Below are 53,040 nucleotides of genomic sequence, written 5' to 3' on the forward strand. Positions count from 1 at the left end.
CACAAGATACTAACTCAAATATGTAAACAAACTTGCTTCCTAGCCACTTGTTTCTTACTATAAACAAGATCCCTTGCTTCCTTGTCCTTGCACTTAACCTAACTTGACTACTACCTTGCTACCTGGCTACCTGGTTGTCACACTTGTGACCTAGCTGCCTTGTTTACTTGCCAAATATGGTAATAAGTGGGGTGGGATTCGTTCCTTTCATCTACTACAATTGAGCTCCTTATATACTACTCAGAAATTAATTATGTAATGTGACAATTAAACCAATGATGTGACAAAAGAAGCACTATGACTCAGTTGGAGTCAGTATGACTCAGTTCGAGTCATTGTGGCTGTGCATTCTAGAATATTCTGGACAATCAATCTTCTATATTGGAATGTTCTATTCCCATAACCAATGGTTCTGGTTCAGGTCTAGGCCGGAGTTCTCTGGCTGTGCTGCTAGAGCGGTCCAGAGCTGGTATTCTTAGCATTTCTGGGTTCATCTAGGTCTCTAGACCTATCAGACTCATATAATTCTGCTATAACTTTGGAATGTTCTCAAGTATTTAGAGCATTCAAATCATAATATTTGCTCTGTTTGATCAGTTTCTAGATGTGCTCCATTTACAGGCTCATCACCAGGAACAGGGGCGATGAAGACGCTGACTATGACTCAAGCTATGAAAAACTTAAAACAGAACTTTAGCTTTAATTCTAAAACTCTACTCTAAACTCCTCACAACTCAAAATCCTAGATTTAATAGCATGCAAGTTCAGGGTGATTCAACACAGGAAACACTGTTGCAAGTCTAGCCAGTCCTGACAAACAGATTTCTGTCCCAGTAGCTGATCAAATTGGTTTGCACTTCATTTGTTCTCTTTACTCTGGCTACAAGCCTCTATATATACCAATTTCCAGTCCAAAAGGCTGTACAGTAGCAATATAGTTATAAATGATATCCTAGCAACAACACAGGAAAGCACTGCTTGTATCCAGACAATCGTGCTATACAAGGCTGTGAAAGCTATGCAAGACTATGAAACCTGTGTTGCAAGGCTGTGAAAAGGCTGTGAAGGCTATGTTTAGCGCAACTGCTCCACTGTTGCCTAGCAATCACATAGCATTGCTATGCAATCCTATGCCCATATGTGGGCATAAGCTGTGTCACGGATAAGACCCGGCCCGTCCGCTCCGGCGCTGGTGTCGGGCCATTGCGGGCCCGTAACACGCAGCACGTGACGACGGGGAACATGCGCCCCAGTAGGAGGAACGCACACGTGGGAAGCACATGACCGAGAACGACGCGTCGAGCCGTCGCCGAGCCCAACTCGACACAAGGGGACTGGGGACTCGGGAGGAGTGCTAGGAGGTCAGGAGTAGCACCTGGCCCGCAAGGGATGTACGATCGTCCCCTCTGCGGCCAGGAACGGGAGCGAGGAGGAGGAGGAGAGGCCAGGGTGTCCGATCACCCCCTTTGCGGGCCCGCGTATATAAGGCGCGATAGTGTACCCTGTACTCTATCGCTTAGATCGTCTGAAGAACTACCTTACTCCGTGCGAGGAGACGCTATCGACTCATCGGGCCCGACATGACCCGATTCGAACCTTCGACCACCGACTACGGCAAGGGACCAAGTTCACGGGCCCTTTCAGTTTCGATCTACCCCGCCCGCCGTACTTGCGGGCCCGACTATCCGTCTGTTCTGTTCCGGGCACGGCGCTCTTAGGAGAAGTCCTTGCACGGCCCGACCCGCAGTCTGACAAGCTGCTGCAGGTGCTGCCCATAAACCCCAGGCCATCGGCATGTATGCTCATGTATGTTGTTTCATTTGGGGAAAACAGCCAAGGGCAGTGGTCAGGCCTTATAAGCGACGTCATGTGTGTGATCCGATGATGTGAATCAGCTTCTGGACTGTAACGAGTGACAAGCGTTACTTCGGGCCCTTGCTTTTGAGTGTCATGGCCGTAACCTTGCCGACAGAGCTGCTGGCGGTCATCGCCAACCACGCCTTGCGTTCGTTGCTAGAGAACCTCGCACGTGTCTCCAGCATCTTTCAAGCGATCACAGAGGAGCGGCTTATACGCGCATGTCGACCTACGAGGCCCCGCTCAGCAGGGGTTTGCCTGGTGCAGCGCAGTGGCGCGCAAACCGGATCTCAGGAGGCAATTGAGGTGGCTGGTGTTTGGTTTGCAAGTCATGCAAGAGCCCGCTGAGGTCAAGGAAGCTTTGCTGAAAGCGCTGGTGGGGGCACTATCATTGTGTACCAGCCTCCAGCGACTGCAGGTTACAGATGCTCTGTCTGGTAAGTCAACTCCCAGTAGTGGCAATTGTGATAATGACGGCACCTTAGATGAGCATTTGACGCTGTCCGACTTTCTCGGAAGTCAGGACTGCCCTATACGCCTCACGGGGCTGCACCTCGCTTCGTGGAAGAACCTCGCACCAACAGTGTTCAAAAGACAAACAGCCATAACATCGCTGCTCGTGCCCGCAAAGGCCCCGACGGGCGCTCCCGCCGCTGCTGCTCTCTTAGCGCTCACAGTATTCGTGGCGCGACTGACCGCCATTCTCCCCGCCAGCGCCACAGCCTGGCGTCTCACCCACGTCATCCTCTCCAGCAATGGAAAGGAGCCTGATTTGCGCACTTTCATACTATAAGAGCAGTTTTCACAAAAATTTAGTTATTTGAGTCTGTGCTCTTTCCATCGAGGTTTTAAAGATGGTACAGCTTTATGGTTGTGGTTTTTTACCAGGTTGTGGTGGGTGGTCTACATGGTTTTTGCTTCTCAATTGATGGTTTGTGGTTGTGCTATGAGATTTATGATTATGTTCATTGTGTTTGAGCTTAAGGTATCATACATTAGACCACTTACCCACATTTAAATCACATACAAATTGATACTATGATGGCGATCAATCCCATCAATCTTGCTATCGCAGTTTAAGGCAACTACCTTCTACATATCTAGATTCTCCTGGTCTCACCAAGCTTCAGAGAGCCTCAAACATTTGAACTGCAAGATCCCTAGATAAATCACCTGGTAAGTAAAGCTTTCCAGACTTTGGAGTTTTGCAAAGAGTATTAACTTGTTGTAGAGCATTGATGAATTGATCTGAATCTGATGGAAATCTGAATTTTAGCTTCTAGACACTTACAATACAGCCCTGAAACCTCAACCACAGAAATCAAAACCTTAACCACGGAAATGAAAACCTCAACCATATATGCCACAAGCACAAAGATGGCCTCAACCACAGAAAGTGAACACAACTATAAGTCATAAACCACAACCCACAAGCAAATAATTTTTTGTGATAACTGGCCTCATACCTTTCTCCACGCTAGCAACGTACGCTTCCTCACTGACTGTGCTTTCCCTCGACCTCTACGGCCCATTGGCCAGTCGTCCCCTGCACGCCGTCTTATCCGCGCTTGCGGCGGCCCTCCCGAAGCTCACCACGTTGTGCTACACCGAGAAAGCCCCGAGCGCCGGCCCGCGGGCTGAAGCCCCGCCTCCAGCACCCCATTGCGCGCTTTCCCCGCCTCGCCGTCCTCCCCCTTCATGTGTGCCTCGGTAGCCAGTCCTGGCTCCACATCGCCATTGCCTCGGTCGGGCCAGACTGGCACACCGCCATGTTCGACGCCGAGCCCAATCTGGCGTATGCACTCTCGGATGTGGGTCATGCCATCATTCTGGTGAGCGCCTCGCCTTCGCCGCGTCGAGATCGGCTGCAGCGTCATTCGCCCCACGGGCGAAGCCGGCACCGACAGGCTTCGCGCACACACACATGTGAAGAAGTTCTCTCGACAGCGGGGCGGGGAGATTGCTGTAAAGTCAGCTTACGCGTTCCGGGACGGCCCCTTCTAGATCTGAGAGAGAGCTTTCTCGGTTGTGTTCTGTATGGGATTCCGCGTCATTAATTTACAATTGAACACCACTTGGAAATCATTAAGCATATGTCCCCTTTAGATTTGTTGCTAATGTGGATCCAAATGCAAAGCTTTACTTAAAGTCAATATCTCACATAGATTGTGAGTTACTGTATTATATTAGGAATCTGAGACTGGGATATGGATATTGGCTATTGAGTTATAACCCAATATATGGGTCAAGATATGATATTATCATCTGATATTTTGTATGGCAAAGGCTTGAAATGTCAGACTTTGGGTCGGGCCGTGCAAGAACCTCTCCTAAGAACGCGCGCCTGGAACAGAACAGACGAATTGTTGGGCCCGCAAGTATGGCAGGCGGGGTAGATCGAAACCGAAAGGGCCTGTTAACTTGGTCCCTTGTCGCTGTCGGTGGTTGAAGGGTCGAATCGGGTCGTGTCGGGCCCGATGAGTCGATAGCGTCTCCTCGCACGGAGTAAGGTAGTTCTTCAGACGATCTAAGCGATAGAGTACATGGTACGCTATCACGCCGCCTGCAAAGGGGTGATCGGACACCCTGGCCTCCCCTGCTCCTCCCCGCTCCCGTTCCTGGCCGCAGAGGGGACAATCGTACATCCCTTGCGGGCCAGGCGCTACTCCTAACCTCCTAGCACTCCTCCCCAGTCCCCTGGTGTCGAGTTGGGCTCGGCAACAGCTTGACGCATCGTTCTTGGTCACGTGCTTCCCACGTGTGTGTTCCTCCTACTGGGGCGCATGTTCCCCATTGTCACGTGCTGCGTGCTACGGGCCTGCGGTGGCCCGACACCAGCGCCAGAGAGGACAGGCCGGGTCTTATCCGTGACATGAAAAGTATTGAGACAATAAATGTACTGCAACTAGACTAAGACAGTCATACATGTAGCAGGTAAGACTCCAACCAAATACAATACAATCCATATATATATATATCCAGGGTGACAAAAATTTTGTAGTATAGAGTACTAGTATATACTGTATACTATTGAGTTTTCTTCGAGGTCTATATAGGCAGTATCTGTGGGTCAGACAAGGTGTTATAAGGTCAAATTCTTTCAGATGAGGTATTTTCTAAGTCTTTGTTACTATGCTTTCTGGGACTGATATCTGAGTAAAGTTCAGATGCTGCTTTAACCACAGCTTCAAACTGACTCAGAAACTGACCCATCTAAACAATCTTATTGTTATCTTAAATCTTCAGCTACATTACTGTCAATAGAAATTTAGAGCATAGCCCAATTACAATAATATCTCATATATCAATCATAAGTCTGGGTTAAACTTTAAAATTTCCATATAAGGAAATGTGATCACAATCAAAGCACTGTAAATACTAATTATAACAAGAAAAGTGTTTTATAGTCAACTATAAGCAAGACATTCATCTTATTACCCAGTTTCCTCTTAATCTGATATCTGTGTATTTACTATTCACTGTTTTACTATTATATTTGACTATTCAAAGCCTTGGGTATCTATATCTAAGCTGTTGTTATTGTCCTCAGCATATGGCAGAACTGTGCTAGATAGTCAATAATGATCAGGATTATAATATATAAAATAATATTCTAAAACAATATATTATCTACTATATACTCAATATATTGGGTTATAACTCAATACTATCCATATCCCAATACAATACAGCCTTGGAGTGTATATGGATAGTAATTAGTTGGAGCTCTAGTTCCCTCGGCAGCGTCGGGTCATGCGCCGTCCCGTCTGCAAGTCCTGAGGAATATGATACTGCCCAGGAACAGAGTATATACGAGAATGGTGGGAGTGGGACTCGTGCCAGTCCCACTCCCGGTGCAGCTTGACGTCGGCTAGACGAGTTTGGTGGGACTCAGCCCATCAAAGTGAGATGTGGTGGGACTCGAGTGATTGTTTCAAAACAGTGCATTTGATCGGGTCGCGGCGGCCGGGGTTGTCCACCCCGGACCCCGACCAGGGCGTTGCCCTGGACCCACCCTGCCGGGGGCTTCGCTCGCCGCGTGGCCCGTTGCGCGGAGGTATAACAATTTTTTCCTTAATTTCTCGGGTTTTTTTGAAGGAGTTCGAGGCTTTCGATGAGTCGCGACGGCCGGGGTTTTCCACCCCGGACCCCGACCAGGGCTTCGCCCCGGACCCCACGCTGCCGCGGGCTGCCGCTCGCCGCGGAGGCTCGCTGCGCGACGCCGGCTAAGTCTGATCGCTGATTTGATGTCAACCACAATCATCCACAAGTCCCACTGAGATGTTCGGGTCCCACAGATTGGATGGGAGTGGGACTGGCGCGAGTCCCACTCCCACCATTCTCGTGTACCCTCCCAGGAACAGGGATTAAAATTGATTATATGGAATCAAGGGAAACGATTTTTGCCGTTTCCACAAATCCACAGCTAATAGCACTAACAGTAGTTCATCTGCCGCTGTGAGTCATTCCGGAATGCACCGTCTCCGCGCGGAGTCGCCCTAGGACAAGGCATGCCAGTGTCTACAGGACTATCATAATCCAGGATACACATTCCTCGTACAGGTACAATCAACATCGATATCGTGGACTGACTAGGCGATCGTAATAAGGAAAACTTGAAAGGCGAAAACAGCGGGAACAAGAGTGGATAATTTTGAGTAAAGGGAATGCAAGGAGGGAGCAAGCGGGATCAAAAAACAATCATGGGTTGCTCACGCTCGGCTTGTGCCGGCGCTCCCCCATTCCCATCGCTGCGCTCTCGCCCGTGACGACTGTCGACGCGCCCCCAGGTGTGGGCGGCACTGCAAGCCCCATACGACCTACAACCTCGTCAATCGCGCTGATGCTCCCGTCATGCCCATAGCTCGACGTAGACATCGAGTCAAACGAGCGGGTAGAGTCAATCGATGCTGCACCAGGCATTGCGCGCCGCTTGTGCCCGAAGCGCGCGGCGGCAACAGCGGGGTCAATGGGCTGTGGCTCGGGCGAGGCAGACGGCGAGGCGTAGGGTGTGTAGGCCGGCGGTGATGCGCTGTTGAGGCGGGCGAGTTCCGCCTCCTGGGCTTGCCGTGCACGAGCGTGGTCGGCTTCTTCGCCTTCAGGTACGCTGTCCATGAAACTGGTCATCCCGGCTGGTGGTGTCCCCGGCGTTACTGTCGCGGACCCCGATCCAGACGGGCCCGCCTCCTGGCTGTTGTACGCCGTGCGAAGCGTCGATTGCGAGCCCTTATGACTTGGTCCTGGTGCCGAATGTGGCATCCCAAGCGGATATGGCTCAATGCGTTCCTCGGGGCTAGCAGCGAACTGCAGCTGTTGTGTGTGGCTGGGCGGGGAGCTCGGTCCAGAGGTGCTGAAGTACGACAGCGAGTGGACACTGCCAGTATGGGCCTGGGTGTTGGTAGTGTAGATCGTCCCCGGGCGGTAGCCAGTGCCATGGCCGGAGCGCGTCAAGATCGACATCGTCTGCCCGTGTGGCGAGGAAATAATCGATTTGCCCGACAGGTCTGACATCGAGCGGCCGTGGATCGTCGGCCGCGAGAAGTATGATGAACGGCTGCCCGCCACCTGTGTGGCACCGCTGCTCTGTCCCCGTTTGTGGCGGTAGAGCAGGGTGAGAACAACGGCGAGGGCAACGACGACGCAGCCACCGACTACGCCGCCAACGATGGCCCCAATTGGCTTCGACTTGTGCCCAGGCGGCGGCTTGAAGGGATCTAAATCGGGCTTGTCTGCGGCCATATTTAGTCGACATATCACCTGAGATGGCGAAGCTACACGCACGTTGATTGCTGACCAACTGGGCCTGCTGCACGTTGAACTTGCCATCTGTCCATCCCGTCGCTACCATCTGTCTCAGAACCACTGCGGAATTTCTAACAACGACTTACGGTTCGTGCCTGCCCAGAACGGGATCAGCGTGTCCGCGCGCAGGGGTATGTTTGACGGGAAGTATCTAACAGAGACGCTTGTCAGGTCAAAGAATAGACAGGAGCCAGACCGCGCGTACACGTCTGATTCGAAGGCCTGACAGAGTTGGGAATAGCTGGCCCATCTATCGCGTGGGTCGATAAGATAGCCAAAATCGTGTGATTGGAAACGCACGTCTGGATCCCAGCATCGTTTAGCTGGCACGCCGTGCAGGCGCTTATGAGGTTGTATGCTGCCCAGGAACTAGAAATATTAGGAATGCTAATCGATGCTTGTGGAAATGCAGCGTTGGAGACGCACCAGCTGCAGGGAGTTGCTGTCGTCGCATTTGGATTTGTATACTGATTTCCCGGCGTCAGGACAGGGACGTCCCAGTCTAAACGAATGAAGGGCTGATTAATTAACTACTGAAGAAGAAGGAAAACGCACTGTTAGTAGTGCATGCCCCCCAGACATACGCTGTTAGCAAGCACGGCGTGTTCCCAGCCGCGTTGTCTGCCCACTCGAACGAGGCGTCGCACTTCGCCTCCGATTGGAGACCGCGGGTGTCGATAACCGTCGCAAGCGCTGAGGCGCCAAGCGTAAAGATCGTGAAGACTGAGGTATACATCGCTGGGTGTTGGGTCGTTCGGGAAAGAGGGAGGGAAAGGGAGTGGGGGTGGCGCAATCGACGACGGAGAAGGAGGGAGATGAAGGGCGGGAGAAAAGAGGACCTCGGTATCGCCTCGCTATGTCAGGCACAATGCTGATCCAGCCCGAGTGACCCGGACGGAAGCTTCCACCGGTCACCCAAAAAGGGCGTTTGAAGGCGATGCGGGAGGCTGATTGGCTGCGCGGAGAGCGGCCATCAGCGAACGGCGTCTGGTGGGGGGCAGCCTTGCCCGGTGGGGAAAGGCCGGGCACGGGCACGGAAGGCGCTGCGATAAGACGCCCCCGATGATTAACACAGCCGGCCAGGCATAGGCGCGCGGCTAAGAATAAGAACAAGCTGCTGGCGCTGGGAATAGAAGTTGCGACCCATGCGTGGGGGCGGCAGCAGGCAGGCAGGGGACACGCAGCGGAAGCAGTGAGGGGAGAGGACGGCGGAGGAGGACAAAGTGGGCACGAATCAGAAGACCCGCGTCGAGCCGTGGGCTATTCGCCGATGTCGATGGCTTCCTTGGTCGCCGGCCAGATGAGGCTGGTACGGGTGCCCATGCCAGAGTGGAGCCCTCCCTCGAGGCTGGCTTCGCGTTAATTGAAAGTCGCACGGAGGGAGGATTCAAGTTGGGTCCTGGGAGGAGACGAATGGTGGTGATGGAAGAAGAGGATGACGTGGCGGGTGTGGGAATGCATCAGGAAAATGACAAAGCCTTCTGAGGCCTTCTACAAGGCCCAATGGGCCTTGTAAGGCCTTCCAAGGCCTTGTAGGAACTTCTAGGTCCTTCCATGCCCTTGTGGGTAGTCCTTGTGGGAGGGCCTTCTACAAGGATTGTACAATGCCTGTTTCAAGGCCACAAACAGGAGTTGTACAATCATTCCACCATGTTTGCGAGCGTAGCGAGCATATTCAGTAAGGCACGTGAGGCACCCAGACAAGTTTTGGAATAGTCCCATCAAAAAATCTTGATGGGAAGAAACCTCTTCAAACTCACACAATTCTGGTTCATTCGGCGTAAAACTGAGCATTTTGCGTGGATAGATACAAAATAACATTTATAAAAAAATTTAAGAGCAAAAGAATCACTTTTGAATGAGTTTGAAACCAGCCCGCGGGTGCCACCGTTCGACGCGTTCAACACGCTCACGTGTCGGCATGCCACCACGCGTGCATTGTCCTGAGGGCAACTCACACTTTGTTTTTGCTTCCACCATGCCTGCCGTTCACTCGAGATGTGTGCCTCCCATGGACGAGGAACCGCCCCCACCGCCGCCACCGCAATTAATGGACTGCACAAACCTTGTTCGGAACCGCCCGTGTCCTCGCTGCTTCAAGGTCGTGCCAATTACTGCACGGGCTTACAATTACAAGCGGAATATGTGCATACCGTGTGGTATCGAGGCTGCCAACGCGGAGGCAAGCCAACGCGTCCGCCGGATGGAGACTCTCCGAATCCGCATCCCCAATCGGCCTCCGGCACCGGGAGAGGATTGCACACTGTGCGGCGAGTGGTTCCCGCGAACCTCTCTTTTTGCTGCAACACAAAACGCTCCCTTGCGCTGCCGAAGGTGCCGAACTCGCGAAAAATGCACCAGTCCGAGGTGCAAGCGGCCTATCTGCAAGAGGAAACACTTTGAAAAACCTGGCGGGGGTCTTTTCAAGAGATGTGATCGGTGTCGCGAGTCTGCGACGACGAAGATCGCTCACCGGCGGGCAGCTGCCACAGCGAAAGGCCTGCAGTTCTGTGCTGTTGGCTACCATGATGTTGCCGTTGAAGATTGTACAGAGAACGGACATTTGTTCGCGATATGCAACGCATGCCGAGCGCAGAAAAGAGCGAAAAATGCGGCAGCGGCAGAGGAAGAAGCACGCAGGCAGGCAGAACTCGATGGTGATGAGGCACAGGGCGACGATGATGCGGAGGGGCGCGAGACCGTACCGCCGGACGAGTTTGATGAAATATTCGGAAATGGGGCGCACTTCATGGATGTTGATCTTCCCGAGGATGCTGCCTTGGGTTCGCGAGAGACAGAAGCGTTGAAAGCCTTCAACGAGAAGCTCGACGAGTTGCAGATCAACCACTGCGATGGATGTCGAGAGGAGGGTTTTCATCTCAAAATGAAGACGCCGTCCCGCTGTACCCGCTGCTTTTCGTCGACTGCCGAAACGAGGCCTTGGTCGGATGAGAACAACACCAATCCGAGTAAGTTGCGCTGCCAAACTCTCGAGCCCGATCTGAGGAATACTTTAGCACCTACCACCGCCGTTCCGTCCAAGCTCAAATACCTCACCGACATGGAGGAAATGCTCATATCTCGCGTCAAGACTGTGATGCAGGTCCGCTGGACAACCGGTCGGCAACTCACCTACAAGGATCACATCGTCAACCTACCGCAGAACATCTCAGAAATCGCAACGAAATTACCGCGGCTTCCGGAAGATGTGGATATTGTCCTTATTCGTCGGGAAGGACTTGATCTCGAGCACCACGTTGACTTTGTTGTTCGACGTGAGAAGGTCCGACGCGCTCTGGCGTATAAGATTGCCCACGACCCGCATTACGCCGATCTGCAAGTTGATGAAGAATCACTGAATCAGCTTCCGGAACATGGATCCGTCGTCGGCCGAATTCCGACCTGCCGGGAGGGGGCCCAAGACGGAAGCTCTGGACCAGCGGGCCCGACGGAGGCGGCAGGGACTGATACGGACGAAGACGACTCGACTGTCGTGGGTGGCGTGCCAAATCTCGGCGGACAGACAACACGCGAGGTTCCTGCGATACGTCGTCAGGCGGGACGAATTGCTGGCACTGCTTACCAGCAGATAGTTGTAAGTGCGGCTTGACGCATCGATAACCTCGCTGATGATTAGATTAGATTGCCGCACCGACTGTCGGCACCGATCCAATTGCAGAGTGGACGCCGGGGTACATGACCCAAGCGTTCCCGACCCTGTTTCCGGATGGCAGCGGCGACTACTACCAAAATCGCATCCGCAAAGTCGATTTTGGCGATTATCTTTGCCACTTGATGCGCTTTGAGGGCGGCCGATTCGCTCGGCACCGCCGTTTCCCGTGGTTTGCATTCAACACGCTGCAACGCCAACGAACACACAGTCAGTCAAAGATATTTGTCAAACAGAACCACGATGCCGGCTGTATGTCGGTCGAGGAGCTCCAGGCCCTTCTACAAGAGGGTGACGAGACCATCGCACGGAAGATGATTCGATATGGCGCCAAGCTACGTGGGGACGCGGGCATACTGGCATGCACGACGGAACGAACTTACTGATATGATCAACGCAAAGGGATCCCCAAGTCTCTTCGTCACTCTCAGCGCTGCAGATTTGCAGTGGCCCGACCTCCATCATCACATGCCTCATGAGCAAACCAACGCCGAAGCCGAAGCCGCCCTCCCAAACGCGAACAACCCAGAACCTCAGCCACCACCAGCCGCAAATAATCCCGCCTCGGCACGTCGTCAGCGCCGACTGGCCTTGGAGCGCAACCCGCATCTTGCCGCGTCATATCTTGACCAGCGCGTCCAGCTGTTCATGAAGCATGTCATGGGTGCGATCTTCCAAATCAAGCACTTCTGGTACCGCTATGAGTGGCAGGAGCGGGGGAGCGGACACGTACACGGGTTCCTGTGGCTCAAGGATGCGCCCGACACCGATGGTATCGACTGGGACGCACTCAAGAGCAACGAGCCGCTGTCGGAGGAGCAGAGCATGAAGATGTCGGCGTTCAAGAACTTCTACGACAAGATCATCAGCGCGACAAACCCATTTCCTCGACAAGACGAAAATTCGCCGTTGGTGGGACAGCACCCATGCAATCGCGATCGCGCCAGCCTGAAGAACGACAAGCAAGAGCTTGCCGAGTTGCTGAACTGGGTCCAACGGCACACCAAGTGCATGCCGGGCTACTGCCAGGTGAAGCGCAAGGTCCCCGGGCAAGAGTAAGCCCAGGTGGTCTGTAGGTTCGACTATCCGATGAAGACGTGCCGGGAGGCGGGAATTGGGCGAGATAGTAAAGGTCGGGTGTGTTTTGAGCCGCGACGCAATGACCCGCTGTTGAACAACTACCACCCGGCGATGAGTCTTGCATGGCGCGCCAACATCGACATCAAGCCGGTTCTGAGCAAGGAAGCTGCACTAAAGTGAGTATTTGGGCAGGCAGGCAATACTTGAGCTCATGCAACACACAGTTACATCGCCAAATACGCGACGAAAGCCGAGCGCCAAGCACCCGGTTTCCCCGAGATGCTCGACGGGGTTGTGAAGCAGATGGGCGGTGGGAGCGGGACGGCGCAGTCGGCCTGCCAAAAGCTTTTGAATAAGATGCTCGGGGAGCGTGCGTATTCGGCTCAAGAAACAGCGCACCTGCTTCTCGGAATTCCCCTCGTCCGAACTTCGGTGACATTCCAAACATTGTTTCTTGACAAAGATGGCGGCCTGCGTCAGCTTGAGGGAGAAGAGGACCGAGGAGACGAGGAACTTGGCGTAGAGGATACCGCGGAGGAACCTGAGGGTCGAACAGTTACGAGCCATTCATGGTTGCAGAGGTACGCCTGTTTTTCGTTGAGGAGGCTTGAATTGACGCGGGTATAGATACATGCAACGTCCAGAGAGCCTCGAAGACCTCTCCTTCCATGAACTCTTCCGAAAATACTCCTGGAGATGCAATGAGTGGCGGCCTCGGCGGCAAAGCGCAGATGTCGTTGTACGCACCTTTCCCCGCTTCTCCCCAGACCCAGAGTCCCCTCTCTACGCCGAATACTGCCGCACCAAGGTCATGCTCCACCATCCCTTCCGAACGGTCGCCTCCCTTCAAACTCGCGATGGCGAAGAAAGATCGTGGGCGGAGTTGTATGCGGAGTGTCGTACTGGCGGACACGTCCATCCAAAGGATACGTTGCGGTCGTGGGGACGAGGAGAGCCGTCGGCAGGCCAAAGATGACGAGGAAGATGAAGAGATTGATCCCGAGGTCGAGGAGATGACGGAAGAGGATTGGCAGCTCTTCGCGCGTGACCATCCAAATTTGGATGTTCCCCATTTCGGTGATGATGATCTGGGAACGCGACCCATCGACGCTGCCTGGGATATACATGCTGCGCGGCAACGTTGGCAGCATGTGGACCGGATGGCCAAATACCTTGACGAGCAGCGGCGCGAAGCGGGAGCCGATGCTGTTGCTGAAGAGCCTGCTCCAATCAATATCGCCACGCTGGCCAATGAACAGCGTACCATCTACAACCTCTTTGTCTCCGCCTACCAAAGGATTCTCGACGGCGACGACGCGCCTCCACTTCTCCTTAACATCGACGGGACGGCGGGTTGTGGCAAAACATACCTCATTCACGCGATTTGCCAACAGCTCCGGGCGATGGCCTCTCTTCACAACCAGCCTGACCCCGTGCGTGTTCTTGCACCATCGGGTGTGGCTGCCTTCAACATCCGTGGGCGTACTATCCACTCCGCCCTCGGGCTTCCGACAAACTCTGTGTTCCTCCCTCTTTCCGGCTCCCGTCTTGCAACGCTCCAAGAAGAATGGCGCGGTGTCCGGTTCGTGATCGTCGACGAAAAGTCGATGCTCGGCTTCCGAATTCTGTCGAAGATGGACTCCCGACTTCGTCAGCTCAGTCCTGAACACGTGGGTGACCCATTCGGCGGATTCAATCTCGCTCTCGTTGGAGATTTTGCCCAGCTACCCCCCGTCAAAGATATCGCGATGTACTGTCCGCCACTTAGCGGCGACTCCGAGAGTGCTGTTGCGACCCGAGAGGGCTACCGCCTCTATCGCCTATTCACACAATCCTTCACGCTACGTGTGGTCCATCGACAAGAGGGCGATTCGCCCGAACAACAGCGATTTCGGGAACTGCTTCGACATGCATCGACCGGTTCTGTCAGCCTCGATGACTGGAAGCTGTTGCAAACTCGTGCACAGTCAGCACTCATACCTCAAGACCTCGCTCAATTTGGTGACGCCATTGGTCTCTACTCTCGGAAACAAGATGTCAAAGCCTTGAACTTGCAGGAGATTCAGGCGCTCAACGAGCCTTGTGCCCGCATCGCTGCCCGACATGATGGAGGCTCTGTGGCTGAGAAGGCTGAATCGGATACTGCCGGCGGGCTTCATCGGCACTTCATCGTGTCGCGCCGTGCCAAAGTCATGATAACACGAAACCTTTGGCAAGAACACGGTCCGTTTGTTATTTCTCAATTGATTGAACCCATCTAATCTCCGACTTGCAGGCCTCGTCAACGCCACTTTGGGAACAGTTGAAGACGTTATTTGGTCGGAAGATGCAACATCCGCCGCAGACCTTCCTTTGGTCGTGCTTGTTTCCTGCCCAGACTACACCGGCCCCACTCTCTGGCATACCGATGGAGGAATCCCGATTGTGCCGGTACCTGTCGTCAAATCGACATTCGACATTGCCGGGAAACACTGCACCAGGACCCAGGTTCCCCTGACACTGGCTTGGGCAGTGACAATTCACAAGTCGCAGGGTTTGACTCTCCGAAAAATCAGGCTCGGACTGGGGGATCGGGAGTTTGCCGTTGGTCTGACTTTCGTGGGGCTGTCGCGGGTGAAATCTCTTTCGGATGTTCTTTTAGTTCAACGAGTGGATTATTCGCGCGTACAGAAGTTGGGCGGAAAGAATTTGCAACATAGATTAGACGACCATTCTCGTAGATATCCATCATAGATGTAGTGTACTCAAAACTCAGATTCGAAGCGAGCTTTTCGTCGCGCGCGGTTCCATATTATGTACACTAGTAGTAAGAATCATAATGGCACTCTACTGTACCTTGGTGCACATTCAATGCAGACATCATGATGCTCAGACTCAACTTGAAGTTAGACTTTAGCAAGGACTGCCACTATAATATAGACTATAGCTATAATGTCAGGAGAGCATTGCCTTATCTATGAAGGCATTTATCGCTGTTTAATCGAATGTTGGGATCAAAGTTGGAAGTCGGAAGTCTGAACTTTTGTGTGACATGCAGGGCAGGTGTAGTTGGTACTCAGAAGTTGAAGGCCATACAAATAGAAGTCTAACTATGATTCATTTTTGTGCTTATATCCAGTTTTGACCATATTTGGACTGATGTCTGGAATTTTTATTATTTTAATTATGTTGGCCAGTGTTATTTGACTCTGAGCTGTATAAGTATCAGTTTAATCAAATGGTTCACATTATACTTGCACCTTAAAAGCCTACTTAACATTGAATAAAGATCACTAAGACCATTTTGAGCAAGAAAATAGTCTTCTCAGCTGTAAAAAAATTCCAACAGTCAATATTTAATGCAAAATATGACTTTTGCTAATTCATAGTCCTGTACTATTTTGTTCAATTTGGCCAGATCACTGGTTTTGATAAACTCAAAAATTGCCAAAAAATCTGAGAAATCAAGCAAAAAATATTATCAGTGTTTCTGTCAGGGGAACCCCCCCTTTCGGCCCCTCGGAGACACGTCCGACTCCGGTCCGATTCCGGTTCCGACTCCGGTCCGGCCCTCCATCTCGCCCGCACAATCACCGATCCATCAACACCCTCCCGACAGTCGCCCTGGGACCTCGCCTGCGACACTGCCCAAGCCTTCTGTGCCCGACAGTGGCAGCTACGGACAAGCAGTATATAGTCAGCTCCCTAGCAGGCAGACCCTTAGAGTTTCTTCTCTTTGGATCCTCCCCTGCTAGGTCAGCTTCATTTGTATTCGCTTACCAATGTTCACGCTTTGGATCCTCCCCTGCTAGGACCTTGATCTCGGGCCTCCGGGGTTGCCCTTACATGTAGCTTCTATTCACGCTTTGGATCCTCCCCTGCTAGGCTTTCGTCAGAGTCTCCAGGGTTGTCCTTACAGCCTGGACTGTTTTGTTGTATAATATATCAGCAATAGCTTTGAACTGGCATCAATATCATCCATTGACTTACTGATAATTCAAGGATAATTTATTCTACCTTATGTTTATTTTATTTTTATTTTATTTTCTCTCTCTCTCTCTCTCTGTTTTCTCCTTTCAAGGCCCAAATATGTCTGCCACAAATGTCAAATTATTTATAGTTTATTTTAGCTTTTGATTAGATGGCCACTTTATAGGTGGCCTATAAGTGATAGCACTCAATACTACATATCTTTACAATAGCTGATTTATCCAAGTTCAGAGTTCAGAGTTTGCACTTCCATCATATGGTCATGTGACTGGATTCACAAGTCTGAAGTTCACACTTTGGTCCAACTACCAACTTGCCACTTCAGACTTGCCTCCAACTTCTGACTTCGAAGTTTGATATTACATAAATGATGTGACTTTGACCTTCTGCATTAATTAAACAGTGAAAATACACCTCATACTTATGGACATATGAACTCTAAACACTCAACATAGTCCCCCAAGCATTGACATCAGAGAGGTCACTGAAATTTCACGAAGTCGAGCCGAGGGTGATGACAAGTCCAAGCTGACGAAGTTACCGGATCTACTCCGTAACATCACGGACGATCAGCGGACGATCAGCAGGAAGCTCGTCACTCCGTCACACACCCACTTTTCTTTCCCTCCCTCTTCCTCGTCCCCCTGCGCATCGATTGCCCTGTACGTGCAAAACACTGCCATTCCCCCGACTCATCTAACAAAGTAGCAGTTGCGTGTCAGCCTTACCATTCGCTGGCCGCCGCCAGCCCGCTTTCGTCATAACAACGATGCTGGATCCACTCTGAGTGCGTGGTGGGCCAAGGTGTGTAGCTGTGAACTCGTTGACCGCGCTCATCTCTTTCAACAGCCATGTCCGGGTGGGTCTACATCAACGTCATGTCCCGTCGGTTTTTAGTGCGGCATGGGCCGCGGTTGCTGTGGGCGGCGTTGTACGCAAGGACGGTGAGTGCTGGACCCATTTCTTGATCATCCCGGCTGAGATTTGAGTAACAGATACTGCCAGCACCCGCCATCGCTGGGGCTCTCTGGTCGGCCAAGGTGTGTGCTCGTGAACTCTCTGACCACGCTCATTTCTCTCAACAGCCACATCCGGGTGGGCATATCATCACATTCCATCGGTTTCTAGCACCGCATGGGCCGTGGTCGCTGTAGGCGGCGTTGAACGCGAGAACGGTGAGTGCTGGACCCACCTATTGATCATCCTGGCTGAGATGCGAGCGCCAGGTACCGCCAGCACGGTCCCCCCATCGCAAAGAGCCAGCGTTTGGATCATTGAGCGCCAAATGCTGGCTCTGTGCGCGCATTCGGCCTCGAAATCTGAGCCGCGGCAGTGCTCTTATGTACGCTCTCGGCAGTAGGGTGGGGCCGCGGACGAGGGCAGTCAACGCGTTGGTGGCGGGCGCGTCGGTGCGGCGAGTGCAGTACGGACATTGCTGTGTAGCTGGATGATTGAGCTGGTATTACCTTTGTATATTAGCTACACTGCAATACATTTTGTGTGTATTTCTACCCTGGTTGTGTCTGCCTAAGAGTCTTCTAGACATCCTTGTACATGTCCTTGTAGAGGCCTTGTATGGCCTTGTGGGCCTTGTAGGCCTTCTACAAGGATGAGACATGACTTGTAGAAGGCCTCCCACAAGGCCGGCCTTCTACGACCTTGTAGGCCTTCTACGGCCTTGTAGGCCTTCTACAAGGCCTACAAGGCCCTCAGAAGGCTTTGTCATTTTCCTGATGTGTGATCATGATGGTGATGGACTGATGCCAAATCCACGGCCAAATGTGCGGAAATGATAATCTCTAGTAGCTTGACTTTATGGCGAGTGAAAGTGAGTCCTCTGCGGGAAGCTAAATCCTTCCACTGGCAAGGTCATCCACACCGTCGTCGCAATAATAATAATCCAGTAAGTACTTACGCCGAAAATGCTTGTCGTAAGTTGAACAACAAGCATACGATGTGAGATCGAGCGAATCATCCACCACATATCTTCCATTTCTAATCACGTTCCAGGGCCCACAGTCAAATTTCAAATTTCGTCAACATCTAAAGCCAATGTCGATGACTCATCGAAGTGATCCGCCTGCGATGGAATGATGATCGACAGCCACGTCATCATTCATAATTTTCTTTCCTCCACTCACCACCAGACGCTGAACTCTGCGGTGGGCGTCTATTCGGCGCCATGCGGCCGCGCGATCACATTTACCTCCCATCATCCTTCTAGATCTCTGCTGCGCCTTCTGCACGGAATGCTATGGCACAGCCGCGACGTCGGACGGCTACCACTCTCCCTTCCCCACCATGAAGACGATGGACGACGTCTCCCACTCGCCCGACGCCGACGACTGGAAGCTGAGCGGGCGGGCCGACAGCTACGACACGTCCTCGGGCTCGTCTGACGCGCAGTCATCAAGCACAGTGCCTGGCCCCGGCGAGCTCAGCGGGAAGGCGATTATGGCGCTGGGAAGGGCGACCATCCGCGGCATCGACCACTTCGTCATCATGCGCCAGCTCGCAGTCATCGCGGGGCAGTTCCCGCTGCGCGGAGCTGCTGGGGAGAGGGAGGAGGAGGTGCGAGAGATGTTTGTTGATTTGCTCGAGTTTTCACGGTGCGTGTATCCGTTGTCGCGAAGCCAGTTCCTAATGATGAGGATAGACCAGGACTGTACCGAGAGGAGGTCAACAAAAAGGCGCTGCGTCTGCTGCTTGCCCAAATCGCCACGGGCGAAACGGCGCTGCTCATCCGCGTGCTTTCGCAGTGGGACAAACTCGAGCTGAAGCTCTTCCTTGCGGAAGTGCTGGTCCAGTTGGCCCCACTTTGGTGCGTGTCTATATTCCCACTCCTACCCCAACACCGAACATTCACAGGAACCCCCGCTTGGGCTCTTTCCTCTCCGCTCCACTCCTAACCGCCTACACCAATGCCGGGCCACCCACACCCATGACCCCGCTGCTCCACTTCTTATCTAGGCTCGTGCGCACTCGTGCGTCCATTTGTCAGGTGACCCTCGATGTAGGGGTTCTCGAAGTCATAGCAAGTCTTCGGGACTTTAGCCAATGCGTTCCGTTTACGAACGTCCTACTCCTCGACATCGCGGCTTATCCAGAGCATCGACAAGTCCTCTCGGCCCACCCGCTGCTCAAGCTCTGGCCTCTCCATCCAATCACTCAGGATACTGTTTGCCCGCCGTTCGCCACGCGAGAGCGCGTCATGTTCCTTAACTCAGAACGTGATATTCTGGAAGCTGACTTGGTGCTATATGGGACCATCAACTTGTATGTCCTTCTATCTCTCTCTTCGTCTTTCTAATCGAAAACAGACTCTCCTTGATTGCTTTGCCTTGTATCTCTGGACTGGACTCCCCGCAGCTCTTCGCCGGACTAGCATTCGGCGTGGAGTACGACCAGGCACTGCGGGTGTACCTGCTTACGAGCCCGTACAAAGCCAAGGTTGCGCTGCTTTCGCGGATATTCAGATACGTCCGGGAGTACTCTGCAAGGTGAACAGAGTGCCAATGCTTGTTTCTGCAGCTGACTTGAATCGATTAGAAAGGAAGACGGACTCCGTAGCCGATACTCCGTTCTCTTTGCGCTCAAGCTGGTCTCCGCTGCAGCGTGGGGCCCCAGCAACCGTGCGGCTCTTCTAGATGCCGGGGTCATTGGTTTCCTCGTTCGCATCGTCGAAACCGAAGTGCCCCAAAGCTATGCTGGAATTGCAGCCAGCCAAATTCCAGACCTGCTTGCTATCTCGCCACCCACCGGGAAGGCAACGCGCTCACGTGGCCGTACACGCGCAAAGACAGAGTCGCAAGCCGAGGCGCCGGAAATTGTGCCGTACGATCTGTCAAGCGTTCCAGCGGGAATATGCGACGCCGGCCTTGCGCGGTTGCTCGGCGGACCGTTGGCTCGGACGTCCCGTCTCGTCGGGCTGATCGCAGCAGCCTTTGCGGCGCTTTTCCCGCCGGAAAGTGGACATTGACGTACTTACGAGGGAGACGGACTCGACATGGACCCTGTGTTGCCCTTCGGCAAGGAATTTACATATATTTATTTATACCCAGACCGTTCCCACGCGCTCTCCTTCCTTCGCTCCACCATGGACCCGAAATCGTACACCGAGCACACCATGACGCTCCCTGACGGTGTTGCCATCCGCTACCTCGATAGCGGCATGCCCGCCACCAACGACTTCACCACGCTCGTCTCATTCCATGGGACCGGGATCAACAGCTGTAACGCCGTCCTTTGTGAACCGTCTATCCCCATGAACTCACGAGCGAGCGCGATAGATAGCTATGCACCAATGGTGCCGTACGCTCAAATGAACAACGTGCGACTGATCTTGTGTAATCGACGGGACTATCGCGGGTCGACGCCATACAGCCACGCAGAGCTGGAGGAGCTCTATGCGGGCGAGCAGGCATTCCAGGACCGGCTGGCGGTGCAAGTCGCGTGGGTGATGGAGTACTTCGTGCTCGCTGGGGAGGTGAGGGCGATTGGCAGGGGCAGAGACGGAGAAAAGACGGGCGGGATCATTCTCATGGGATGGAGCTCTGGGAACAACACCACTCTCGCGGTGCTGGGCAATCCCACAGCGCTTCCCCCGGAAACATATATGACAAGGCGATCGAGCCATATTGGAGGTCGTTGGTGCTGTACGGTACGCTATTCATGATGCACTCGGTAAAGGTCAAGAACATGATGTCTCCCTGGCAGACCCCTCATCAATGGCGCTCGGCCTCCCCCTCCCGCTGGGTGACAAGCGGCCGCCGACGGCAGGCGCACCGCCGGAGGAGCTCTTCTCACAGTTTTGCGCATGGGTATCCTCGTTCTATGTTCATCCAGATATTGCGAGCGGCCTTCCTTCTGGGCTGTGCTTCGACGACCAGCCGACTCTGCGGCAGACAGCGAAGCTGTGGTCGGCAGAGCAGACGGCGCTCTACTGCGACATGTCGGGCGCTGTGCGCTCGTGGGCTCCCAAGTGCGTTTCTTCACCACTAGCATTATCCGAGCTCCGACTAAATCGCTACCGGAGCAGCCCTGTACCCATGCAAGCGACTCTCCACGGGCAAACCGAGCGCGCGCTCTTCGACGCCGGACTCGCGCGTGAGTACTTCCCCCATCTCGCCGTGCTGCACATTGCGGGCGACCAGACACCGTCTTCCGAGATATGGGCGTTCATAGAGCTACGCCGACGTCACAATAGGGCTTGGTTTATATAGGGGTGTTTGTAAACCGGTTTATAAACACCCCTGTTTTATATGTTTATAAACAGCCTGGTTGGAAACCCCCTGTTTTATGGTTTTATATTAGTAAGCACCCAAAAAGGATAGAAGCTAGCAAACCAGACTTACTTTACACCAATATTGCTTCTATATACTGCTAGTAGGTTTGATCATATCTTATAGGTCTATTATAATATATTGTTTCTTATCAAGTAGGATCTCAACCCACTTTCGGCTCATATTGCCATATTGAGCATGATTAATCCTAGTAAGTATTGGGAGCTTGGCTGTGTGACTATACTGTCTAACCATACAGATTAATTATTATCAAGGTTATCATGATTTTTAAGTGTTCTAAAGGATTCATGACAGGGGATCTAAAGACTGCTGATAAGTAAATTGTACATATTATATATAACTAATTCATGTTATGCAAACTTACAAGTGATAGTTGATATAACCTTGCTGTTTCAACCCCTAATGTCTATAAATGTTAAAGTCATGAAGTTAAAACACCCACATTTGCTGCAAAAAATTTCCTAAAAAGGCAATTTTAATCTCTCTGGTCATATCAGCTTAGTTGGTTTATAAAACCTAAAAACCGGTTTATAAACAGGGTTTCAGAGGCTATTTTTATCAAACCGTTTGATAACCTCCAAAATCTTTACAAACCAAGCCCTACGTCACAATGCGGGGGAGGCCGCCCGCCCGGTCCGCTTTGTGCTCATCCCCGGGGAAAATCACTTTGTAGGTGCGGTCGAGGGTTCTTATGTGTGGTATTTATCATATTTGCAGCTACACTACGAGATTCCGGAGCGGTTCATGCGCAAAATCCTCCGTGCGTGTCAGCCGTTGGACTAGAAGTGTTGATAAGCTTGTAATGCTCTTATTGATATATTTCAACAACTATTTAAATCCAGCACTAAGACAAAAACAAACACTATGCTATATCCTGGGGTTCTTAATCATTAAATTATGTATTATATTATCCATCTTATATTAATAATTTTAATAAATAAAATTCAGCCAAACTTGTTGTTACTTGTATACACAATTGAGTATGAGTAATCTTGACTCCCATAGTGCATCCTGGAATCTCACAGCTGTTGCGCTGCTTATAAGAGGAAAAAAGACACACAATATAAACAGAAAATGGTTGTGTTTTGCAGGTTTTAGAATGCATACACCATTCCGGCCCTATGGGAAATTTGAAGACCAAGTAAGAGGGTGGACACAACTGAGGATACTGAATCCTGCCAGTGGAAGATAAACAGCAAGCTATAAGTAGATTACTTGATTCTCATTATATCAGGAGCTTCTAAGAAGCGCAATCACTTTCCGTGTGGAAGGACGCATCTCCCAGCACATTACACTAAAGAGTTCACCTGCTCTATGCCCTCCTTTCATGTATTGCCCTCTAGGCTCTGGGAGTGTGTATGTAGTTGCCAGAATATTCATGAATGTTTCTAAGTAGCAATACTCATAAGAAATATTCATGAATATTCTCAGTGACGCGGCTGCTGCTACTAGAGGGTCTTTTTTAGTAGGTGTTATAATACTTAGTGAGGCATATTGACAATTTGAAAGCAGTTACCTTTCTGGATGATAATAGCTTTTTTTCAATTTGGCAATCAATCCCTTTACTGTTAGAGAAGAGAATGGTACAGTAGGTAAAACAAAGATAAGAAAGAAGTATACACCTGAACAATTCAAGTTCCTGAGGATTGTGATAATTTGGGCTGAGATATTCCTGCAGTCATAGTACTTGCTAGAGTACAATGCATAGATGGTCTTTGGGAGGTAGAGTAAGGGTGTAATAGATACCCAAAAACTCTGTCAGAGATAGGATACTGTAGTATTTAGATCATGTGTCCATGTTACACATTACACGCAGGTGCGGCGCAGAACAGCCTCTGTTACGCGTTCAGGCCCAGATTCCCATCAAAAAATCGCCTTAAAAAGGCAATTTTTCGGTCAGGCTGACGCCAGACTTGCCTTTGATGGCAGTCCGGACACCTTGCCTGGCGGACAGTGTGTGTTACATGGTACATGCCGCGGACAGTAAGGGCAATCCTGGAGACTCTGATGAAAGCCTAGCAGGGAAGGATCTGAAGTGTGAATAAAAGCTACAGGAAATACACAGAGGGACCAACCTAGCAGGGGAGGATCCAAAGAGAAGAAACTCTAAGGAACTCTAAGGTCCACCTGCTATGGCGCCAAGTATATACTGGCTATCCGTAACTGGCAATGTAGAGTGCAGAAGGCCTGAGTGGCGTCACAGGCTCTGTCCCAAGGTGATTGTTGGGGGTCTTGACGGGGGCGAAGGAGGCCGGGGACAAGGGTCGGTATGGGTTGGAGCGTCTGAGGGGGTGCTGGTTGGAAGCGCCTCAGATGCGCTCAGAAGGTCCGAAGGAGGCCGAAGCGGGGGTCCCTTTGAATGCAGTGTCCTGACGCATAATCCGGAAGGGTAGCGAATTGAAAGTTGCCGAGGCGATATGTCAAGGTTTACATGGGTATCTCCGGTAGAAGTCTGCAACTTTGTCTGGAGCTGTCAGGGGAACCTCCCTTTGGGCCCCTCGGAGATGATTCCGATTCCAGTCCGATTTCAGTTTTGATTGTGTTTGAAGCCTGGTTGAACCCTTGTTGGAGCATTCTGAGTTTGAGTCCCAACGTACGCCAGTGTAAGGGCAACCTTGCGAGGCTCAAAATCAGAGTTCTGAGCAGAGGGGGAATCCTTAGTGAAACTACTATAACAGGAAGGGACGCTACAGACTCACCTGAGCAGAGGGGGAATCCTTCGAGAACAAGCCAAGGAGCCCTCTGCTCAGGTGCACTACTATATACTAGCGACCGGAGTAATGATAGAGTGACTGCATAGCGACAAACGACGCATGGGAGAAGTCAGGTGTCGCTAATAGTCCCTAAGTGAGTGGCGAGTAGCCCTCAAAGCTCCGGAGAGGCAGGTTTGGGACCGTGATGCCAAGGGAAGAGCCCAGGCATCCTTAGAAGGCCCAGGAAGGGCTTCGGGGTCCAGGCTGCCTCTGGGCGTCTCCGCTTGTGACCGTGACCGTGACCGTGACAACCGGAATCAGAATCGATTCTGGGTGTGTGACCATGACATGACGGCCGGAAATGGAGAGGGGAGGCATAGAGCAGAGAGGGAAGGAGTCAGTCTAGCCCAAGGGCCGGGGAGTGTCGGAGAGGACCAATGGGAATGGCAGCCAGCCATGACCACTGGAGGGTAGCGACAGGAGGGTCACTCGGAGATGTCCCCGGACATCTCCAGAGAGGTGGAGGTGTGGCACTGTGTGGGGGTGTGCAGTCTGGGGCACTGCAGTAGGCACAAGCCTTAACAACAGTAGGCCTCACCCAGGGAAAGACCTGATGATGGGGCTGTGGTGGCGGAGTGGAGGAGCGGAGCCATGGCAAGGCTCAGCTATCCGAATGTAAGCCCAAATGCTGACATAGGTTGGAGATACCCTGTTGGGAATGGCATCACCGGCCGGCACTTATTCAGCCCGGCCGCTCTGGACCTTCCCCGAGTTTCTCTCTGTTTCTGCTTACTACTATTCTCCCTCCCTGTAGAACTATCTAGAACAAACAGCAATACTATATAAACCTTTGTATTAGCTACCAATAAACATACTCTTCTTCTATCTCCTCCTGCTCCTCTGCGCCTCTTCTTCCGCCTCCATCCTCAACAGGTTATGGGCCCCGGCCATAACTGAATTGCCCGAGTATCACACGCCGCCGGACTTACTTGCTTCTATCACACATCTGCCATCTGCCGCGATCTATTCGCACGCCAAACTATCTGCTACCGCGCACGCCTGCCGCGCAACCGCCTACTGTCTAACTACTGCCGTGCACTGCCGCACAACCTACTACTACTGCTTTACCACTGCCGTGCATTGCCGCACACCTGCCACGCTACTCGCCGCGCACGCTTACCGCGCACCGCCACTGATTGCCTACTGCCGCGCACGCTTACCGCGCCACTGCCACACTACTTGCTTATCTCGCGCACCGCTTGCCGCGCACCCGCTACCTGCTGCTGACCACCACACTGCTTCACCATCATGTCTGCATCCGATGCCGCTTCCGCTTATCGCATCCATCACCTCATGGGTGAAGACAACTACGCCACATGGGCTGTCAAGATGACGGACATACTCACCGACTTTGGCTATCTTGAGCATGCCCTGGGCACCGCGCTCCGCCCCCGAACACAAACTCGATGACAAAGGTGCTGTTGTCGACCCCCAAGGCACTACTGCCTCCGCCATCACTGCCTGGGACGTCAAGGACCGCAAGGCCCTGTCCCAAATCCGTCTCCGGATCACCGACGATCCGCTCGTCTACGTCACTGCCACTACCACCGCTGCCGAAGCTTGGCAAACCCTCGCTGACACCTACCAGCCGAAAGGCGTCATCGCCATCGTACTTCTTCGCCGCCAGCTGTTCCGCCTCTCATGCCCCGAAGGCGGCAGCATCGAGGAACACATACGCAAGCTTACTAACCTCCGCACACGCCTTGCCGGCCAGAACTCGCAACTCACGGACAACGAGTTTTCCATCACGCTGCTTACCTCGCTACCAGACTCCTGGGACACATTCATCTCCGGGATCGACACCGCCGCGCTCACGTCATCGACCAAGCTTATTGCTCGCATTCTTGAGCAGAACCGTCGCCGCACTGCCAAACCCAACTCGGACGAGGTCGCACTCGCGGCCCGCAATTCCAACCAGCCCCGCACTTCCAAACGCTTCGACCCCAATGTTACATGCTACGGATGCGGCCGCCATGGCCACATCAAGCCCGACTGCAACGACACTCGCCGCGGCATCACGTATACTCAGGCCGAGAAAGACCGCAACGAGCGCAACAGCCGCCCTCGTTCCTACCAATCCAACCGCGACACTGACAGTCGCGATAATCAGCCGCGTGATAGTGACCAAGCTAACTTCGCCGAGACCGCCAACTACGCCTTCACGGCACTCGACACTGCCACGGCCATACCCGCCGACGCGTGGATCGCCGACTCCGGCACCACTCAACACATCACCAACAACCGCGACTTGTTTTCTGGCTACAGCCCCCACGCCGAGACCATTACTGGCCTCGGAACCACTACCAGCCACGGCCGCGGCACTGTCCCGCTCACAACTGACACCCAACCTGACTCACCGGTCACGCTGACCGACGTCCGACACGTCCCGGACGCGCCATTCAACCTACTTTCCATCCCACGGCTCACCAACGCCGGCTTCACAGTCGAATTCACCGGCCCGCACGTCCGCGTTCTCACGCCCGCTCCAGACCGCCGCGAAATCTTGCGCGGTACCAACACCAATGGCCTCTACGTGCTTGCCGTCAATCCACCCCTGCCGCCGCTCATTCCCATCGCCGATCTTCCCGCGCCGCCGTCCCAGCTCAAGGGGGAGCTTTCTACACCCCCAAAACCTCTTACTGAGCTTGTCACGGCGCCACTTGCCGACCCGCTCACCTACGCCGAGGCAAGACACCGGCCAGACTGGCCTAAATGGCATGCTGCCATGAATGCGGAAATTGCTTACGCGCAGGCCTCCGGCTTCATCGCTCCGGACTCCACACACACCTCCCGCCCAGCTGCCGCTGGATTTTCCGCACCAAGCGCTATGCTGACGACACGATCTATCGCGCCCGCATCGTTCGCGATTGCTCCCACGCCACGGACACCCCCGACCTTACTCCAGGGGGAGTTTCTGCTTCCACCCGCCAATTCCACAGCACCCCTCGCGTCAAACACACGGACATTCGCACTCACCGGCGACTTCATCGGGCAACGCAGTCTTCTCACTGAAGATTCAGTTGTTATCTCCACCCTATGCCCTCCTATTCACGGACTCGACTCTTCACCATCATCACCTTCCAATCGCGAGCCTTCTCGACGTCACGCCGACTCGATGGGACTCGCGCTTGAGGGGGAGTGTTGGGAATGGCATCACCGGCCGGCACTTATTCAGCCCGGCCGCTCCGGACCTTCCCCGAGTTTCTCTCTGTTTCTGCTTACTACTATTCTCCCTCCCTGTAGAACTATCTAGAACAATAAACATACTCTTCTTCTATCTCCTCCTGCTCCTCTGCGCCTCTTCTTCCGCCTCCATCCTCAACATACCCAAGAGGTCCAATCAGTAGAGATTGCAGGAAGACCTCAATGAGCAACATCCCGGAGAGGCCATGAGGCCATAGGCTCAAGGTCTTAGAGGAGATGCGAGCAGAGATACAACACTTGATGGTAATTTGTTATTCTTTCCAGGGCCCAATCATTTCCCAAAAAGGAAAGTTTCCCAGGCTATAATTTCAAATATTTGGTCACAGATCACAAGCCCATTAGAGTTGAATATAATACTACAGTACTTAGTCAGCTATTTAGCAGGTGGACCCTTAGAGTTTCTTCTCTTTGGCCTGAGCCCTCAAGCCCTGCCCTGCCTGGCCCTGCCCAGGCCCGGCTTCCGGAGGGCCTGGGGACATCCCCGACTCATTCTTGGTGCTCCCTGACAATGTCTCATGTGAACGACATGCTCCACATCGCGCAGACGAGTCCGACCCCAATGAGCCCATTTCCATCCACAACTCCGACTCAAACAAGGAGTCTCACAAGCATGTCAAGCCAGTCAGGAAGCGATCTAAGAATGGTAATGTCACTTTATTCTTGCTCCCATTCGGGGCTGATTCTGTGAAGCCATAGTGTCAGATGCGGAGACAGATGTCGACAAAGCTACAGAAAGACAAGGTATGTCTCCCACAACTGCCACATGTCTTCGAGCTAGCGCTTACTCAAAATCCAGCTTCCGGAACTTCTCAGACACCATTAATCCTTCCCAGCCCGTACGAGGAAGATGCACAGGGCATGCTCAAGAACGTGCATGTCACTGTCGTTGCCGATGTAGACCCAAATGCCCCGCTCAACGACACCAAGCCAACGGCCGACCTCGAACACTTCTACACCAACAAGCATCAGCGCACAACCCTGGTTCGAGCTGGTGGGGAAGCGACAAAGATATATTATGACTGTATGGTCTGCCAGTGAGTTATTTATGCGTACATTGGGTCAGATCTCACATTTGCACTAGACTTAAGAAGGCTGACAAAGTCTCGTTTGTCAAGGATGTGTCAACGAGACGACGACATCTTGCTGCAAAGCAAATCATGGACACCTTTGAGGCATATATATGGGAAACTTGAGTTGCTGGACTGCAATGTGTGACAAGCCGGAGTTTGAAGAGTTCAAGCCAGCGCTGGAGCAAGCACTCGAGTTGATTGCGGAATACTACAGCCGCTCTGCAACCTCTGACGCATATCTGATAGCAATGGGTTTGTACTCATTGTATATCTCAGTAATTGATACTGACTTTTGATCGACTAGTCCTCGAGCTGACCATGAAGTTGGCGTGGCTACAAACCTATTGGACCAAAGACAAATATGAGGCTGCCAAATCAAGCATAAAATCAATTGTATCTTGTTTGCTCTTCAGCTACCATATACTTACATTAAAACCAAGTTTACCGCTCGCTTCGAAAAGATCCACAAAGCACCAACAGTCACATACCGACAATCAAAGGTTTCGAAAAAAGGACAGCATCTATTCATGGTCTCAGATGACGAAGACGATACTCCGGTTCCATCAAACTCAAATACTCTTATGGTTCCAGGCACTGCACCAATCCCATCTAGGCTTAATCTTGACACCGCGTTTGACCGCTACTTTGACTGTCAGGACACACTTGAGGAAAATCAAACGATCTTAAACTCAGCTCATATAGCTGTATCTTTGCAAAAGATGAGGGCTGAGCTGCAAGGCTGTAATGCAAAAGATGAGGGCAAGTGCCCAAAGAAAAACTTATAAACAATAAAATAATTATTTATAAGCCCTCTGGTGGGTTTTAATTGATGGGATCAGGGCATTTACATAATATTACATAATGTGGAACGATTTTTGATTGCCATCACTAGATCTAATGACCAGGTGATGCCACATCAGTCTTACCTAATCTCTGAATTTATTTCCTTATTTCTGCCACATAAGTCCAAAGTATTACCCTACGAGTATTCGGCCTGAAGAAAAGGTGATTTATATGACTATATCAATTTTTAGCTTAGTCATATCTTTCAATTCCATTGAGAAATTCAATAATTAAACCCTGTTTCACATCTTTTGCATTAGAGCCTTGCAGCTCAGCCCACATCTTTTGCAAAGAATGGGCTATATAGGGTGTTAAACTGGTGGGCGGTGCGAGTCTTTTCTATTCAATTGCCCTCTTTGGCTAACATTGATATAGCAAAATAGTTATCTTTATGATCCTACCTGGGTCTCGTTGGCTCGCGACTACCTCCCCATTCCTGCATCATCAGTATCTTGCGAACGGGTATTCTCCTCCGCTGGCCTCACGATTACTAAATGCCGGAATCGATTAAAGCCAGACGTTGTCGAAGCTCTTCAAACACTCAAGTTTGCACTGAAGCACCATGTTTGGTATCCGGAGATGCGCGAGACACTTACATATGAGCAGCAGATTGAGCAGGAGCAGATTGAGGAGGTTCAGATGCAAGCAGAGCTCAAGATTGCGGAGGATGGGTTGGACCTTGCTGACGATTGTTATCTGACTGATGATGAATTCTAGTTAGTTTCAATATAAGTTCTCTAAGTATATTATGCTTTACTACTGGCAGGGCCGGAGCCCCAAGCCCGGGGCAGGGCAGGGCTTGGCAGGGCCTGGGGCCAGGGCCTGCCCTTCAGTCAAGCCCCAGCCCTAGAAAGCCCGGCCCTAAACAGGGGCTTGGCAGGGCAGCCCGGCCCTAGACAACACTATCCTCCCCTAGCTGGAGATGGAGATGTCTCTGGGGGCAAATGGGAGGTTCCCCTGACACTAGGGAATACCGTAGTATTTTGATCAATTCTGCAGGCCTGCGACCTGTGGCACTTGTGGCAGAAATGTGAAATCCAGTCAAAGGCCAAATTTGGTGTGACCTTCTGCCTTGTCAGAAATTTTCAAAGTTTTTGGAACCATTTTGCAATGTTTGGAATCAACGAAATTAGTTGTGACCTGTGACAGGCAGATAATTTTCCACCAAAATGTCAATCTGACTATGACAGGATGTTAGTGTTACTGGTTGGCATGCTAAAATAGTTGAATACTTGAGTATAATGAAACATTGCCAGGCAGCCATATAATGTATTCATAATATATTCTATCATATTATATTAGGATATTAAGATTCAAGGTCTGCTTTGACATAATATTATATCCTAAAATTTAGAATATATGTAATATTATTTATTTATGGCCAGCACTAGGACTGAAGCTAATATTACGGATTTGGATTATGTGACCAATGTTACCAAAGAAAAAGTTGCGGGAAAGAACATATATACTGCAGATTTTGGGAATATGTGCGATCCTAGATCCACAACTTTATTTCCAAGTTGTGGAAAATTTATTTCTTTCCCACTTCGCGCTAGCGTACAATAAATACTGCTGCTCACCAAGAAGTGATTGCAGGCTGGATTCGCTGGAATTTGCAGGCAGGCTCATGCCCAGCCCTCGTTGCACCTCTCGGACTAGCACTGAGATGACGGATAGGTATGAGCCTGGATTGCAGCCGCGTTTACAGACACCTAGTACTACAATTATAACTTGACAAGTTGATATCCCCCTTTCCAGTCTAAATTACCCCAGGAATGCGCGCCTTACTGTCGCCCACGCTTGCACCATCAATTTCCTCCCCGGCCCCACCGCTCCCCACGGCAAGCTTCACGTCAAAGCCAAGAATATCATTGTCGTTGTCGACCTGCACAATCTGGTGGACGTCTGCGGAGCGGATAAGTGGAGGGGCAGCGCGGAAAAAAGAAATATGGATACGTACGGATACCACTGCTGAATGTGTCTAGCCGCGTGGCACGGTCGCGGTCGCGCACAGTCCCGGCGCCGCGGGAGCGTGACCCAGAGAACTGATCGTCGGACTGCCCCATCGTGGAGTTACCGGCCTCGCCCATGCGGCGGGTGGTCAGGTTGAAGAGGAGCGTGCAACCGTAGAGCTGACCAAGGAAAAAGCCCGGAGCGAGTGTAAGCGTGGTATTGGGCCAGATAACGAATGTGATTAGTACTGCAGTCGCCACAACGGCAGTGGCGGTACCGGTCTGGACAGCACCCACCATGAGTCGGTGAATAATACTATAATTGCGGTTGGTTGCGCACAACTTGAAAAGAGAGAAGGAAGACGCACGAGCGTGTCCTCCTGAAGCCGCTCTTATATTGTCGTAACTGGTAGACGAGGGCCCCAGCGATGCCGATATCGGTCACGACAGCTGAGACAAGCCACACCCTGCACCCTGAGTAATGGGCGCCCGTCAGCGAGCACATTTAAGAAGGTTGGGTGAGCCGAACATGGAAATGGGCTTCATCTTGCGTATCATGTCGAGGCTGGGCATGGGGTGGGTGATGGAGAGAAATCCCGCTCCGAGGGCTCCTGCAAGGCCGGTCGTCGCTCCAAAAGCCAAAAGAACACATACTACGTAGTTCTTGGACCTAAGGGACATTTAGTATTCAAGTTGAGCAAAGGGCACCGTCTGGGGACTCACAAGATACCGTAGCGCCAGATAAGGTACAACTGGACGATGACTCCGCTAATGCCGGAGGTCATACACTGGATTAGAGTATCAGCGGCAGGCGAACAAAAGTGGTAACGACGCACATAAACCCCTCCAGGCCAAGGGTTCCCATTGTAATACAGATACTCCAGGTCGCCCCAGTGCATTACTAGGAACTAGACATCGTATGAATGACAAACACCAAGCTGAAAGTAGTCGCACAGACGGACCAAATAAGTGTAGGCACAGGCACCTATCGTCGCAATGGAGTTGACAAGCAGTTCAACCCCAACGATCCATCGCACAAGCTTTGTGTTAGCGCCGGAGACCTCACTGCCGCGGAATGTCAGTGTTGACAAGCTTGCCAGAAGACAATATATGGTTTTTCTTTGAGAAGAACTGGTATGTGAGGCACATCTCGAGCGTATAAACCATGAAGTTGATCCATGTGCCGATGAGAATGGGCCTACAACAAGATGTGAGCAGTGGAGGATGGGACAGCAACGCACGCGAAGACTTTTTCTAGCGAGGGAGCCAGTAAGTCGGCCATAAGAGAAGGGATGGATAGAGGATGGATGGCACAAATACTTGACACACCACACATATATACTGTAGTCATCTCTTCATTTAGGGACAAGACGACAGGCAGAGTGGCGGCTCCTAACCGAGTACTGGGCGCTCTGGCGAGGGACCGTGACATAAAAGTGTGTTTAACTTGTTGGAGGTGTCGTCGTACATTGCGGGGCCCGCGGGTGGAAAACGAGAAGCCGTACCGCTGCTTCGTTGATCATGTGAGATTCAGTCTTAATTATAAGGAGGATGGACATGAATCATGATGAGGGTTGTCGTCAAGTGTATCGCGGCCCTGTCCATGTGATACGCTGTGATACGTCAGGGAAATAAAAATGATGGGCCAGACCACTCCAGGGTGCCGGTGACGCTGTATAGGTCACGTCCTTCGGCCGAAGATTCTATGGAAGCGATTCCCCGCTTCCCCGCATCGGCTGATCGGGCACTATATCATTTCTATGACTCACACGGCAATGGCTCTTCCGTCCCTCTCCTCCTTCCCCCACTCACCCCCTTATCGATCCTCCCAACTTCGTCCGTCTCGCCCTCCTAGTCATGGCAGAAACCGCCGCGCCGGTGCCCGCGACCATCGAGATCAACGACCTGCTCTTCTGCACACACTTTAAGGAGGTGGTACGTGGCCTTTTCCTCTCGCTCCCTCCCGCCGGATCCAGAGCTTGTTTTGCTCTATCGATCCACGTACCATTCCACCTCCATTCACTGTCCCCATCGCATCTCCTCTGTCTTAATGTCATGTGTTGCTGACATTACCCCTCAGTGTGAAGACTGCAGCTTCGACGGCCGCGAGGAGAACGACGCCTTCTTCGGATTTGACCCGATCGACCGCGACGGTATCGAAGCGCCGGCTGCGACAGTCACCAAGGATGGTGTGTACCAGTGCAAGAAGCATGCGTCCACTTGTGCGTCATTGCTCACATATATTCGCTCCTGCTCACTAATATACCTAGCTTGCTCGCAGTGCTACGGGTGGAAGAAGCAGATCACCCGACTGCGCACCGCCGCAAAGAAGGCTGGCAAGAACTTGAAGTAGGACTACGCGATCACGCGAAGTACAGAGGATGGCCGAAACCAACATTGCAATGTGGCTGAAATAACAGCGTGTACTACGATTTGAAATCCCAATTTTCTTGAAGCGGAGTTTTGAGGTTAACATAAGCTTACCGTGGCAATAAGCGACTCGCCGCATCCCGACTCCGCATGGACACTGGCAACCGCTGGCTTGGAATGTATGGCATCCGATATGTGCACTAGTACCGCCTTGAAGAGAAGGTTTAAAGGCCTTGGCAACGGTCCGTACGGTGTCAAATTTGAGTCCCCTTGTCCTCACCTTGAGCTGTCCTTGCTTGGCACCTTAATAAGCGGCGATCCAAGGCCGATACGTCACCGTCGTGACAGACCCCAATTTTTTTTTCTTTCTCGACCGTCATGGCGCCCGCTTCCTTACCCGTTGAGCTGGTGACTGCCATTGCGGAGTGCGCCCCGCCTTCGTCTCTGGCCACTCTCGCTCTCAGCTGTACCGCTTTTCGCGCAATCTCGGAGGACTGCTTGTATCAGCGCGTCGTCCTGGACCATCGCACTTCGGAACAAGGATTCAGCTGGTGCAGGACTGTCACAGACAACCCCCGCTTAGCACAGAAAGTGCACTCGCTCAGCTTCATTCTACGGGTCATGCTCCACCTCAACGAGTACGATGCCGAAACCGAAGCACGACTCCTACTGGTATTCGTTTTGGCGCTCCGTGGCTGCATCAATCTCAGGCGATTCCGTCTTGGTTATGGCTTGTTCGGTGAGCTAGTCCTTGACGCTGGCGCGCCCTGCTCACAATAGGTTGCAGAACACCCGACAAGCTTGTACGACCTTCTCGGCCCTGGGTGCCCGTTCCGTCTCACACACCTGCACTTGGCGGCTTGGGATGGCCTCAACGATGATGTCTGGACAGGACAGCCAGCGCTAACATCGTTGGTCATCCCATCCTGGGCGGAGAACGACTTGTCTGCGGTTGCGAATCTTCCCCTGGTCCACCTTTACGCGGCGCTCAAGGCGGTCCCGCCGGCCGACAACTCCGCATGGCAGCTCGCACATGCTATTCTAACGACCAGCGACGAGGATGAAGAGCCTCCCAGCTTCGTCAACCTTGGCACCTACGCGGAGACATTGACCAACCTGGCGCTTGAAACGCACGGCCAACCTGATATCAACATCTACGCCATCCTATCCATGCTTGCCGACTCCCTCCCCGGCCTCACGACGCTCTACTACGACGAGACCGTCGGCAGCGCAGGTGTCCGCGAAGAGGGGACCATACAACAGCCCCTTGCACGCTTCCCACACCTCACAGCCTTCTTCTTGCGTTTCTACCTGGGATCGGGGTCGCTTGTGAAGTTCTCAGGCGCTGGCGAAGGCGGGGAAAACATCGACTTTAAATTTGAAGAGAAGACCAGTCCCGAAACCGCCCTCCAGCACCTCGGCACGTCGGTCCTCGCCACCAGCAGCTCGCTGCGTCATGTCGAGATCGCGTGCAAGATGTCGGGCTCGTCTGGCGGGATGCGAGTCATGTCTTCGCGATGCTCTATGTTCTCGCGCGTAGCCCCCGGTGCTCCGGTAGAAGTAGAGAGCTTCCGGGACAGGCAATCCAACTATGAGCGAGCCTTCTATGACGCATGAAAGTACACTGGCGTCAATCGCCGAAAACTTTCCCTCCTCACCAGCAGTATTTTCGTATCTGGCCAGCACTATTCTTCGCCCCAGATATATTCGTGCATATCAGTACATGTACTCGGTGTGATTTTGGAAGTAGACATGCAATAGAAGGAGTGCAGTCCACCATTGTTAGCCATAAACTATGCACCATTGGGATTCATGCGGCCCCCGGGAGTCGAACCTAGCATCATCGGTGGGACACCACGTAAACATCGTCTGCTCAGTGCTCGGCTGATGCTCACCTTCTGATATTGACAGATATATATATAGTTGGCATGGTAACGCGCAATGCGGCGAGGTGGAATTTTACAAAGAAGCGAGAAGCCACGTTTTTCCCTCTTGACCCGGCCCACGGTGGTCCCTGGGATGGCACACCAAAGTATCAGCCTCACCACATTCTCCCCCGCGTCTCAGTCCGTCTTTCCGCAGCCGAGTCTTCACAGCGAACCAAACTCGATCAACCTCAGCCGCGGGAAGGCATACCCGATTGCACTAGAAGTTTGTGCGCATGTTTCCCCTCGCAGTGATGATTTCAGACTCACCTCTTTCACTCATTGCAGTATTTAGTTTGCTTTTTGCAATATTTGTTGGCGCGTTGCTCTTCCGGTGGTGGAAGAAAACCCGGAAGCGGCACGCCATAGTGCTGTCCCAGCATGCGCATCGGTTGACCGCTGAGCCGGCGCCACAGCCACAACTTGAAAGGGTAGAAGACGTGCCGGCCCGGGTATCCACGCAGGATGCCACTGGCAGAAGCCTGAGAGCCAATAACGAAGGTACCGGATCTTGGCACGTCGCAGAGGAACACGGGATGAGTGAGCAGAGGGTGGTGGAGATCGAGGAAGCCCCGCGGGGCTAAACAGTGTCATGTGGGACTATATACTTACAAATTTGACTGTGAAACGCTCAAAATAGAAAGGGAGGGTGAGTGGAGAAGTGGGTGGTTGCGTCGACAACACTGAGTCAAAAAAAAAAAAAGTCAGCAACTCAGTCCTCCTTGCAGCCGAACCGAGCCACGTTGACTCCAGGTTGCTACTGGAGGTATGTCTCAATGTGTCCACTCTTTCATCTCATGCCTTGTTTCACATTTCTGCTCTTGTCCCATCTCCAGAGTCCACGGGTCCCAGACTGGATCCTGTCAGGAATAGAGTCTGGTTCAACCCCAACTCATCATCTCCTTGTTTTATATCTGCCTCTATCTGTAAAATGAAGAATCTTTTGCCCTCTGTTGTTCCACCTGTTAAGCTATGGTATCTCGACGGCTCCTCATCAACCATCAACCAACAAATCCGTCTTCTCATCCGCTTTATAAGGCTACAATCCCTAGGCAACTGCACGGGTAAACCCATGGGTATCCGAGGCATTACTCATAATAGAGGGATTGTCAATCCCTCTATTACGATTCATCTAGAGCGTGATGTGGCTACTGTTTATGCCAAGGACCACATCATTGATCTCCAAGAGCTGCACAAGTTCCTTAAGGAATAGATCAAGTACGCTCAGGAGCAATACAATCCGTCTCCAGCTATTGGTGATTGTAAGGGCAACCCCGGAGGCCTGAGATCAAGGTCTAGCAAGGGGAGGATCCAAAGGGTGAACATTGGTAAGTGAAGACAAATGAAGCTGACCTAGCAGGGGAGGATCCAAAGAGAAGAAACTCTGAGGGTCCGCCTGCTAGGTAGCTGACTATATACTGCTTGTCCATAGCTGCCGCTGTCGGGCACAGAAGGCTTGGGCGGCGTTGCAGGCGAGGTCCCAGGGCGACCGTTGGGAGGGCGTTGACATATCAGTGATTGTGCGGGCGAGATGGAGGGCCGGACCGGAGTCGGAACCGGAATCAGAATCGTCTCCGAGGGACCGAAAGGGAGGTTCCCCTGTGTCAGACTGCAGGTCGGGCCGTGCAAGAACCTCTCCTAAGAACACGCGCCCGGAACAGAACAGATGGATCGTTGGCAAGCGGGGTAGATTGAAACCGAAAGGGCCCGTTAACTCGGTCCCTTGTCGCTGTCGGTGGTCGAAGGTTCGAATCAGGTCGTGTCGGGCCCGATGAGTCAATGGCACCTCCTTGCACGGAGTAAGGTAGTTCTTTAGACAATCTAAGTGATAGAGTACATGGTACGCTATCACGCATTATATACGCGGGCCCGCAAAGGGGTAATCGGACACTGTAAGGGCAACCCTGGAGACTCCGACGAAAGCCTAGCAGGGGAGGATCCAAAGCATGAATAAAAGCTACGGAAGTACACGGAGGGACCGACCTAGCAGGGGAGGATCCAAAGAGAAGAAACTCTAAGGGTCCGCCTGCTAGGGCGCCAACTATATACTGGTCGTCCGTAACTGCTGACGTAGAGCGCAGAAGGCCTGAGCGGCGTCGCAGGCTCTGTCCCAAGGTGATCGTTGGGAGGGTCTTGACGGATCAGTGATTGTGCGGGCGAAGGAGGCCATGGACGATGGTCGGGGTGGGTCGGAGCGTCTGAGGGGGCGCTGGTCGGATGCGCCTCGGATGCGCTCGGAGGGTCCGAAGGAGGCCGAAGCGGGGGTTCCCCTGACATCACCCCCCCCTTTGAATGCGGCGTCCCAACGCATAGTTCGAAAGGGCAAGGAGTCGAAGGTTGCTGAGGCAATGTGCCGTGGTTTACCCGGGTACCTCCGATAGAAGTCCGCAATCTTGTCTGGCGCAAAGACACGGTCGAACCGAACCCACGAGTCGTGTGAAGCATCGTAGCCTTTCCACCTGACGAAATAGTGAAGACGCTTATACCTTATCCTGGCATCCAAGATTTCCTCGACTTCCCATTCGGGGACTCCGTCCTCTAGCTCGGGGGGCGGTTTGTCGTAGCCGGGTCGTCCATTGAAAGGGTTGTCCTGAGCGGGCTCGAGCTTAACAACCGGGAAGACGGGGTGGAGCTTGGAGTAACGCGGGGGGAGGTCGAGCTTGTAGGCACCTTTGCTGACCTCTGCGAGTACCTTGAACGGTCCGAGGCGCTTGTGGGAGAAGTTCTCGGAGGGCCGAGTCGTTCTGATGTCAGAGGCGTCCAGCACCTGTTAATCCCACATATCTCTTCTAATTAGAAGTGAGGCTACGCTGGGGTCTCAATTCTAATTAGAAGAGATGACTGCAAAATAGCCATGCTGCAATAATTCTCAAATATCTTGCTGCAGCATAGGCTCTAAGTTTCCCTCTATGCTACTAAGTCCTATCCTCCGCTGCTATAGCCGCTATAATTCTCCTGGTATCTGGGTCTAAGTCCAAGTGTGACAAAATCGCGCATTTGTCACGTTTGTCACACTATGTGACATGAGTAACATTCACCACCAAAATGAAATTTTCCAGGTAAGTAGCTAAAGACTGACTGGTAGTCACATATGTCACAGAAATGAACCTGTTGTAGTATGTAGTGAGAGGTATAAGAAGTAGCCAAAAAAGGAAATATTTGCCCTGTGACAATACAATCATGAGAGAATGTCACAGATCGTGACAATTCAAAGTTGTATAATCTGACTATATAAACAACTTCCATGAAGTAACCTATAGTAACACCTCAATATTTGTGTCAATCCTGGTCAATCACTAGCTGATGTACAACTAATAAGATGATATTATAATAACTAGAATAGCTATAGAGTCGATTTAAGCAGTACTGAGAATGCCCGAATAGTAATACCAGTATTGTTGCCCATACAATACTACTACTATAGCTATGCTACTTAATGATCATCCATCAGCCATATTGATCTAGCCAGATCTCCACCAGTCCTTGATGAATTCAAATGATTGTTTTACTGACAGGTATGCAGTTACCTAGCCTTGATATACTCTGATGTGAGCATGGTTCTATAGCTTAGGCTTGTGCTACCATATCACTTTTCCATTGTTTTTCTATTTCAAATTGGATCAGGCATAATGATGACTTGATATCTCGCTAGGGAACTTATGGATAATCATGATCTAAGCTGTGTTCTAGGCAGATGGAGCTCTGTTATGGCCCTGTATGACATATATATTTTTAGACACCCTACATACCTGTGCATATGGCATATATCCTGTTATTCCAATCTTCCAATAACTCACTCAGAGATAAGGGATCCCCAATGACATAAAGGTAGGAAGCATACAGAGGGGTCCCCCTGAAGGATCTCATGCCTCTCATTATGCCTTATGCATGGAATCTCTTGTTATTTGCTATTATACACATTACTCCTATGACGCAAGATATTGAAAATACAGCCATGATCTGCTGGTTGATTATGGATCAAAATGTGTTAAGTTCAGTTAATGAGGTATATATAGATACCCACATACTCTGATTGGTCTCTATATAGCCTTAGAGGATGAATTGAGGTGAACATTCCAAGACAGGTTGCGTGTAGAACTGGTTTACATGAATAATGGGGTCTATAGACTAAGTACTAGACATTAAGATGCATGTATGGGGGTGTTTGGATGTGTACTAGGACCCTATACTGTAATTAGTTGTAGTTCTGGTATGTGTCATTAGAGGTAGCTGAAGACAGGGTAGGTACCCATAGAGCAAAAGAGAGTGTCTTCGCTATTACAACTGGTCAGAAAATAATTTCAAGTATGACACAATACCTAGACTGGGGATTGTAGATACCTTCAAATGAACTTGTTCAGCAGTTGAATCAACCTTATAGCTATCCTGGATCTCTCACAGGACCATTATCAGTGTTATCTATCCCAAAAATGATGGGTCTACCATGACATGGCCTTTGTGAGTCTGAAAAATCTGAGCATACCTACTGGTAGGGGTTTGATCCACCTCCCAAAAAGTGGTGCCCCTGGCTCTCTAGCATATCTCCATCCTGGGTTATATAGCACCAAGTGTCTCCAGAAATGGACTAACCCTAACACTTGCTGTGTGATCACCAATGGGTAGGACTATAGGAGACCATCCTGTGGACCTATATCAACTTGGATCATAAGATTCCATGCAGTAGGTCCCAAGATATCAGCAAAATTCTCCTTAACTCAGTATTCAATCATGCTTGGCAGTTAATATGTTGATCTGATAGTATCAGATGAGATAACGAGATACACAAGATAATGGTAGGATCGTATACCTTTCAAATGAGCACCTTCCCGGCTTTATCCACCCTAACCAGCAAGAGATCTATAGATATCTTTAGCAGTTGATGGAGATCAAATACCCCTGATGAGTGGTTTCAGGGGATTTTCAGAGTAATGTTGACTTCAGACTGAAGATGGACATGCTAGAGCCTTGATTTGAAATCTCTAGATATATAGATCATCTACCTCATAATGTTGGAGTACCAAAGATTTCCTTTGCGATGACTGAATAGTCACTACAATGATCATATGATATGATGAGGATCAAATACCATGGTTCACTCATCATACTCTCAAGGATGTTCCTGACAGCACTTATATCATAAGATAGAGGCTTATTAGTTGGACATCAGCTGATAATTGATATAACTATTCAGCTGTTGCTATGGGTTACTTCACGGAAGTTGTTTATATAGTCAAAGTATGCAACTTTGATTTTGTGACAATCTGTGACATTCTCTGATAATTTCCTTTTTTTGGCCATTTGTCATACCTATCACTCTATATATATTACAGTTATCATAATAGTTTCATTTTTGTGAGATATATAACTACCAGTCACTTTTGAGCTACTTACCCAGAAAATTTCCTTCTTGGGGTAGATGTTACTCATGTCACACAGAGTGATAAACGTGACAAATGCACGATTTTGTCACATTTGGACTTAGACCTAGATACTAGGAGAATTATAGCAGCTATAGCAGCATAGGACAGGACTTGGTAGCGTAGAGAGAGACTTAAAGATATTTGAGAATTATTGCAGCATGGCTATTTTGCAGTCATCTTTTCTAATTAGAATTGAGACCCCAGCATAGCCTCACTTCTAATTAGAAGAGATATGTGGGATTAACAGGTGGCGTCCAGCCAAACCTTATCACCAACTTGAATATTCGGAGCGTCCAAACGTTTCCGATCGTAGTACCGTTTATACTCGTCTTTGGCTTTAACGAGCGCGGCCTTTGCCTCGGAGACGCCGTTAGCTATCCGATCGCGAAACTCGTTTACCGACTCCAACTCTGAGCGGGCGCCTGGCTCGAAACCCATTTGGGACCAGTGTCCGTCATAAAGGGTACCTGTTGAGTGGAGGAGTGAACATGGTTGTTATAGGTGAACTCAGCGGCAGGGTTTTGGATTTTGTTATGCTGAAATAACACCACCTAAAGGATTAGATCATTATCTTATACCTTTTAGGGATAATTTTGGTAATTTGATTTGCCCTGATTATAAATTTACTGGATTATATTCATCTGAATTGTTAAAAGAATCTATTAAATATGGATATAAAATAAACATCAATGGAGGATTCAAATTTGATAAATGTAATAATTTATTTAATAAATTTGTAAAAACTCTATTTGAGGCTAGAATTAAGGGTAAACAAAACGGTAATCAAAAACTTAACTTTATATTTAAATTACTATTAAATTCTTTATACGGTCGAATGGCTATGCGTAATTTTGAAAATAAAGTTGAAATTATAAATAAAGATCAGGCTCCACAAAAAAATGCTAAATAAAAATATTTCATTTATGAGAGGAATAAACACTAAAATAATAATTAGAGACAATAAAAATATTAGTACTGAATTATTAAAAGCTATAAATGAATATACAATAATTAATACAAATTCGGAAAAAAAAATCTTTAAATAAATTATTAAATAAAACAAAAGGTATATCTTCTTCTATACCTGTAGCTGCTTTTATTACAGCATATGGTCATAACAAACTTATGCCCTATAAAAATATGGCCGGTAATAAATTATTTTATAGCGATACTGACTCAATTTATTTACAAAAGCCTTTACCTAATGAACTAGTTTCCTCTACTAAATTAGGAGCTTTTAAGCTAGAACATGATATAATTGAAGGTTACTTCATATCTCCAAAAATGTATGCTTTTAAAACAACTAAAAATGAAATAATAATAAAATCAAAAGGTATAAATAAAAATAAAATATCTTATGAAGATTTTATTGATTTATATAACGGTAAAAATCTTACAATTAAACAAACAGTATTCATAAAAGATATTTTTGATGGTGAAATAAAAATAATTGAGCGAGATTATAGCGTAAAAAACTCCAAACAATAAATATATTTATTATTAAATTTTTAGTTATAAAAAATAAAAAGATATAAAATAAAATCTTTTTTTTTAGCTTAACAATCTTTTAAAAATCGTTAAGTTTTTTTTTAATGTAACAGTTTTAATTTAGATATTATAATATTATAATAGTGATAAAAAGTATAAAATTATACTTCCTCACTAACCTAATTAAAAAGTAAAGACATAGTTGGTGAAGATCCGGATGTACTGCTCGAGCTCTTGGTTAACTCGTTCGGTTTGTCCGTCGGTTTGCGGGTGGTAAGCCGTAGAGGTAGCCGGCTTGACGCCAATTAAGCGCCAGAGTTCGCGGGTGAAGTCAGCGATGAACTGCGAGCCACGGTCCGAAATGTACTTGATGAAGTCCACCATGACGGTGTGCCAGCGTTCAGGGGGGACTTCGGTCGGGTGTAGCTCTCCATGCGGGAGCCTTCGGAGGGCCTTTGTGCGGCAGCACAAGTCGCAGGTCGTGACGTAGCGTCCGATATGGTGGGACATCTGTGGCCACCAGTAGTTGCGCGAAACCACCTCTAGGGTTTTGAACCGCCCGGCATGTCCGGCGACTTGCGTGTCGTGGCAGAGCTCGATGATGCGCCTCCTTAGGTCCTTGTCTTTGGGGACTACGACCCTGCTGCGGAAGTACAAGAGATCGCCCGAGACGGCCCACTCGTCTGAACGTGATGAGCGGGGGCCCCGAACTTGACCTCGGACCTTCAAGAGTTGCTGGGCCGCAAGCGCGACGGGCTCCTCTAGGTCAGGCTCACCGGATAGCGCTTCCTTGATGTTGCGGACAAGTTCGGACCCAGGCCCAGAGACAGTGACAGCCTCAAGCGCGCGAACGTGGAAAAGCTCAGGGCGCAAGAGGGTGACGTCCGAGTTGTCTTCGGAGATGCCGTGGTCAGGCCGGCGGGAGAGAGCATCGGGGCGGCCCATCTGGCAACCTGGGACGTGGTGCAGCGTGAAGTCAAACCTAGAAAGGTACAACGACCATCGGGCTTGCCAACGGTTAAGGTGCTGTGCCTTTCAGAAATACTCCAAATTCTTATGGTCAGTCCAGATCTCGACTGGATGCGCGGCGCCCTCGAGGAAATGCCGATACTCCTCGAGTGCGCGGATGATCGCGAGCATCTCCTTGTCGTGGATCTCGTAGTTGCGCTGGACATCATTTAAGCTTTTGGAATAGAACACTACAGGGTGCCACTTCCCGTCCGGGGCGGATTGTTGTGAAAGAACCGCCCCCGTCGCTTCAGCAGAGGCAGGACACTCTAGGCGACTACTCATATCCTGTGACACTGCCGTCACACACCGTGACAGCGGGGCGTCTCGAGTCGCCCCGAGTTATCCCTACCCTGCTCTCTATTGCAGCAGTGGCACCATCTGCTCTGCCTGGTTGCCAACCACCCAGCTATAGGGGTTGAACCATCTTTCCCACACTTGTCAGACTGGCAGGAGACCGTCACGTGGGCCCGGGCCGGCCCCGTTCCTGACAGTGTAGGGTTCTGCAAACTTGTATTCGAGGTTGCCAGGGAAATAGAGGTTATTGCCTATAACACGCGATGATTGCGCAGGTACGCCCCCTCGTTGGGCCTAGGGCTGTAGACCGTACTGTATACGGCTATGGCCGTGTACAGTACAGCCTCTGACAGCGCCGTCACGCCGTATTACAGTGACGGTACAGCTGGCTAGGTCACCCAGTGTGACCTGGGCCAAAGTCGGGCTCCGAGCGGCCGGGGCGGGCAGCGGTGCCAAGCACCGGCCTGCAGTGCAGGACCGCCTGAGTGCTGGCCTGGCTGTGTTGGCCAACCACCAACAGCCGCTGGGCCCTAGCAACCGGCGCCCGGGGGTCCGATACCAGACGGATCGACAATCTCCGGATCAAATCCTGGGATAGCCGAGGTACGCCGTATATACGGCTACCGTCCCCGTATACGGGACGGCCCTTATGGTGTCACCGACGTCCCGTCGCCGTACCGTCAACTCGGTCCCCAAGGGGCCTTACGGTACGGTTACGGTGCCGTATTACGGCCGGCCGTACGCCATATATTATGGCGACGGCCTACAGCCCTAGTTGGGCCGTCTGTTGATTGCGCTGCCGACCGTGCGCTACCCCATCAATCTGCATGGGAGTGGAAGCCACACTGGTGAAAGTGGCAATTTCCTTTGTTTCTGTGCAAGAATCAGTGAGCTATAAATTGCCACTTTCACTAGCGCAGAAACTAGTGCTGATAGGCATAGTTTCTGTGGCCGTTTCAGGTTAGAAGAAAGAAGGGGTTTTGTTGGAGCTGATTTTTGTACATCTTTGTCCAAATTCAGAGTAGGTTTCTGCTCAATTAAAACTTTGCATTTAAGTCGGCCTAATTCTACTTCAGATTGGTCTAAAATCAATTACAGTTTCTGTTCGAGCTGATGTTTTGCTTTTTCCGGTGTGTCTTGCTGTCAGCGGTTGCTACCCTGTGCTTCTTCCGCTGTCACCTGTCAAGCTGAGTTCCCCACGGCCAGCTGGGGAAGCCCATTATGTCAGGGCTATGACACCAACTCCACCTGGCTTGGTTTCCTAGCCCTTTTAAAGCTCCCAGAGTGAGCCCCTTCAACCCCAGTTTTTTGATACTTCTTGTTCTCAACACCAGATCTTCTCCTCCACATGTCTTCCACAGTTCCCCGTCTTTCCAATAACGAGTTTTTGGCCATCATTGATGTCCGGAAGACTGTTCGCAACAACCAGCCCCAGGATGCCGTTGACCGGCAAGTTTTCTTGGTTGAACATGCTCATTTTGTGGTAATATATATTACCATTTACCCCCATATTTATACTGAGGCACTGTAGTTGGCTTTCAAGGACAAACTTATGTCCTTTATTGAAGTTCCAGCCGCTGGCGATGTCAACGTCGGGCTCGGGCCGTATCGGGGCGTCGGGGGGACCGACTTAGAAGGGGTCTGGGAGCACGAGAGATGGGTATTCGCCCGGAGAATAGACGATATTAGCCTAGCGACTACATCTTGTAAGTACGACTTTTATACGCTACGGTATTAGGGATGGATCGGATGGGCGCCAGGTCCCAGGGCGGATCGGATGGGCGCTGCGTAGGGCCGCAGGGGTGAACGGAAGGGGTTGGAAGAATGAGGGGACGTCCAGGAGGATGGCGGTATACGGGCCCGTGCGGGCCCGTTCGGGCCCGTGCGGCCTTATGGCCCGGACGGCCCGACCCGAACCGTGACATCACCCCCTCCGTTGTGGGCGGCGCCTCGACGCCCTATGGGTCCGCGTCCCCTGGTCTTGCTTTCGGATTTTCCATCGGCTGTTTACGAGTTCTTCGCGGGGCGCGAACGGGTTGAGAGTATAGAAGTCCTCGAGTGCCTCTTCTGCGCCCTCCAATTTGTCCCGCAGTTCCCACGTCCACTCTTCCCGAGGGTAGCCTTTCCACTGAATCAAGTACCTCAGGCGGTGTCGACCTTGCTTGCGTACGAGGGAAATGGCCTCGACTTCGTAGTGAGGCTCGCCGTCCCGCATTTCTGCCGGGGGTGGTGGGGCGGCCCGTTGATGATCCGCTACTGGGGCGTTCCAGGGTCGTAATAGCGCCGTGTGGAATACGGGGCTCACGCGCCAAGTTGGGGGTAGCACCAGTTCGTAGGATGTTTTACCAACTTTGCGCTTGACTTCCGAACGGCCCGAACCTCTTGTCGTCCAGTTTTTTTGAGGGTCGATCGCTGGTCAAATTCGTCCCCTGGAGGTAAACTTTGTCCCCTTCGGCGTAATTCGGGTCCGGAGAGCGTTTCCGATCGTAGTATTTCTTCATCGTTTCCTGGGCTTCTTTCATAGCCTCGGCCGCATCGGCCCGGGCTTCCTTCATTCGCTCGGCAAACACTGTAGCGGCCTCGGTCGGGACATCTTGCGGGGCTTCGGACCCCTTCCTCGGGTGGAATCCCAACGTGAGGAAGAAGGGCGAGAATCCCGTTGAAGAGTTAACCTTGTCATTAAACGCGAATTCCGCTAGGGAAAGCCAGTCGGACCAGTCACTCTGCTGGAAGTTGCAGAATGTTCGAAGGTATTGCTCGACCTCCATATTCGCACGCTCCGGTTTGCCCGTCCGTCTGTGGGTGATACGCCGATGAAGATCGGACCTTGATTCCCAGCAATTTGCTCAAGTCGCTCATGAAATGCCCGATGAATTGCTGGCCCCGGTCGCTAGTTACTTCCTCTGGGAATCCGTAATCCTTCCAGACGTGATCGCGATATAGCCGCGGCGACTCCTTCCCCGGAGATGTTTCCGTGCACGGGAGTACGCGTATCCCTTTACCCAGTCGATCGACGATTACGAGAATTGCGTTGTACCCGGAGGATTCGGGTAGTTGCACGATCAGATCGATTGATATGCGCTGCCATACCCGAGTCGGCATGCTATTCGGGACCAAGGTCCCTACGGGGCGTCTCGGGAATATCTTCGTTCGTTGGCACAACGGGCAGGCCCGTACGTATGCCTGGCAATCGGCCTGAATAGACGGCCACCAGTAGTTGCGGGTCGTCAGCTCGAGGGTTCGATGCCACCCTGGGTGTCCCACGATAGGGATGTCATGGTGTTGCCGTAGCACCCGATGCCGCAGTCCCATAGCCGGGGTACGTATACCAGTCCGTTCGAGTCTTGAAGCCGTCATGCTGTTCCCAGCCTTCCGGTTCTCCGTCTTCCCAGAGTTTGAGGACCTTTTCCTCCGTGGCCGATTCGGCCCGTCGGATCGAGTCCATCAGCCCGTCGCCCTCCGTATGCTCCAGTGTGAGCATAGCGCGGATCGCGTGTTCCTTGAATAGCCCCGCCGGGAGTAGAACAATGTCCTGGTTATCCTCCTTCCCGTTGTCGTACCCGTTTGTCGCCGGGATAACGTCGGCCCGCCCGTTCGTTTTCCCCGGTTTATGTAGCAAGGAGAAGTGATACTCGCTCAGTTCGAGAGACCATCGTGCCTGCCGCCGGTTCAGTTTCTTACAGTACATATAGCTGCATCTATGCAAAAGATGTGGGTACCATCCCAAGGGGGTAATGCAAAAGATGTTGTGACAGATGTATTTCATGAATTTCTCACTGGAATCAAGAGATATGACTAATATAAAAATACATATAGGAAGATAAATCACCTTTTCTTTGGGCCGAATATTCGTAATATTATATTTGGGACTTATAAGCCCAGGGACCAAAAAATTAATAATCGATTAAGTAAGGTTGATGTAGCAAGATGCAGTCATCAAAAGCTCTGATGGCAATCAAAAATCGTTCCACATTGATCAACATACCTAGCTGCCATTGATCCCATCACTGATACCTTGATATAGCAGCCACAAACAAGAAAACAGTGTTATTTAATTTAATTTCCAAGCAGTTGCCCTCATCATTTGCATTACCCCCCTAGGATGCTACCCACATCTTTTGCATAGATGCAGCCATATGAGCTGTTTCTTAGCCGTCATGAAGTACTCCAGATTCTTGTGGTCGGTCCAGATTTCGAACGGCTTATCTCCCCCGTTCTGGAGATAATGTCGCCACTCGGTGAGGGCCCGCATGATAGCGAGCATTTCTTTGTCGTGAATGTCGTAGTTGCGCTCGGTGTCGTTCATGGCCCGGGAGAGGAATGCGATCGGCACCCACTTCCCCTCCTGTTCTTGCGAAAGGACGGCCCCGGTGGCGAAGTCGGAAGAGTCCGCTTCGACCCGCCATGCCCCGTGATCCGTAGGGAAGTGTAGAACGGGTTCGTCAGTGACCCGGTCTATCAAGGTCTGGAAGGCCTCCTCCTCTTCCGGTCCCCATTTCCATGGGCTGTCCTTGCGGGTCAGTCGAGTCAGTGGCTTGGCGTTACGCGCCGAAGTCCTTGATGAATCATCGATAGAAGTTGAGGAACCCCAGGAAGCTTTGAACCTCTCGCAGATTACGAGGTCGGGGCCATTCGCGCACGCCAGCGACCTTGATCGGGTCCATGCGAAGTTGCCCGTTCCCGACGATCACACCGAGGTATTCGACTTTGTTCCGCTCGAAATCGCACTTGTCCGGTTTCAGGTACAGTTGGTTGTCCTTCAGGATCTGTAGGACCTCTTAGAGGTCGCTAGAGTAAATGAGGATGTCGTCCAGGTACACGATCACGCGACACTGGGAGATCAGGTTGGAAAACAATTCGTTCATCATGGATTGGAACGTGGCCGGGGAATTGGTGAGGCCGAAAAACATCACGAGTGGCTCGAATAGGCCCCGATTGGTAACGAACGCGGCCTTCTCTTCGTCGCCTTCTTTTATGCGGATGTTGTTGTATCCCCAACGTACGTCGAGCTTGGTGAACCACCGGGCGTTACGTAACTTATGCATGATGTCCGATATGAGTGGTATCGGGTATCGGTTTTTGATAGTGATCTCGTTCAGCTTCCGGTAGTCCTGTACGGGCCGTAATTTCCCGTCCTTCTTCTTGACGAAGAAGAACGGGGATGCGTATGGGGATTTCGAGGGCCGAATCCGCCCGGTTGCCAAATGTTCCTTGAGGAATGTGTCAAGCTCTTTCTGTTCCTCTCCTGATAGGGGAATGCAGCGCCCTTTGATGGGTTCGGCGTCTGGGTGTAGTTCAATGGCATGGTCCCACTTCCTCCGTTCCGGGAGTTTGTCGAAGTCCTGTTTTTCGAAGACCTCTTTGAATTCCTCAAGATAGTGCGCGGGTACGCTCTCCTCGGTGGTTCGGGGCTTCTCGGCAGCGTAGGCGGCGGCGGCCAGTTTGGTGGCCACGCTCTGCATGGCCCGGATGTGGGCGGGCGCGTTCGAACCTTCGTCATAGATCCGCGTGACGAAGAGGCGATCCCCTTTGCCCAGGGGTTCGTTGTCCTCTTCGTCCCATTGTTCCAGCAATCGGGCCCGCTTGCACTCGGGCGGGCATCGGGTGAAGGCGATCGCCCCTTCACGCCAGTCGATCACGGGATTGTGCTTCTTGAGCCAGTGATGCCCGATGATCACGTCACTGTTCCCGGTGTCCGTGATGGCGAACGTCAGAAGTTCGGAGTGATCCTGAATGGTGACTCGTAAGCGGGTGACGTGGGTGATTGCCCCGTCGGCGTTGATCGTCCCATCGGCGTTGTACACTGGGACTGGGTGCGGTTGCGAGTCCTCCGCGAACCGCTTGTGCATGAACTCGGAGGTGGCGCCACTGTCGAGGAGGGCGTCAACCGAGTACCCGCGGAGGTCGTTGACCCCTTGAAGGGTGACGGCTACCCGCGTAGCTGTGGTGCCTTCACTTTTCCGAAAGGGGGGAGCATTTTGCAGTTGTCGCAAAGCTTCGGCTACGTCGGGGGCGTACCCCGTTCGTATGAACTCTTCTAGTTCGGGCCCGTTCTCGGCTTGTCGGGCCGGATGTATCCACTGTTGTAGTTTCCGAACGAGCCTTCTCAGGCTGATCTCGAATTTGCGCGACAAGCCTCTCGGCGCTGGCCGCGGGCCAACCTTTCCAAGCGGGCCTCGGAGTGTCTCGTATGGTTTTATGCGGGTTTTTTCTGCGGGCGGAAACGGTAGGTTGCGGGGTTTGTTGTTCGGGGTTGGTTTCTACGTCTGGTCCCACGTATCTCTGGATTGGCAACACGGAATATCGATTATGCAGGTTGTAACTAGAGACACTTGTGGTATACGTCGGCGAGGGCGTAGGCTTCACTCGCGACGATCGCCAAAATCCGCTTTATCCGCGTTATCTTTGACAAACTCGGAGAAGATAGCCCGGATCTGGTTTGCCGATGCGGCCCGGTTCGGGCACATCCGACTAATGTGTCCCTCCTGGCCGCAGTTGTAGCAGCGAGTGCTGCGGGCCGTGGCGGGGGCCTGGGCCCGGTCGATCTCCATAGGCGCGGGCCCCGTCGAGGGTCCGGCGACTGTGGTCGCCCCGTTTCCTCGGGGTGCGGCCATGGTCGGTCCAGTGGCGCTGATCGCTGCGTTTCGGGCCCAACCGTTGAACGGGTTGCGGTTGCTGAGCCCGCTCTTGGCGGGGGCGGGTGCCGTCGGGGGCGTTTTGGCCCGAGGGTGGTTAACCTTGTGGCTTTCGTCGAAAATGCGGTAGCGGCGGAGTGCGCCGTCTTGCTTGATGGCCTCTGCCTTCCAGGCCTCGTAGGTGTCGGGGAGCGTGTCCTTTCGGTAGACCGCGTTCGTAACGCCCCGGAGCATACAGTTCTTGGCGACGCGAATAAGGTTAACGTCGTCGTAGTGCGCAACTTTGTTGAGAGAGTCGAGGACCGTGAAATAACTAGTCACGTCCATGTCTTTGGTCTGGACGAAGGTTTCCATCTTCTGCTGCGCGATTTTGGCGTGAGCTTCCCCGCGGAAGGCCGCGATGAAGGCTTTCTCGAAGCCTTCGTACGTAGTATAGGCTGCGGCGATACGGAGCTTCATGGCTTGGGAGACGTTTTCCTTCCACGTGACCGCGTTCCCGCCTTTGATATAGGAGAGTGCGTATGAAATCTTTCGCACCTCGTCGTTGTAAACATTCGGGTTGGCTTCGAAGGCCAACCAACAATCGGCCAGGAAGGCGTCTACTTCGCTGGCGTCGCCCGTGAACTCCTTAGGGGGAGAGACGGTCACTCGTGTATTTCCCCCGTGGGGCCGATGAGCCAAGTCCTCTCTGGCTTGGCGGAGCAGATCGTAGCTCTGCATGACTCCCTGCTGTACAGCTGCGTATTCCCCGTTTACTCGGGACAGCTCGGCCTCGAGGACCACTTGTCGATTCGTCAGGGCGGTGTTTTCCGCCTTGAGTTGCTCCATCTCCTGACTCGTTCGGAACAGATGGGCGAACAGGAACTCCTGTTGTTCGTTATGGCCCAGGGCCATGAATCGGGCACGTTCGTCCCCCTGGCTTGCGGGGGTGCCCATCGTACTGTCGTGCTCGGTAGACATTCGTCGCGCTTCTTGCGTTCGTGGGAGAGGCTAATATTCTGTCAACGTCGGGCTCGGGCCGTATCGGGGCGTCGGGGGGACCGACTTAGAAGGGGTCTGGGAGCACGAGAGATGGGTATTCGCCCGGAGAATAGACGATATTAGCCTAGCGACTACATCTTGTAAGTACGACTTTTTATACGCTACGGTATTAGGGATGGATCGGATGGGCGCCAGGTCCCAGGGCGGATCGGATGGGCGCTGCGTAGGGCCGCAGGGGTGAACGGAAGGGGTTGGAAGAATGAGGGGACGTCCAGGAGGATGGCGGTATACGGGCCCGTGCGGGCCCGTGCGGCCTTATGGCCCGGACGGCCCGACCCGAACCGTGACAGGCGAATCAGTCTTTGCCCGGCGTGCTGCTATGGCACACAGTGGATTCCGAACTATTGGTCCATTTGGAGAGGTTTATGCGGAAATTCGTTCTTTCTGCGAGGATATTACACATACTCGCAAGGCCGTCCGCGAACATAAATGTGCCGCTCGTCAGTACTTGCGCCAATTGTCCAAGCAGCATGGACAGCTTAAGTCCCCAGCATCTTCTTCAAAGTTGCCATTTTTTGGAAGTATGTTTAAATTAACTTTATTTGATGCTGCTGTTATTTATTTCCTTTTTAGGAAGGTTCTTCCTCTGGGGTTGATCAAGTCAACCATAACTATGCTGGTACTGCTTCCCACAATAAAGGCTCTGTCCCTGGTAAGCCTTATTCTTAGTTTTGCAAGTTGTCCTTCTCAATGCTAATTCCAGTATGTGGTTTTTAGATAGTTCCACCACTTTGTCTGAGCTCAATAGGATGTTTTCTTCACTTCACTTGCAGCAGCCTAAGCAGGTTATTGGTATTCTTCAGATTTTCCCCTGTATTTTTCTAAATTCTCATTTATTAGGACCATCAGCATTCTTCAGTTGTCCAAGTCCACAAGATGTTCCAGGCAGCACCGGAGCCAAACCCTGCCATGGATCACAGCGCGGCCATCACCCCGGACATAATGCTCGATCGATCCCGTTGATGCCGATCAGTCGCACCGTTCGCTCCAAGGTAGAATCCATTATATTTCTTTCATTTCAGCAATTTTTATAAATTTCTTCAGCCTTGCCCTCGCTTCCCAAAGGCACCGGTGTCCAGTCCTGTGAATCCGACATTCAAGAGTGCAGTCTTCGTCGACGACTTCGTGATATCGATGCCGAATTACGCGCCCTTGAGCACCAACGCAGGTGCCTTGCCTGGCAACTCGAAGTTTACTTATGTCGGGAAGACCTCTGGGTCCCGTCGCCCAGTCAAGAACATGCAGATTTTGAAGAAGCCTAAGTTTGTTTGCTCTCTGGTTCTCCATTTTGTCATTATTAACTGAATTTTAGTGCTATTTTCTGTGAATTTTGCAATTCAAAGAGCCACACCA

At 51.5% G+C, this 53,040-nt stretch overlaps 4 protein-coding genes across 4 annotated transcripts; 3 read left to right on the top strand and 1 right to left on the bottom strand.

Moving 5' to 3' along the window:
- Nucleotides 1-6,558: 6,558 nt before the first annotated feature.
- Nucleotides 6,559-8,491, bottom strand: MIND_00915900 (uncharacterized protein; the record flags this gene model as incomplete). The annotated part of the gene is made up of 7 exons (XM_037365793.1): nt 8,215-8,491; nt 8,086-8,161; nt 7,960-8,028; nt 7,865-7,909; nt 7,746-7,810; nt 7,639-7,698; nt 6,559-7,586 (listed from the first exon to the last, which is right to left on the bottom strand). The coding sequence occupies exons 1-7, from the start codon at nt 8,393-8,395 to the stop codon at nt 6,559-6,561; spliced, it is 1,524 nt and encodes a 507-aa protein (XP_037217205.1). The 5' UTR covers nt 8,396-8,491.
- Nucleotides 8,492-18,679: 10,188 nt separating this feature from the next.
- On the top strand, nt 18,680-20,357 carry MIND_00916000 (uncharacterized protein; the record flags this gene model as incomplete). Its single annotated transcript, XM_037365794.1, has 5 exons — nt 18,680-18,987; nt 19,035-19,199; nt 19,247-19,654; nt 19,699-19,878; nt 19,928-20,357. 5 exons carry the CDS (start codon nt 18,680-18,682, stop codon nt 20,355-20,357), a joined length of 1,491 nt encoding a protein of 496 aa, XP_037217206.1.
- A 12,934-nt stretch (nt 20,358-33,291) lies between these two features.
- MIND_00916100 (uncharacterized protein) lies at nt 33,292-33,856 on the top strand (the record flags this gene model as incomplete). The annotated part of the gene is made up of 3 exons (XM_037365795.1): nt 33,292-33,438; nt 33,584-33,725; nt 33,774-33,856. The coding sequence occupies exons 1-3, from the start codon at nt 33,361-33,363 to the stop codon at nt 33,854-33,856; spliced, it is 303 nt and encodes a 100-aa protein (XP_037217207.1). The 5' UTR covers nt 33,292-33,360.
- A 395-nt stretch (nt 33,857-34,251) lies between these two features.
- On the top strand, nt 34,252-35,490 carry MIND_00916200 (uncharacterized protein; the record flags this gene model as incomplete). The annotated part of the gene is made up of 2 exons (XM_037365796.1): nt 34,252-34,612; nt 34,661-35,490. The coding sequence occupies 2 exons, from the start codon at nt 34,252-34,254 to the stop codon at nt 35,488-35,490; spliced, it is 1,191 nt and encodes a 396-aa protein (XP_037217208.1).
- Nucleotides 35,491-53,040: the final 17,550 nt, after the last annotated feature.

The sequence above is a fragment of the Mycena indigotica genome (genome assembly GCF_014461135.1).
Source record: "Mycena indigotica strain 171206Taipei chromosome Unknown Mind.scaff0008, whole genome shotgun sequence".
Classification (NCBI taxonomy): domain Eukaryota; kingdom Fungi; phylum Basidiomycota; class Agaricomycetes; order Agaricales; family Mycenaceae; genus Mycena; species Mycena indigotica.